At 36.7% G+C, this 72,089-nt stretch overlaps 2 protein-coding genes and 1 long non-coding RNA gene across 5 annotated transcripts; 1 reads left to right on the forward strand and 2 right to left on the reverse strand.

Moving 5' to 3' along the window:
* Positions 1-5,804: 5,804 nt before the first annotated feature.
* Positions 5,805-7,380, reverse strand: LOC121266934 (A-agglutinin anchorage subunit-like). 2 transcript variants are annotated; one of them, XM_041170793.1, is made up of 4 exons: positions 7,131-7,378; positions 6,924-7,044; positions 6,309-6,748; positions 5,805-6,198 (listed from the first exon to the last, which is right to left on the reverse strand). In XM_041170793.1, exons 1-4 carry the CDS (start codon positions 7,163-7,165, stop codon positions 5,952-5,954), a joined length of 843 nt encoding a protein of 280 aa, XP_041026727.1. In that variant the 5' UTR covers positions 7,166-7,378; the 3' UTR covers positions 5,805-5,951. The 2 variants fall into 2 exon arrangements, with proteins under 2 accessions (XP_041026727.1, XP_041026726.1); XM_041170792.1 differs by having other exon boundaries at positions 6,924-7,380.
* Positions 7,381-13,179: 5,799 nt separating this feature from the next.
* On the reverse strand, positions 13,180-37,198 carry LOC121266937. The gene is made up of 4 exons (XR_005940944.1): positions 36,886-37,198; positions 27,001-27,011; positions 25,994-25,997; positions 13,180-13,189 (listed from the first exon to the last, which is right to left on the reverse strand). It is a non-coding gene; the product is annotated as an uncharacterized LOC121266937 (long non-coding RNA).
* On the forward strand, positions 28,629-32,940 carry LOC121266936 (protein AUXIN RESPONSE 4). Of its 2 annotated transcripts, XM_041170794.1 has the most exons (4): positions 28,661-29,021; positions 29,189-29,227; positions 29,872-31,254; positions 32,446-32,940. In XM_041170794.1, exons 3-4 carry the CDS (start codon positions 30,058-30,060, stop codon positions 32,707-32,709), a joined length of 1,461 nt encoding a protein of 486 aa, XP_041026728.1. In that variant the 5' UTR covers positions 28,661-29,021; positions 29,189-29,227; positions 29,872-30,057; the 3' UTR covers positions 32,710-32,940. The 2 variants fall into 2 exon arrangements, with proteins under 2 accessions (XP_041026729.1, XP_041026728.1); XM_041170795.1 differs by lacking the exon at positions 29,189-29,227 and having other exon boundaries at positions 28,629-29,021.
* Positions 37,199-72,089: the final 34,891 nt, after the last annotated feature.

A 72,089-nucleotide genomic window follows, 5' to 3' on the forward strand; every position in this document is an offset into this window, starting at 1 on the left:
CGTACTCTCTCTCTCTATCCCCTAGTTTGTCTCTCTCAAGTCGAAGTAAGGTCCCTCGGAAGTCTCAACCCATGCAAATAAGGCATAGGAAAAAAAAAAAAAAAGAGAACAACAACAAAAACAAAATCAGCAACAATTGGCAATCGACAATGGACAATCTCAAGCAAAAATCGGCTACATCGGTTAAATCACACCAGTTTGTCTCTCTCAAAATTTGCTATTTGAATTTCATTTTTACTAAAAAAATTGGTTCCTATGGGACAAGACACCGGCTAGATAGCCCCACTCTAGCACCGCTCAAACATCTTAATCTATCTTTATCAGAATAAACTGCTTGGTATTGCGGGCAGCCCAGATCTTCATCATTGTCAAAGCGTGGCTACCCACAAGCCTCATTGGCGCATCTCAAACCTTCGCCATGCTCTAGGAAAACAATTCAGGTTTGCAAATCTCACATTTGTGATTTGGATTATCTATACTAGCCGGTTTGGCTCTTTAGCGCGATCAAGCATCTATTTCAACAAATGCCGAGTCAATGGACTCGCTGTGAACAACATGCAAACGAAAGTCGAGTCACTGGACTCATCGTGAACAACACACAAACCAAAGTTGAGTCTCTTGAATCGTAGCGAACAACGACGATGACAGTCCCTTGACTGCTTTGACCCTCACCCATAGGTTTAGCAAAGCTGGGTCTCTTGACTCGCGGCAAACAACGGTGATATCAGTCCCTTGACTGCTTTAACTCTCTCCCACAGGTTCAGCAAAGCCGAGTCTCTTGACTCGCGGCGAACAACAACAATGACAGTCCCTTGACTGCTTTGACCCTCGCCCACAAATTTAGCAAAGTCGAGTCTTGACTCGCGGTGAACAACAACAATGACAGTCCCTTGACTGCTTCGACCCTTGCCCAAAAGTTTCAAAGTCGAGTCTCTTGACTCTTGATGAACAACGACGATGACAGTCCCCTGACTATTTCGACCCTCGCCTACAGGTTCAGCAAAGCCGAGTCCTTTGACTCGTTGTGAACTATGAACTGTGACAGTCCTTAGATTGTTTTAACCCTCGCCCACAGGTTTAGCAAAGTCGAGTTCCTTGACTCTCCTAGAACTATGGACAGTGACAGTCCCTTGATTACTCGACCCTCATGTACCAAGTTGGGTCCCTAGACTCACCGCAAACTATGGACGGTAACAGTTCCTTGACTGCCTGACCCTTGAGTACAAAATCGGGTCCCTAAGTCGAGTCCCTCGACTCACCACGAATTATGGGCGGTGACAGTCCATTGACTACCCAACCCTCACGTGCAAAGCAAGGTCCTTAGACTCGCCGCGAACTATGAGCAGTGACATGCTTGACTGCCCGACCCTCGCGTGCTAAGCCAGATCCCTTGACTTGCCACGAACTATGGGTGGTGATAGTCCCTTGACTTCTCGACTCTCTCGTACAAAGCAGGGTCCCTAGGCTCGTCGTGAATTATAGGCGATGCCAGTCTCTTGACTGGCCAACCCTCGCATACTAAGCTAGGTCCCTACAAACAAACTTCAAGCAAAGCTCTACCCTCACACCTCTCCAAGCCGAGCTCCGCGCTCAGGAAGCTTCACTACTTAGCACAAATAAACAAATAAACTAGGGACCAATTTCTAGAATTTATTCTGCAATTTCTACAAACTATCTTTATCACAGTTGACTTGAAGATTCTTAATGACTTATTGTTGAGCAAATCGACCTTAAAATCACGGACAACTAAAGGGGTAAAAATAGTAGGCTCAAATATACCAGGCTCATCCCACCAAAGGGCCACCATCAGGAGACAGGTGGGAAGAGACAAGGAAAAGCCAATGTCACATGGGAAGAGGAAATAGAGAAAAAAGAGGAAAAAATGAGAAAGATGAGGAAAGCAAGTCAGACATGCAATGGAGGAATGTCATAACACTTACTTCCTCACCTACCACTGACAGTACCACAATAAAATGGGATTCGATACCTGAGGAAATGGGGACTTCTAGACTTCGGGAGGACGAGAAGACATAGGTCATCTTCAACCTCAAAACGAGAGCTCTAGGATATTATCTTCTTCAGAAAAGAGGTCACCAACCTCCATTGTATAAAGAAAAATGAGAGACTATGAGAGATTTTAAAATACTCATATTATAATGGATTTTCCCTCCAAATGATCATTGACATAGGCCCTATGCCGAACTACTTAAATCTGTGTGTCTCCATCTCTATTTATATATCCTGTATTTATTTTCTATTCACTGCTATAGATGTATGTATTAGCACCGTATCGTCACTCCAGACCGCCATCGTGGGCTATACCGAGTGAAGTTGGATAGCCATCGTGGGCCAAAAATGACTATTTCTCTCGTTCCAGCTTGTTATGCAATTTTTTGGCAGTAACAAAGAGGAATACAAAACAAGCGTGTGGGTAGTTTCCATAAAAAATAATTCTATTTATCATCCTCACACACCATATACCATATTTATTTTAATTTTTTTTTTCATTTTTCCTATAACAAGTATATAGTATATGGATGATAAGTAGAACAACTTAATTAGTTTAATAACAATAAAATAAAATAAAAAATAATTTTTAAATATATAAAGTGTATGGTGTGAAATGATTAGTAGTATCCCTCTTTGATAAATAGCTCGTTACAACTAATACAACGCATAAAATTACAAATCGAAGGGGAAATTGTACACAAAATACGGTCCAAGCTCATATTCGTCGACAAAGCAAAGGATAAATCCTCGTACAAGGCTTTTTAATTAGTAAACACACGAGGAGATTGCAAGCATTGGAGTTGACTGCTTTAGAGAATTCAGTAGAGCTACCCACGCCTTCATTCTCCATATCCCTTAGTAAAGAAAGCAATCACAAAGAACTAGTCTCATGGAAACAAGTATCGTCCACGCACGTCAATGGTGGCGCGTGGAGGCTAAACACTGGAGGTTCAGGGCCGCATATGGTTGGAGGTGGTAGAGAGCCATAGATATGTCCTCCAAATACATTGTTGACCATGTAATATCAATATATCTAGTTAATCCTATAACTTCCATGCCTCTAGAGAAGATGGTCTTCCAATTATCAAATCACTAGTATTGGATTAGCTATCTCAAAAGTCAAAATTAAAAGTCAAAATCCAATGTTAGTGTTGTCTGGTTTGGTTATACAGTTTAAACTATCTCATCTCATATAATCTAATCTCATATAATCTTATAATTTTTTTAAATTTTTATATAAAATATAATAAATAATTTAATTTTTTCAAATTTTAAAATTAAAATAATATTAAAAAATAATATTTTATTTTATTTTTATTTTTTATTTTATCTCGTGAGACGGAACTCCAGCTGTCAATATTGAGGAAGTTATTATAAGAACCGTACCATTAGACTATTGCAGCACCTATATACAAATTAAATCAAATCTTTAAAGATAGGCTAGACACCAGTACCCTAATCCCACCGGCAAAGGTACGTTTATTATTTTTATTTTATTTCTATCTTGTACATAAAGCCAGTTGAATTGCTGGACCAAGCTAAAATGTATGAGCCCCCCCTATTGTGGAAAAGTTTCACTTTAGTCTCGTTTTCTTTTTACCAAATATATATGCACCTGGAAACCACAAGACCCGCCACTGTCCTTCGTGCAATTAGGAATTCTCTTTTACCATATAAAGTAGAGAGGAAACTCTCAGAGGTTTTAAGGCCAAAAAGAATTTGTCAGAAGAGCATATGCTGTGTTGGGTTGCAATTAAATCCAATCATAGACAAAATTAAAGCTGAAAACCGATCCTATAGGTACAGTTTCACCGATACTTTTTTAATGGTGGTGCCAACCGAAACCGGCTGGCGGGAATAGAGAGAACCGACGATTTCTTATATCCGATACCGATCGGTTCTACGGTCGGTCTGTCGGTTGCTAATCTATTCCCAAATTCTCATCACAAATTCAAACCAAATCAATCAAAATTCACAATAAATTCAAAAATTTACAACAAAATTACAAATTCATAACAAAACCTTAAGATGAGAGATGAACGGGAGAGATGAGAGGAGAACGAGAGAGCTCGGCATGAAGTTGAACGACGGAGAGCTCGGCCTCAGAGAGACATTTTAGAGAGGAGAGATTCGGAGAGTTGAGACCATGAGGAACAGTCTGAGGATGAGTCTGATGAGAGATCTTGGAGAGATGAGGGCTAGGCCAAGCTCCAAGTGGTGTGAAGGAGGAGGGAGGGGTTATTAAACCCTAGAGTTAAACGACGCATATTTTTTTTCTATACCTTCGGTGTAAAACGACGCTCTTTAAATCACTTAAGTGAAAATGTGTTTCCGCCCCGCCCCCACAAAGGCGGGCGAGCTACCCTGCCCCACATGGAGAGGGCCTAGCAGGGGTAGGGGCGGGATGACCCTAGCGGGGCCACTCGCTGCCCCCCACTCCGCACCATATATATATATATATAAATATATTATATATAAATATATACAATTTATTAAAGACTTAAAATTGTATTCAAGTCATTGGATTGCCTTGGCCTCCTATATAAATGTTGGCCTAGCCAAGACAATCCAAAATCTAATTCTAACGAGTTTAAGTTTTTTTTTTTATATTTATAAATTTTAATTTATTATTTAAATTATATTATAATTTGAGTCTAAAAAAATATATTTGGACCAAAATTTTTTTTTTAAACATAATGTATTGGCCTAGGCGAGGGGCGGGGCAGATGGAGTTTTTTCCCCGTCCTCCCGGCACGGGGGCCTCCTGGGAGAAAAGGGGGGGGTGGGGGGGAACCATTCCCACGAGTTCATATCAGGCGGGGTGCAGGGGAGGATACCCCCGCCTCGCACCATGGGAGTATCACCCATATATCGGCTGGTTCGGCAATTTGAACCTGGTTCAAACCGGGACCGAACTGGCCAATATTAGTTTCATATACATCCTACAACCGACCGATTGATTCTCCATCGGATTTTGATTCCGGGGGATGGTTCTCGTCAGCGACGGTCGGTCCCGTTGATTTCTGTACACCCCTAGACAAAACTACATAGGCATAGCAGGCTAAGGGCATATGCTTGGGGCTAGGCATCCTTGCTTTTTGACATGTTCAAATCTCATGAGATGTTTTAAAACCTAATCAATGGTTCTTCCTTGATTATCAGTCAAAAAGAGGCTCAGTTACAAAAGTAAATATTAGGTGTTCTTAGAATACTTAATAATTTTGAGAGTACTTGATAATTTTTTCAACACAAATAAAAGCTAGATATTGTCCTCATTTAATAATTGATCAAACTAGAAGGGTAGTTTTGTAATTCTTCTGAACCGCGAGCACTTAAGCCCAAGAATCAAATCCCCTAAATGCAAGTCACAAGGATCAAATGACCATGAGTAGAGAGTCACAAGAACAAAATCCAAGAGTGGGGACCCAGCGCCATGAGCCAGATATAGACAGAAATTCCTACTTCACATGCTCATTTTGACGTTCAAGTACAATCAGAATAACTTTATTAACATTGCACTCAGATTAATGCAATCTTTGGATTCAGTTAATATTTCTTAGTTATGATATATACTGTATGAGAATTGCTATATATATAAAAAAATTATATAAAAATAAATATAAAAATTGATGTAATTTATAGGATCGGTTGGATTTACTTTATAATAAAACGAATTTTATATTCTGACGTATCACATTAAATCACATTAATTTATAAATTTATTTTTATGTAATTTCTTTATATCTAAAGGATTTCTCATAATAGATTTTCTTGATAGATAATATCACGTGAACACGGCTAGATTGATAGATAATATTACATATTTCCCTGCTCTCCACCTCTGTTTGTTTCCTTGCAAAAGTAACACAAATGACTATATCTTACTGACTTGCCTCTTTCTTTTCTGTAGTATTATTATATAAAGGAAATTGACATAATTACTACTTGCAGAAGTGAGTGTAAGCTGGGCCAGCTTGAATCATATGTCTTCTCTGCATTGAGCTCTGAAGTTTTTCCCTGGCATGCCTTAGAGCATCAAGAACTTCGCGAACACTTTGATTTAGTGGCTTCACCTCAACGGTCTTTGATGTCACCGGAAAACTCACCGCAACTAATGCCAATGAGTTATCAACTTTGTCCGCTTGATCACTCTCATTATCTACTATCGAAGATTTTAAGCTTGAACAACTGAAACAAATCACCACTTATATATGAATAGCAGAAAGGTTTAAAAATTTCATTGATTACAAAACCAAGATTGACTTTGAAAAGAACCGTTGCAGATTGGAATTCAGTACCTATGATTATCAGTGTTTGGATCTTCAGAGCTGGTACTCAACTTATAGCTGAATCTGTGCTGGGAAGGATCATTGAGCTTGGAGTTAGATTTGGAATTAGCAGTACCCAGAGACCCAGAATCTTTTTCAGTGGAAGGACTAGAAGGATTTTTAGTGGATGTAGAAGTAGTTTCTGATGCATTGTGCTCCAGGTCTTCTGAGATTTCTGGGCTTGTGAATTGGGACTTGGATTCATCTTCTTCCTGGTTTTTGGAATCTGAGGTAATAGTGGATGATGTACAAGACATTTCCCCCTTTTCTGACGAGCTGGACCGCTCTGATTCCACAGATATGGTGGAAATGTTCAAGGATTCAAGTTTCTTCATAAAAACTTGGAGCTTTTTTTCAGCTTTGTATCTCAGTTTGGTCTCTTGTTTAAGTTGATTCTCTAGTTCTATCAACTGTACCTCTCAGTCACATTAGAGAATAAATTAGAGAGAGGATGTCAGACAAAAAAAAAATTCAAATATTTTTGAAAATGAGAGAATATCTACACTAACTCCAATTTTACCAATCTTGGGGAAAGAACAGCAGATCAAAACCTTAGTTACAGGAAAGTTAGGGAAAAGGGCGTACCTTCTTGCCCAGAAGAGCCGCATTTTCTTCAGCAACCCTTGAAGCTTGTCTCTCTGCAAGCAATCTCCCTCTTAGGGACTCCACCGTTCTCGAACCATCGCCCTCTTCCATTTTTTTGTCACTGAGAGAAAACCCATTGCACAGAGTGAAGCAAAATGCTGTTTGAGAGAGAGATAGAGAGGAAGAAGAAGAAGAAGAAGAACCCACCTCCATTTTCTATCTTCCGAGCTCCCAGTCACCATTTTCTTTTCACTTTGGCCTCTCTGTTTCTTGATCTGAATCTTCGGTATAGAACCATCACCAGCCTCCCGCCTCTCCCCCAGCTAAAACCACTTCAGATTTGAGAAGAAAGGCCAGAGCTACTTAGAATTGTGTAGGTGGAGAATCTATGCTTGTGCAAAAACCAAAAATGATGCCATCAATGTCAGAACACAAAGGTCAGGCACAGCTTGGACTCTTGGTTGGCTATCAGGGGAGTTATATCCCCCGGCAAAAGCATTCACTGTTATTCGTAACTGTCAATTATTTTCTTACTGCCGTAATTCCATAAGTTGAACACTTCAGGCTTCGTTTCCTTCGTCTACCCAACAACTCATTATTATAATTTTTTAAAATTTTAATATAAAATATAATAAATAATTCAATTTTTTAAAATTTTAAAATAATAATAATATTATTAAAAAATAATATTATAATAATATTTTATCATTTTAACTCAACTCAGTTCAACATTCAAACGCAATATTCAGATTCTTTAAAGTTTTTGTTCAAATTTTGAAGGATTCAAAGTGAAAAAGAGATAAAAACATGAAGAGAAATTATATATTTAGCCCATTTGGATAATGAAAGTATTTAATCTCATCTCATTTTATCTAATTATTATAATTTTCTCAAATTCTCACACAAAATATAATAAACAATTCAACATTTCAAATTCCAAAATAATAATAATATTAAAGAATAATATTCTAATAATATTTTATTCAATTTTTAATTTTTATCTAAAACTATATTATTTCATTTCATTATCCAAACTGCACTTTTCTTTAAAAATAATAGTCTTAGACCCAAGCGTTCCTTTAAAAAAAAAAAGGTAAATATGAGATCTACATGAAAAATTTATTTTTTTAATAGTAGACTTACTCTTATTGAAAAGGAATGCATCAGACTTACATATTCTAAAACTGTATTTTGCATTACTTATACATAAAATAATTTTTTCAGTATTTATGATTTTCTAAAATTTAAATCCATTGGTATCCAATATTGTCTGAATTTTTGTTTGAATTTTAAGACTTCGAATTAATATATAAAATAAATTATATAATTATTCGTTAAAAAAATCAAGATAAAAAATGAAGAAATATACATACATCATATTACTTATAAATTTTCCAAATAGTATTTTATAGCTAACCTTTTTTTTTTTTTTACAGACTCATTTTATTAATGAACCGAAGTTACAACTGTAACTTATCAATACATAAAAAAAAATTCAGATTATAAGTCAAACTACGCATCAGTACTGAGGCTTCCCCACACATAAATTTCTTTGTGGCAGACATTGTCTTAACTTTGTAACAAACTCTCTCGTAATAAAAAAAGCGCTTTGCCCATTTTGTCCTTCCTGAGAGGAAGAATATGAGACACTGCTATGGACATTAAATCCAATAGCCTATTTCTATTGTATTAATAACTAAAATAATAAAAAACTACAAATAACACATTAACAACTACCAACTACAAAACCAAAATCATCGATGTGACCCCGGACGTCATGCCTACTGCAGGCATCGGCATTTCGAATCCTAACGACACAACCACCCAACTCACGTACGGACAAAAACAACCTCCATTGCACAGGAGGCACCTACACGCAAGTATTAGCCGTACGATCACTAGTCAAAGCATCGCCCACCACTCTCGAACAACTCTTGCCCCAGATTACGTTATCCAAAAGATTAACACCTCACTTGGGTCAACAAAACAACAAAAACAAAAAAACATACAACAACAAAAACACTGGAACTAAACAAAAAATAAAAATCAAAAATCAAAAGCGGATGAACAATACACGATTTGTCTACAGAGGCATGCAGGGCACTGGTCACTTAAGGAGGAAAACCAACGGTCAATTTTGAAAGTCTCAGAATCAGGGAGTCCAAAGAAGCCAAGTGTGGCGTCAGGAGAGAGCTGTGAGATACGCTCCACTCTGATGGATGCCATATTTGGTGTTTTTGAAGATCGGCGGCTAGGCATCATTCCGATGGGGCACGTGTAGAAAGATCCGAACGGCGATCTGCCTTTAATTGGCTTGAAAAAATAAAAACAAAACTAAAAAAACACTACAAATTTCTTCCATTTATTATACCTTATGGCTCTCGTAGTTGAACAGTCCATTAATTATAACTACGTTATGGCTCTTTTCCTTGCCTCTCTCAATACATTAATGGATTTTGCACGTGATCACCGTTGCAATCCCATGCATTTTATCTATCGATCTCAATCGAACGATGGATGCACAGTCCTTGTGGGGCTGCTAACTGCTGCAAGTACCCTCGACAAAGTACACTGCACAACTCTGTATCTACACATTCCAATGTAAACAAAGTAATATAATATAAAAATAAAAATATAATAAAGAAAAAAATAGATTTCAAAATTTCATTCTTCGAATAACTTTGAGAATTTTACGTTTATGCTTATTATGTGTTGCAATTAAAAAAAAGAGGCTAAACTTTGGAAACAATTTATATATGAATTATATATAAAAAAGAGATAATTATATATAAATGATAAACCAAGTTTTGAGTTTTTTAAATAATTTATAGCAATAAATTATATTAAAAAGTTTTAAATAGTACATGAGTTACATACAATGTAGATATAATATTATATCAATTATAATATTTTTCAGAAGAAAAAATTATGAAGACCAAAAGCTAATTTAAAATGAAAAAAATTGTCAAAATTGTTATAAATACAAATAGATTATATAAAAGTAAACTCACAAATTGACGTGATTTTATGATATCTGTTATATCTATTTTACAATAAAAATAATTTTATAATCTGACGTATTACATCAAATCACGTTAGTTTGTAAATTTATTTTTATATAATCATTTTTGTAGCTAACGTATGTTCTTAAAAAAATTATGGACAATACATGCTCCTTAATTCTTATGAGAGGCTGATCATCTTATAAACCTAAAAGAGCAAAATTATCAAAAGCTACGAAGAAAAACATGCAACCAAAGCATCTAGTGAAATTATTTCTTCAAGCATTGGGGCCAGGGCCCCCTCGTCCCTGGCCTCTTTTTATATGTGTTTATCTCTCCTTTCATTTGAATTCATCAAATTTAAATTATAAAGCGAAAGATTTTTTTTTTTCTCATAAAATGAATATTATGATATTTTGTGTGAATTTTTATGATAACATTAAATGTTAAATAAGTATTACCTGACTTTTTAAATCCTCCTTTTTCTCAGAGCAAACCCTAAAATTTGAAGATAAGGAATTTTGTCTCGTTTGTTTTTACAGATTAGATGAGATGAAAGTTAAAAATTGAATAAAATATTATAAGAATATATTTTTTTTAATATTATTTTTTATTTTAAAATTAGAAAAAATTAAATTATTTATTTTATTTTACGTAAAAATTTTAAAAAAATTATATAAAATGAGATAAATTGAAAAGAATTATAAAAATAAACGAAGCTTTAGATCAAGCTATGCTTTTAAAGATTCGTGAGATAGATATCCCTTTTAAGAACATTTGTGTTCCCTCTCTATAGCTCGTTTTCATTAATAGCGAGCACTACTACTATAGATCATTCTTTTTGTCGACATATTTTTATTATTTTTTAATATAATATTAAATTAAAAATTAAAAATTATTTATTACTTATCATCAAATCATAAAATATATAAATAAATGATAATTAAAATGATGGTGGATATATTTTTAATTTTTAATTATTTGCGATATAAGGTTTTAAAGAGACATAATTAGCCAGACAATTAATACACGTGTATAAATTTAAAATTTGAAATTTGAAAAAGACAAGGTACGTACTAACCTAAAAAATGTCTCTATTCTATTTATTGCTTTGTCGGGTAATGTTCCTGAATCCTTAGCTGTTTTCATTCTTCTTAATTCAAAGCTCGTGTGTGTACCAAACTCTCCCATTTTTTGTTTGATAGTTTTTTTAATGTTTTCTTTATCTTTAGATAAAAATTAAAAATAAAATAACGTATTATTATAATTTTAAAATTTAAAAAAAATTAAATTATTTATTATATTTTATATAGAAATTTAAAAAAATTATAATAATAAGATAAAATAAGATAAATTGACATAATTCAAAACGGGTTTAATCACATGTCTCTCTTTGCCTATATAATTAGTATATCGGACACTGTCCTATTTAAAAAAATAAAAAATAGGACGTTGTCCTATTATTTAATTTTCATAATAATAATATTATAATTTCTGCAAGTATCGTTTATGTATTTTATCGAGTCTCCTCCTTTTTTTTTTTTTTTTAATTTGAAGTGAAAAATGATAAACACTATTTTTCACAGTTATATTTTAAAATTAATGATATTTTTGTATAATATCTTAAAAAAATAATATTATTTTATAAAAATATCCTCATTTTAAAATATAGTTATGAAATATGTTGTGAAAAATATTGTGTAGATATCATTACTCGAATTTACTAAGAGATTTTACAAAAATAAATTCACAAAATGACATGACTTAATATGGTACGTTAGATTGTAAAGTTATTTTTATTATAAAATAGATCTACTATATTATATGAAATTATATCAGTGTGAAACCTCTTTATCACTGTAACACTTCTCGTCCTTATTACCATAATAAATCTACTCGATTTCTTTTTTATTTTCATTTTTTTTTATATTTAAGATTAAAAAAGATTGAAGACAAAATGCCTCTTACCATTCATGGTTATTAATTTACTTGAGAGGAAAATAATGACTTTTATTGTTACTTCTCCAACTAAATAATAATAATAAAAAAAAACTATTTATCTTCCTATAACTATTGACTTGCTATTATTTATCCATCTGACTTCCTCACTTTTTAAATATTTTACCTTAATTATTTTCGAATGTTAACGACTAACTATAATTATAATGAAGAAGTTATAAGGGGCAGGAAAAAAACCCAATCAAGACTTTGAAAACCTCTCACTATTTAAAACTAAAATCTAAAACTTTGAAAACTTTGAAAACCTTTCATCTTATCATTACAATTTTCTTAAATTTTCATACAAAATAAAATAAACAATTCAACTTTTTTAAATCCCAAAACAAAAATAATATTAAAAAATATATTCTAACAATATTTTATTCAACTTTTTAATTTTAATCTCAACTCATTTCTGAAAACAAACGAGACCTAAAATTGACAACAATGCTTGAGATTCAATGCTTTATGCATTTTAATCTATGGTAAAAAATACATGGATTAGATACATTATTCACCCATATGCTTTACACTTTGCACTAATAACTACTATTTGGTGATAAATAGATTTTTTTTTTTTTTTTAAGAGAAACTGTCATTATTCATTTATCAAAAAAAATTATATTCATGATTAGATATATTTTGAAATGTCTCCATATTAAACATGACATTATAAACCAAAATAATGAATAGTTAAAGAAGTAGAGAATGGAAAAATTTATAGATTTTTGTGTAAATGTGGGTCCCACTATAAAAGATGTTTGAGTAATGAATTTATATAATTTCTTAAGTATTTATTATTTAGATTATTTATTTAAAAATAATAAAAGATATCAAATTAATGAGTTTTTATGTTTGGAAAGAATTTGAGGAAAGAATTTGAGTTTTTAAGTTTTTATATTTTTGTATCCTAGATTAAAAAAAAAACAAAAAAAAAAAACTATTCTACTTTAGAAGAAAAATACTCTTACCCAAACATCTACATCCTCAAACTATTAGTAGAGGATGTTATGTGTCAAATTTGATAAATCTAAGTACAAAATAATTTAACAATTTAACTTTTTCAAATCATAAAATAATAATAATATTAAAAAAATAATATTTTAATACTATTTTATTCAACTTATATAAAATCATCTCATCTCACTATTCAAATGACCTAAGTGTCCATGACTATGAATTTGGAAACAGTTGTGATCATCAACAATATGAGATTCAAAAGATCTGCTTGCACTACACTCAAAGAAATGGCTTAGCACTCCACCACTTTATTTGAATTAACACTATCAATACATCCACCAACCTATCTTGCTTCCTTCCAATAGTAAATACTAAGACAGGAGCTTAAAGCAAACTCTTTTATCATTTGACTGGACCACCTTAATTATTCATCTTTATCCTGCATGCCCATGGGAGGAGGCAGCCTGAGTGGGACCTTAATTAATTTGTCTGCTGCTTTTTATTATGCATCTAGATTTCTTGCTTCTTCAAGCTAATTGTAACTTTTAAATAGAATAGATATCATCAGTAATATTCTCCTATCCTTTGTATGAAACCTAATCTCACTATTCCAGGTTATTTTGCATAAAAAATGTATTGATTGCTTTAGGTTATAACTTACTTATTTCCCAATTGAAATACATCATCTAAACTTTTTGCTGATTGCTTGTGTGGGGTTATTTTTTTTCATTATTAGTATTATTATTATTATTTGTTGTTTATATTTTGATGTGATGCTAGACTTATTTCGAACAAACAAGTGTCATGTGCTTATTGGTTATGATGTGATTTAAAAGCCACATGTCAAACTTGCCATTAGAAAAGTTTGATGGAATATTGATGGAGGAACTAATTTATAATGATAGTGTCAAAACGATAGGAAAAATTTAAACCTTGGATAAGAATTTCCTAGTTGATATTTTCAATTCAATATCTTTTGTATTCCTCATTGTCCATGTAAATAAATGCCTGATAAAGTTTTGATAGGATAAGATAAACACAAGACACAAGACTCAGTAATGTAAAACGCAATAAAGGCTATTAAAAAAAAGTTCCTACAAATCTATTACTAGTAAAAAAAAATGTTCAACAAATTTTATGTGAAGCCTGTGAAGAAAGGAAAGAGACCCATTCCCGTGGGCAAGGTGCTATGGAAGACAAGGCAGCTCTCATGCAAAATGCAGCTAGTCCAAAGAGTAGGATGAGCAATAGTATATAGAAAGCCTGACAGACAAGATTCAGCACCGGACAACTAAGGATGATTTATTCGATAACATGCAAAGAAGAGGCCACAACTGGGTGGACAGTCTGCGACCAAAGAAAAAGTAAGTCAAGTAGCATGTTGTAGAAAGCCTCGCTATCTCAATGCTGGAGGCTTGCAGTACAAAGGCGACCAACGGTCAAGAACAAGACCGATACAGATGCAAGGGCTCTCTAGGATAATGAGGAGATGTCCAGGAGGTGGCAAGTGTCATATGCAGAAGTCCATACTCCATTTGAGACGTCACATCTAGAGTAAGCTTGTGGAGAAAAAAATCATGTACCTGCAGGCTATATCGTCTTATCTCAAATGTATGGTCCTTCGCCATATAAGAGATCCTTATTAGGGGGATAACTACTGGATTGGACTCAAGGAAAGTTATACGATTGTGTATACCTTGTCCCATCAATCAATCGATCTCTACAATTCTTCAAGTCCAAAGGATAAATTGATGGCCAGATCAAATGGCTCATATTCAAACATACTTAGAGTAAGAAGGAAATGTAATTGTCCCGGCCTATAAAAGGCATTGGACAAGGGGTAAATCTCAATTTTAAAATTGTAAAGTGATTGATCTTCTTTGGAGTCAGAATCTTCAAAGAAAGCAAGTGATTACAAAGGAAGTGACAGGAGGAGCAGCATCAGCGCCACCGAAGTATTTTAATACTATTCAGGTAGATTATTCTAAGAATGTAGTAGGAATGTGGTGTGAATGTTTGTGAATATGTAGTAAGGATATGTTGTAAGGATATGCTTTGCATATTCTGTAACTCTCCCCTTTTTTTACATGAAAAATAATATGTATTCTTTGTTATATTTATGGATTACCTTAACACTGTAATTTTGAGATGATGAGTTTGAATGGTATTAATTAGTAGTAATTGTGATTTTTGGGTGCATGAGTCTTATCGTATGTCGATCATCATGGATGGGTAGAGTGATTCTCCATGCCATTTCTATGACATGCTGTCACAATTTTCATACGGGTAGCCGTGAGGCTAGTCTGCTCTTTCGCCACGATAGGAATTAGGGTAAGTATTCGGGTGACCTAAAGGCCGAACCCTCTCTCCTCCGTGAGAGGGTCTAAGCGGTCTCTAGCTTGACTTGCCCCTATTACCCCAAAGGGAGGTAACTTGTTCGAGTAGTTTGAGATTGAACTTGCTCCCGCTCGTTGACATCGCAGGGAAATGTAGGATTTGGGCCAGGCTGGTACTGAACCCACTCTTCTTTCGCAGTGGAGATCGGGGTAAGTATTCGGGCCACCTAAAGGCAAGACCCGCTCTCTTCTGAGGGAGGGTCCAAGCATCCTCTGGCTCGACTCATCCCTGTTACCCCCAAGGAGGTAAGTTTTCAGACTGTCTGCAACTAGACCCACTCTCGCCTGTTGACGCTTATGAGGAAGGTAAAATCTTTCATTTTCAAATAGCTGAGGACTGACCCGCACTTTGTCGCATGGGGGATAAGGCATTTAGGCCTACCTTTATTTGTGGTATCCAACGATGGAGGTAATTTCAGACAGCGGTATAGATGGTCCGCTCTTTGCCATGATAGGAGTTGGGGTAAGTTGTTCAGGTCGCCGAGGGGATGACCCGCTTTACATTGCGGGAGGAGTAGAACAGCCTTCGACTTAGTTTTCCCCTTTGACCCCACGGGAGGTACATTGTTCAGGCAGTTTGAGACTAGACCCGCATTCGCTCATTGACATTGCATAAAAGGTAAGTATTGGATCAGGCTGAAGCTGATCCCACTTTTAATTGCGGCGGAGGTTGAGGTAAGTTGTTCTGGCCGCTAGGGGGCATGACCCGCTCTCCATCGCCGGAGGGGTAGAACAACATTCGGCCTAGTTATCCCTCTTTGGTTCTACGAGAGGTACGTCGTTTGGGTAGTTTGTAACTAAACCCACACCCGCCTATTGACACTCGCAAGGAAGGTAAGCTTTCGCTTTTGGGTCACCGAGGGTTGACCCGCACTTTGCCGTAAGAGGGATAAGGCAACCCTTTGGCCTGCCTTTACCTTTGGTATCCCGCGAGGGAGTTAATTTATTTAGATAGCGATGTGGCTGGTCCGCTTTTCACTATGATGGGGGTCGGGATAAGTTATTCGGGCCTCTGGGGGCGCAGGATCCACTCTCCATCACAGGAGGGATAGAGCTACCTTTGACCTCGCAGAAGGTACATCCTTCGAGCAGTTTAGGACTGGACTTGCTCTCTCTTGCTGACATGGCAGGGAAGGTAAACATTAATCCAATTATGATTTTATCATTGCTGATTTCCTTAGTTTTAGATTTTCTTGTTGGCGTTTGGTTGATATTACCAAAGTTCGGAGTAGGTGCATTGTACTGTCCTAGAAAATCACATATTTCATTAAATAACAACAATTTACAATACTAAAATGACATACTACAAAATAAGGGGGAACAGAGCTTTAGGTCGGGGAGCTTTCACTCATTCTGCTCTTTGCCTCTAGGCCATGCACCCTCACTCCCCTCAAGCCCATTGGGGTGAGTTGCAGATGAAGGCTTGTCAGGGCTCTCTAAGCGGCACATGGCCTATTCTTTCCTGGAGCCGTCCAAGGTAAGCCCACCATCCTTTTGTTTCAACTCTTGGACGTAGCATTCTCTTTTCGAGATTTGTACGCATCAAATTTCTCCCACTCTGCGGGGAGTTGGGAAGTTCATCTTGAGGTGGTAGGTTGATGTGATAGCTCGCAAGTTATTAAGGGTGTGCCTTCCAATTATGGCATTGAGGAAGTCGACCATGACCGAGGCTATGTAGGGGGCGCTGCCAGCGAGGATTGACATAGTGATGGTTCCCACAGGCTGAACCATACTCCCAAAGAAGCCTTTCAATGGCATGGGGGCCTAATGGAGTCAAGCAGCATCTATCTCCATTTTAGTGAAGGCCTCACTGAACAGGATGTCCGCAGAAGTCCTATTGTCAATGAGAATTCTACGGGTGATGGAGTTGGCGACCAACATAATCACCACTAGCGCGTCTTCTTTGGGGTACAGGACCCTCTCCGTGGTGGCAAGCGAGGATGATCTTGCTGCAGCCCCTGCGTTGGCTGTCGCCGCTAGGGGATGTCTTCCCTCTTCTTCTGATCGACTTGGTTCATGCTTTTTTCTCTAGACCTTCTCTTTCTTTCTTGCTCAAGTCTCTGGGCCGGGAGATAGCACTACATTGTCCGCTCGGCATACTCCCTCCTTTCTTGTTGGGAGAAGCAATCCTTGGTGTTATGTGAGGTGGACCTGTGGTATGTGCAGTAGCGGTGTGCAATACCATGGTCATCCTCTACTCGGGCAGCGGAAGTGTTGGCCTCATGGATGGTGAATGTAGGCCGGTCGACCCAAGGTCCCGGTCTCCTTGTCGGGGCTTCCTCCTGCCTCTTGTCTTGGGAACTCTTTTCCGGCTTCTCATGGGCCTTAGCCTTAGTCAGGGCCTTCATCTTCCTCTCTGCTCGCTCCAACTCCTTCTTTCTTGGCTCCGTCAGGGTCGGGAGAGTGTCCTTCGCATTGATGAAGTTGTCGGCTTGATCCATGAACTTTCGAAACATCACGGGAGTCCTCCTTGCCAGTTCAGCCATAAATTGGGATCGCGGTCAAACTCTTCCTAGAAGCGCCACCTAGGTTATCTTCTCATCTTGGACATCAGTGCTCATGCGCTCCTTATTGAACCAAGCTAGGTAGAACTTTAGGCTTTCGTCCTCCCGCTGTTTGATGGTGAGAAGGTACGTTGCCGGGCACCGCCTCTTTCGACTCTATATGAACTGAGTAAAAAACAATTTGGTTAGCTTGCCAAAACTGTTTGCAGATCTGGGCACCAAAGACCCGAACCATACACGAGCCAGTCCCTTCAGGGTCAATGGGAATGCTCTACATGCCATCTCGCTCGGGAAGCCATGCAGCGTCATATGAGCCCCGAAATTTTCCAGGTGCTCAAGAGGGTCCCTTCCTCCGTCGTATATTTCGATGACTGGGATCCTAAACTTTGGTGGTAAGGGCACAACCATCACCTCCTCCGTGTAGGGTAGAATAATACTTGTGAGCAGTTGGTCCATTGATGACAATGTAACCACCTCCTTTGCTATCTCCTCATATTTTCCTTTAAGACTACAAAGCTCGTCCTGCATGTTCTTCTGCTCCTCCTCCCTATTTGTTCTAACTTGTGTGTTTTGGGACCCCATATGCCCACTATCGCTAGACTCTGCTTCCTCATCCTGCACCTGTTGAGGTTTTCTGAGTTTTTCGTTTTCTTTACGAAGCGTTTGCACCTCGTCGGTCAACTTCGTCACCCACTCCTCTATATTTTTCAATCTTGCTTCCATGGCTTCCCCTATGTCTCTTCTGAGCTGTCCGGAATGGATTGTCACAAGCATGTGAAGTACACATAAGATCTACAAGTATTACACAGAAGGCGCCACTGTTAACATCGTATTTCGCAAGCCTTTGGGTCAGGCTCTAACAACTCAGGTCTTCTGAACTTGGCCCTGCAAAAGGTAGGGAATGTGGCAACTCGGAGTGGGCGGCCTTTGGGCAGGGGAGTCTCCGATGCCAAAGTTAGTAAACTCTCTTGGAAGTTTGCAAATAAGTGAAAGAGTCTAGGGATCAAAGAGCTTTTCTAGTACTTGAGACTTGTTATTTATATCGTAAGTTTAGGGGGAGACAGATCGTGTTTGCCCCCTTGGAATCCGTGTCCTTGGTACCGTTCCTTTTGTCAGAGTCCTTTAATATGGCTTGGCTCTGTGATGACGTCATTAATGTGGCGTGTAGTTTGGGTAGTGGTGCTATCAATGCGGTGTGATTTTCTGATTTCTCTCTCCCTGCAAGTATCCTTGGTGATCCATTGATGTCCCTCATGTCAGAGGATCAAGGGTCCCCCATACATTACACCCACTACAAGTACAAGTACTCAAGAGCTGGACACTACTCGAGGGGTTTCCAAGTCGATGAGTCTCATCCCCTGCAGCACGTTCCCTCAAGTAGGTTGCGTCCAGATGAGTCTACCCATGGGTTGAGTTGGAGATTTTATTTGTTCTGGGCAGGGCCTTTGGTTCTTGTTCCCTTAGTTGCTATTCTCAGGCTTGCTGGGACTAGCGAGCCTGAGGGGGAAAATCCCTTACACATCAGACCATTTAATTTCCAACTTTGGTGTGGCCTATGTACACAAATAGTCAATAGTAATAAAGTCTATGTGAAATAATATTCCTGCTTTTGTTTTTTGTGTTTGCCAATTAGCGGGAAACATAGATCAAGGACAATAAATGAGATGGGCGGTGGAGATAAAAAACAAAGATAAAATAGAAAGTAGTAAGGGTGAAGGTACTGACTTATGTTGATATGAGATAAGAAAAGATAAGAATGACGTGACTATCAAATTCTCGCTTTGACACGCTGGAGTCTCCATGAATCTTAAAGGTACCCTTGAGCAATTGCTTGTGCAGTTGAGACTCTCAATGAGTCTCCATGGTGAGGTTACCCTCAAGCTGTTGATGTAAACTTAAGTCTTGTTTGTTTTCACATTTCCTCTCAACTCATCTAATTATTACAACTTTCTCAAATTTCTACACAAAATAAAATAAACAATTCAATTTTTTTAAATTTCAAAAAAAAAAAATATCAAAAAAATATTCTAATAATATTTTATTCAACTTTTAACTTTAATCTCAACTCATCACATCTCATCTCATCTTATCTAAATTGCATAGAGAAATCAAAAGAGAGAGAAACTTAAAAAATTCAATTTTCAATTAGGAATCATTTTGAATAAAAACAAATTGGCTTAGTCCTATATAGAACATTTAGGTTAAAAACAAAGAAAAAGTCTTGGGAGCAGCCACTGTTTGCGGTATCCAAATTGCACACATTACGTGTCGAAACAGGAGCAACCATTGAGAGCTGACATGAGAGAGAGAGGATGAGAGAGAGAGTTGTTGATGAGAGAGAGAGAGCAAAGATGAGAGATAGAGAGAGAGACTCGACAATAGAGAAAGCTGATGAGAGAGAGCTATTGATGAGAGAAAGACCAAGATGAGAGAGAGTCGATGAGAGAGAGAGTCCAAGATGAGAGAGAGAGATCGAGATGAGAGAGAGTCGACAAGAGAGAGTCCAAGATGAGAGAGAGAGTCGATGAGAGAGAGACTAGAGAGAGTCAATAAGGGTTGAGAGAGATCTGATGAGAGAGAGAGGAAGAGAGAGAGGGGAAGGTCTGGTGTGTTTGGTGCGTTTTGCACAAAAAAAAAAAAAAAAAACTAAAGGACCAGAAGCAACCATGTAGTGTGTTCAATGTGTGCAAAGCTGCAATGACTGTTCTATAGCAATACTAAAAAACAAATGTCCGACGATGAAGTGGCACCACGTGGCATTCGCGAACTTGCCACTTGGCATGCAAATGAAGATTGACCATTGAAACTTCCCCATCATTTCAGCCCATGTGGCACGAGCACTCCACAAAGTGACAAAAGCCTCGCCTCCAATTACTCCCGTCATAGCTTGCCATCTTGTAAAGTCTTCTTAAACATTCACATGGCCCTACCCCCATCAACATCTGCAGATCAACCCCGAGCCCAAGGCCTCTGAATTTGGCCTCCCAAGCCCTCCAATCAGTCATATGCATGAGTCATGAGTGTTTTTTAATATAATGATTTAGAGTATAAGAAGGTTTTAGGTTAAGCATTGAACATGCACGATCAATGTGACTTACAAGAGTAAAGATGTGTTATAAAATGTTAAGAAGTCTTGAGTCGTTAAGCAAGATTCATAATTATTTAGTCGTAAAAATGTGATAAAGATGATGTATGCATTAATTTGGGTTAGGCTAATAAGAGAATGGCTTGACACCTAGGTTGAAGGAAAGGTTGTGACTTTTTGTTTATTGAAAAATGGCATGAAGGTCGAGCTATATATCCATGTGCATTTTGAGCTTTAAATTTTATTTAATTATTTCGTTTTATTTTACTTTTAAAAGGAAGTATATATGTGATTTGTAAATAGATGGAAATCATTGAACGCGAAAGAGAAAAATTAGGAACAAGAGTGTAAGTATATAAAGAATCAAGTTTCAACCCTCTTGTGTATTTGATATCCTAAAATGTGTATTAAATGAAAGTGAGTCCTTAAGTGAGTAAGAAACATATTGTAAATATACTATATGAAGTTCGGAATAAAACGGGGGTCGATTTGCAAATTGTCTAAATTTTAGGGTCTAAAATGCATTTTAGAAACACGTTCTAACTTAGCTTTGAAAATCACTCAGAAAACGAGTCAACCAATGCCCCCATCTTAGGCCAAGGTAGTTTATATAAGTTGTTCTTTAGACTTGTGTCATGCCATCAGGCCATATGCCTTCGGCAAGTTATCCTTTAGACTTGAATGAGCCTTTTATAGTAAATAGGATTAATTATATTTTTCCCTCTCGAACTTTTACTAAATTTATAATGTATCTCCAAAATTAATAATTGTATCAAAGTAGACTCTCGAACTTTAAAAACTTTCCAATTCCCCCCTTCCATTTGTCAGTAGCGTTAAATCTAACGGAAATTCATTACAAAGATGTAATTTTTATCGAATTTATTATTATTGACCATATAAAATATAAAATAATATATGTTATCAATTAATAATAAATCATTAATCATTAACCATATATAAAATTATTTTATACCTAAGTTACAAGCAAATATGAATAATCTATATACACAATGAAATTATTTGATATTCATTAACTATATATAAATTAATAAAAAATTATTTAATGATTTATTACTTATTATTAATTAATAGCATATATTATTTTATATTTTATATGATCAATGATAATAAATTAGATAAAAATTACATCTTTATAGTGAATGTTATACACATGAGTAGCATGTGCAGTGAACTTCCGTTAAATTTAACGCTTATGGTAGACGGAAGGGAGAATCAGGAAGTTTTGAAAGTTCAAGGATCTACTTTGATGTAATTATTAGTTTGAGAAGTATATTATAAATTGAATAAAAATTTAAGGGAGTAAAGTATAATTAATCCAAATAAATATGATATTTTATAGTCAATTGCAAATTGTGTTATTTCATGCCACACTATTCTCTTTGCAACGGTTGAACTTTTTCAATAATGTCATTAAAATGATTTGAAATAGTTACCCGATAATAAATGGTTGTAATAAATAAAATGATCAGAACTCTATGACTAGAAAGAGAAAAGAGAAATAATTCTAATGAAACTTCCCTGGCCACTTTGAAGGATGACTTTAAGCTATCATGTTATGTTCAGGACATTTTACTGTATCCTTGAAGAAGACAATGCTCTTTTTATCCTATTATTTTATTGTTTTGTGATGGTTTAACAGTTGGCCAATGGCACTATATTTTTATGGTTTGTAAAAGTTATGGATATTCTACTTAAAACTTATTTTCATATTGAATTATTTATATATTAGTCAAAATAATAATAAAATATTATAAATTTAATAATATTTTTTTTTCAATTTATTTTTTGTTCTATTATTATTTTTTTCATAAATTAAGAGTTATATAGAAATATTAATATTATAAAATGACACCGGAAATCAGTGATTTTTTTTTTTTTTTTAATTTCACCATAACTATGCTGGAAATTATCTGAAAAGCATCATAGGCTATATAGCATAGCAGGAATAATGCTAAACCTGCATAAAATGTCCTGAACCGGAAGCACATGCATGTATCGGTCATAAATTTACTCAGTTGGAAAAAGAAAGAAGTAACAGAGTTGAAAGAAAAAGAAGAGAGAAAATCGAGAAAGCGAGAATCGTATATCCAGACAAAAGACATAGTTTTTTAATACTTTTTTAAATTTTAAAATAATAATAATATTAAAAAATAATATTCTAATAATATTTTATTATTTCAACTCAATTCAACTCAACTAATTTAAATATCCAAACACAACCTCAATCTTCTGTTAACTAAATTATTTATTTTATTTACATTTGTATAATTCAATTTCAATACTATAAAAAGTAAAGTTTTAAATTTCGTACCGTACCGGCCGGTACGGTCGAAATTTTTCGTTTCGACCGTCCGGCTGGTACAGGTACTATACCTGTTCCGTACCGGCCAAAATACCGGCCGTATCGGCCGGTACTAGTCATACCGGCCTCAATTTCGGCCTGTACCGGCCTATATTTCGGCCGATACCGGCCGATATTTCGGCCTGTGTTTTTTTTTTTTTTTCGTTTTTTCGTTTTTTCAAACTACAAATTTATTTTTTAACCCTCAATTCAGATTAGACTATTTATAATTTATATATATATGTATTTATATATAATTTATTTATATATAGACTATTATTTTAGAATATAATTTTTATATATATTTATATATATAATTTATTTATAGATCGACTATCCCGAAACGCTATCTCGAAACGGTACCGGTACCGAAATATTTCGTTCCAGTACCTTGACCGGTACGCTGTCCGGTACGATATTCAAAACATTGATAAAAAGGGTTCAAAATTCTGGACCCCTCCTACCCCTCACTTTCTTGAATCCCTTCAATCTTCTTTGAGTCTGTCCTCTTTGTGTCATGACGTTGTCTTGCCGCCTACTAGCCCCACCATGGGTAGTGCTGTCCAATGTGACACCCTTCCCTTCTCTATGTGGTCTCTATCGCCCTAATGAAGTTTCATTTTATTTATTCACTTGATTTTAAAGCTGCCTAGGGTTTGTCAATTTTTTTTATTTTCATTTTTTTAATTTTTAGGGCTTGAAGATTCGGGGACAACTTCACCTCCCTCTTAAATCGCTCCGTGGCTTGCTAGTTGCTGTTTATAACACCTTCATGTATGGCTTACGGTGAATTTATGACTCTACGAATTTGTTTGGTAGAGTTGGTGAATTTGTAAATTTATGAATTTGTTATTTGGCAAAATTTGTGAATTTGTTAGAGCAATGACCTAGTCCAAATTTTAACTAGAATTTTAAGTTTTGGATATAGCTAACGTCTCGTTTGTATTCAAAACTCACTTCAACTCATCTTATCTCATCATTACATCTTTTCTAAATTCTCACACAAAATATAATAAACAATTCAACTTCAAATCTCAAAACAACTTTATCAAATTACCATACAAAATATAATAAATAATTCAACTTTTATTCTACTATTCACAAACTATCTCAACCAATCTCAACTCATCTCTGAATCTAAACTACTAATCTTTGGCTAGATGAATCCACATTGGACTAGCCATTAGATTAGTCAAATATTAATATAATATCATTTTTTTAATAATATTATTGTTAATTTTTTTTCATATTTTGTAATTATACTAACCATATGTTAATTAATAACTTAATTTTAACTTAAATTATTGTTTCTCAACTAATTTTTTTCCTTAACCTATTATTTTTTATCTACAAAAAATATAGAAGTTCCAAATGTGAAGTAAAAATATAAAAGTTACAAAAAATATAGAAGAAGAACCTGCCAAGAAAAAAAAAATAGAATAAGAACCTGAAAATTGGATAGAAATGTGAAGTAAAAAAAATAACAATCAACAAGGTTATCATGGCAGACCAGATATGGGGAACTATCGGCCAAAGCATCCCAACCCAAAGCAACCCAACCCAAAGCAACCCAAAACATCTCCATAGTAATGAAAGGGAGAAAACAAAGATCCCAAACATGTGTTAAATGCTCCATTTATTTGTTTTTTGCTATGCATCTCCATAGTAATGCATCAATGGAGTAACTTATCAAAAATAAAAGTAATGCATCAGTGGAGTATGTGTGTCCTTGTATGCTAAAACATAACTATACACAAGCCATACACAAACCATATACAAACCAGCAATACAGTCCCATACAAAAGAGTCCCACAAATAAATACCAACATAGTCCCATTCAAGTCCAGCAACACAGTCCCAAACTTAGTACAAATACAAAAGAGTCCCACAAATAAATACCAACACAGTCCCATTTAAATCCAGCAACAAAGAAAAAGAGCAAAGAAATATGTAGAAAAATATCAAAGAAAAACAGCAAAGAAATAAACTTCTTGTTCTGTTTTGCAAAGAAAAATAGCAAAGAAATAAACTTCTTGTTCTGTTTTGCAAAAACTTCAAATTGATGTTGCCGAACAAGTCCACAATAATAATCAACTTCCGTAGAGATGAAAATGAATTGTGAATTGAGATGAAACAAAGAGCCACTTCAACCCAGTCAGTCATGTCTGAGTCCATCCTTTACATGATTCACAAAAAAGGTGTTTTGATTCATATGCACACGTAAAAAAAAAATAGAGGTGTGGTGATGCACACGTTAAAAAAGAGAGGCTCTACATAAAAACATATAAACTAGTAAATAAGAAAGTCCCAACATTATCTTTTCATGTTGGATACAAGCTCAAATCAAAACCCAGAATTAATACAAAAGCAACAACAGCAGCAACGATACAAAACCAAGTAACCAATAGCGAACACAAAACCAATCGATAACCAAAATGACTAGTAAAACAATAGACTGAGACACAAGAAAATGGCCATGCACGAAAAGCAAACAAACCCAAAAAAATGAAAGTAGAAACAATAGATTGTAGTTATCGAAAACACAAAAAAAAAATATGGGGGCTCAGCTCTAAGACTTTGAGAGGAGGTTTGGCTGGACGCAATAATAACCAACTGAAGAAAAATCAGCAACACCAACTTCAGAAAAATCAGCAACACCAATTGTAGAAAAATCAACAACGATAATAACCATCTTACCCAAACAAATTCATACTCAAAATACTCAATACAAAACTTATCCAAATAAAGTTTCAGTAGTTTTACCAATCTAAACAGAGAGAGAGTGTTGCGTTCTTGAGCCAAGCCGAGAGAGAGAGAGAGGAAATTGCACAACTGTGGAAGATCGACTCAGGAATGGAGAGAAAATCGATTGAGGAAGAGAGTAGAGGGAGAGAAGAGGGAGATGAGTTTCAGAAAAAGAAAATGGCAAACAGAGAGAAGAGAGAGAGACGAGCGAGGGAAAGAAGAGGGAGAGGAGTTTCAAAAAAGAAAAATAGCAAATGGAGAGAAGAGGGAGAGACGAGCGAGGGAGAGAAGATGCAATAAGAGCTTCAGAAAAAAAAAATGACGAGGAAAAGGGGAAAGACGAGAAATGAGGGCAAATATGAGGAAATAGAAAACACAAGGGAAATACGAGGGAAAGAGAGAGGGCAGTTGGACGGAAATAATAAAATATATGTTTGATCCTTCTACAGGAACTCGCCAACTATGACTAGCGAGAGGGATTTACTGTAGCTCAAATTAGGAAAATATAACTTTGTCTATTCCAATGCTGGGATTTTATCTTAGAATTGGACGCAATTTAGACTTGAACTTGGCAATGGCTAGTCCATTGCCAATGCTTAGAATGGATTTATGACTTTGTATGGCTTATGATAAATTTGTAAATTTTTGAATTTGTTAGAATGAACATTTTGGTCAAACATCCCTTATATATTGGCCTGGTTTTTTTTTTTTTTTTTTTTTTTTTTTTTTTTTTTTTTTTTTTTTTTCAGAATAATCTCTTGTGCTAACAGTTATTTAGGATGAGGTTCCTATGATTTGGGCAAGTTGTGTGATGAGCAGTGGGATGGTGTTGGGAAATTTGTGTGATGGACAATGGGCTGGTGTTTGCACTATTTGGACAAGTTGTAGCCTATTTATCTAGCTAGCCTTTTCTGTTCAGAGCAGATGGATGCCACTCATACTCCAAACGATCGTACTAATGTGGATGTTGCAATGCCTACACCTATCCCGACGATAGGGACATCCATCCTTAGACCCACATCTACAACTACTTCTTCTGCAAGTAGTCAAGTACTTGAAGGTCCCGCACCTAATGAATCAGAAGAAATGGAGTGTGGTCACGGTCGACCACCACGACCTAATAAGAGAAGGTCATGGACATGAGACATTTCACGAAAATTGACAATGATCATGAGAACTCGCAAGCAATGTGCCACCATTGTGGGGATTGTTTTGTTGACCTATCTGTGAATCCCACAATACTTGTGGAGGACTGAGACAGTGACATTATGAGAGGGAGTCCAGTAGATGAATTATAACTGGTATCATTAACTTTTATATTAACTTTGCTATTAAGTTAAGTATTGTAATGTATAATTTTGTTTATTTTTCAAAACAATACAAGAAACTTGGAGTAAGAGTTGGTAACTTTGTGGGAACTATGCATTTGGATGGAACTGTAGTTGAGATTGTAAGACCTTGTTTGACTACACAAATGAGATGATATGAAATGAGATGAAAGCGAAAAATTGAATAAAATATTGTTAAAATATAATTTTTTAATATTTTTTTTTAGATTTGAAAAAGTTAAATTTTGTATTATATTATTTGTGAGAGTTTGAAAAAGTTATAATAACTAGATGAGATGAGATGATTTGTTTAACCAACTAAACGAGACCTAATAATCTAATTATGATATTATGTAACATTTGAATGGTTGTAGTCACTGGTTTCACTGGTTTGTAACTTTGTAGTTTGGTTATTAAATTGATTGGATTATGGGAGGAAGTCCCGGAGGGAGTTATAACTTGTAATTGTAATATTCGTCTATGATTACAAATACTCATTAGTGAGGTGTTCTTGTGTGATGTTTGCACTTTGCAGGGGTATGTATTAAAATCTTGTGTTGCATGATTACGTCTTAATATTTATGAATCTATTATCTATATTGATTATTTGCTTTTTTATTATAGGTGGATTATAATAATATAATTTAAACTTTATTGATGATGATGATATCTTTTAATTTACATTATGAATTTAGGTGTTATGTTTGCTTGTTAGTTCTAATAATAATCATCTATTATTAATTTATTATTATTTGTTGGTTCTATTAATCATCTCTAATAATCATCCTTTTTTTTTTTTCCTCTTTCGTGGAGTTTAAAGAGGTAAGAGATGGAATTATTGGTTTAAACCAACATGATATGCAGTAATAGAAAGTAATAGAAAAGCCCATCATTTTCTTAAGTTTTTTTTAAGTTCTTTAGGCCCAACCCAACAGAGAGGAACATTGGACTACCCAACTCCGAGTTGGGCTCCAATCTTGACTTCAACTTTGACGCTCCAATCGAAGTCCGAGTCCGCTCTTGATTGAAGTTAGAACCAAAGCTCAACCTAGTTTCAACCCTATTTGAAGATGAACATTCCGACTCCGAAGCCGGAGCCCACCCCGAATGAGAATGAAGAGTTAGACACATAATATAGGCTGGTAATACTCACAATATCAAATACTCAATAAATAAAATAAAATTATTTTTTATATCTATCTCTCCAAATTTTAAACTTTGGGTAAAAACATTTCCAACAATTATAACAATAGTAAAGATTGATGGAAAAATAGAGTTGGATTTGAAATGTGAACTGCAGTGAACATATAATAGCATTTTTTTTTTTTTTTAATTTCTGTTGAAAAATGAGTCAACCGAAAACAATTTCGGTCATCGTAGTTCTATCCCAGTGCCGGTGCGCATGCTCGCTCGCTCACTCGCTCACTACTCCTTGTCTCTGACACACTCGCACACGAAAATTGGAATCTGTCATTTCACTCTTCATCTTTATTTCTCCGGCGATCACTGATTCATAACATTCTCCGGCAGTGGTCTCTGATTTATTTTTTGCTATTCCAGTTTGCATCTATACTTCTCTCTCTCTCTCTTTCCTTTCGCCCTCACATGCATTTCGTTTCCTTTGCCAGGGTATCTATAGGTAGGATAGAAGATCGAAATCTTCAATACTAAGCGCGCTCAGTGATACTTCGTCCGGAAAGGCGCCGGTCACAATCAAGGTAAGTCTGTCGGACTGCGTTCTCTGTGTGTTCGATTCAATGGTTATGTGTTTGGATCTGAGGGATTCGGGCTCGAAACGAAGTGTTTGAAATTTATGTTACCCAATACCCTCCTAAAACCTCCCTTGTTATCTCATTAATCTTAATCGTTTGCTATGGAGTACCAGAGTTTTACGTCAATTCGATGACGCTATACACAATGCGAGGTCTCTCTCTTTTTCTCTCTAGTTTTATTTTCTGTTAAGATTAATTATTTTTTAGTAAATATCAAATTTCATTGATCTGAAGATAAATTAAAGACGGGTTTAACTTTTATTTATTTTTACCTATGTATTTCTGGGTTGCCGTGGAACCAATATTTAATCGTGTTTGCTTTCTGAGAAATCAAAGAAAATTGAAGTTTGAAGCTTGAGCGGTAACCAAGAAAAACGGAAACACCTGCATCTTGTGCGTATTTTTCTACCAAGTTATCATCTTTAACCGGGGAGAAGGTTTAACCTTTGTGATTTGCAAGCATGCTCTTTGATTTTAGGTGTTGTTTTACACTTTATCTTACTCTCCTTCGAATTTTTTACACTTTATCTTGTTTTTATTTTCACCTCTTATCCATGTGTTTTGGAGATGAAATATGCATGTGAAACAAGTAGTTCCATCTAGATTATGGATTATACGACTTAAACAAAGCTTCTCTTTTTTCCTTCAGAGTTCTTTGCTTTGGCCGGCCACATTATACTCTACACTATCTTTGTGAAGTGTAAATTGGAAAAACTGTTTTTGCTTTTGTGCCGTTTGTCTAAAGGTGTGAGTTTGTTTTTCTTGGGTATTGCTTCATTTGCATTCCAAATTTCAGATCTAAAGTCTCATGTCCCAAGCAAATTGACTAATCACCAACTGATGTGACTTCACGGCATTGAACAAGAAGTCTCAGCCACTGTCAAGATCCCAAGAGCACTGTATCACCACCTTCCTCCAATTGCCGCCTGTCACAAGAGACATCCAAGATAGGTAATTGCTTTTAAAGCTCTAAAACTTGTCAATGGCGATTATAACTGAAGAGCAAGACCAGCCCCAATCTCCCAAGAGATCACACTCCCAAACCCAACCACCCAGAAGTGACAAACCCATTTCAACTCCCAATTCGAAATCCCAAACTGCCAACCCCTTTACCTTCTGGTTCTACTTCACCCTGTTAGTCTCCCTCACCACCCTCGTTTTCATCTCCCTCTCTTATCTAAGCCCTCATCAAGACCCCAAGTCTTGGTTTTTAAGCCTACCCAATAATCTTCGTCAGCACTACTCGAAGGGTCGCATTATTAAGGTCCAAACAAGCCCAAAACAAGCACCCATTGAGGTTTTTACTATGGAACACGGCCCTGTTGGGTCTGAGAATGTTGTGTTAGTTCATGGTCTGGGTCTTAGTTCCTACTCCTTTCGTGAAGTTATCAGTATTTTAGGCTCAAAAGGTGTTCATGTGGTTGCTATTGATTTACCTGGAAACGGGTTTTCCGATAAGTCAGTAGTAGAGGTTGTTGAGGGAGGGAATGGAGTTTTTGGCAGGCTTTTGGATGTGTATGATGAAATCCAAGAAAAGGGTTTGTTTTGGGCATTTGATAAGGTGATTGAGACTGGGCAGATTCCTTACGAGGAAATTGGGAACCGGGTTTCAAAGAGGAAGGTCATTAGGCCAATTGAATTGAATCCTGATGAGATTGGGAGGGTGTTGGGGCAAGTGGTTGAGACAATGGGACTGGCTCCTGTGCATTTGGTTTTGCATGATTCTGGTTTGGGCTTTGGTGGGAATTGGGTTTTGGAGAATCCAGGGTTAGTGAGGAGTGTGACGCTTATCGATACTGATTCTAAAGCAATAGGCGCATTGCCTTTGTGGATTTTAGAAATTCCAGTTGTTAGGGAGGTCGTGCTGGGTGTTTCGATTGTGTATACACAGTTTATAAACTTGTGTTGTTCAAGGGGGATTGGTGTTTCAGATGCAGAGGCACATAGACTTCTTTTGAGGGGAAGGGATGGTAGGAGAGCTGTTGTGGGTATGGGGAGGAAGATGAATCAAAGCTTCAATATAGCTGAGTGGGGTGGTTCAGATGGTTTAAAAGATATGCCCATGCAAGTTCTTTGGTCTAGTGATTGGTCCAAAGAATGGAGTGAAGAGGGACATCGTGTTGCTGATGCACTTCCACAGGCAGCTTTTGCCACACATTCTGGTGGGCGGTGGCCTCATGTGAGTATTCAATCTATTAAGTAACTTTCTTCTTTTTTGCTTGTTTTTCTTGTATTTGAGTCATAATAATTGGTGGGAGGGTTTTGACATCGGTAAAGAAATTTGAATCTCCTTCCTCCCCTGCCCCTCCAATAGAAGGAAAAGAAGAAAATAGAACTCCATATGGCACATCAAATAGAGATTTTTGACTCTTTAATGATTGTATACTAGTGTTGTTCAACTTTTGTTTGCTCAATGAGGGAGGCCATCTCTAGGCTTGCCCTGAAATACAATGTCACTAATCAGTGGCAACCCGATACAGCTTTTAAAGTGTTCCACTTAGAGATTGCTTGGCAATTTAGGTCTGGGAAGATGTCCAATTTTTCTGTCCACGTTTTGATGGATTTCTTAATAGAGTTGGAGTAGTGGACCTGCTGTAGATAGAATTACAAGCCTGGACCTGTTATTGATACAGTTACATGCGTACTTTTTTTGCGATGCCCAGGACTGTTCTCTTCACTCAGAAATATGATTACTTTTTCAAGTAAATTGTTTGTCTCCCCATACAAGGTTTGACTGTTCATTATCATTCTTCATAAACCCAGGGCAGAACCATTATTAGCTTATACTACAGTTATCTTAGAATCCCAATCATGGTTAACATAAATTATTTCATTTGATTTGCTGTTGGGAACCGCGGGCGGGGTGGGGGCTGGGGATTTTGGTGTATTGCATTTGTTTTGGGCTCAACCCCACCAAGGTAAAGAATGATTTGACGTCTGCCCGAATTAAAGTTCGTACAATGTATGGGGTATTGTTGTCACGTCAATTACATATAAAAAATAAATAAAAAATTGTTGTCACGTCAATGAGAATAATCACAGAAAATTTTAAATGTTATTAAGAAGTTCATCAGTGCCATGAGTTACATATGAGGTGTTTAATTATTGTATATTAGAACTAAAGTAATTATGTTGCTTCCCAAAGTAGGTTCAGAAGCAGGCTGAGCATTCTCTCATTGTTCACCTTTTTCTATAACCTAATTTATCTTCCAGTCTTGGGATTTCATAACTTTGGAGTATTATCATTATTTGATATTGGATTGAGCATGGTGTAGCCTGCAGAGTGAGGAAGAGTATAGAGTGAGATTTTGCATAATGTTTCACCTGCTGTTTCTGATTCCCATAAGCTCTTTGTTTTTATGATCTTCAGGAGGATGCAGCTGATATGGTAGCTGAAAGTATTGTTCAATTTGTTTCCTCATTACCCAAATCTGTCAGAAAAGTTGAGGAAGAGATTATCCCAGAACATATTCAGAAGATGTTTGATGATGAAAAAAGCAGTGATGATCCCCATCACCATCACCATCACCATCACCATGCTCATGGCGGCCATGACCACCATGATAGTCATGCTCATGCTCATGGAGCTGGTTACATGGATGCATATGGGCTTGATCGCGGATGGTCAAGTTGACACCTTTTCCTTTTCTTCTCTACCACTACTTGGCAGTGATTGCAGCTGAACTAAATGTTAGATCTTGCCCATGGGCTTTTCCTTTTGATGCCATAGATACTTGGGATTTCTGATATCATGACGTGCTTGATACCTCCATGGAAAAAGCTTCACATCATATAGATTAATGTTCACAACTTTTGAAAATGTAATGTTGTATTTAATCATTAAGGTGAGCTCAATTTAGTACAACCGAAGATAATATCTTATTGGTCTTTCTAAAGTTCCCATTTTCATCATTTCTTCATTCTGTATTTTTCATTTATCTACTAAACATAATAGATTACTGTTTTAATGTTTTTCTGGGTTTGGTTCAATAATTTGGTTTGACCCATTTGAATGGAGAAGGGTCTGTTTGTGAAGGAAATGGTCTTTAGAGATGGATTGTGTTAACGTCAAAAAATGCATAGTTCGGAAGGGGAGAAAGATCCATTTTTGGAACGTGCTGAGATGGTCGGGGCCTAGATCAGTGATGTGTAGAGCCCCTAACAGTGGTCCGGTATGGTTATACGGTGCCCGTGTATACATCCACGGTGATGAACAATATGTAAATACAGATGAAATAAGAAAAAAAATGAACAAACAGATTTACGTGGTTCGACATTAGACCTACGTCCATGCGGGCTTGGGGAGGAGAGATTTCATTATAATAAGTTTGTTTATAATCTCTCATAGCCTCTTATTTCTCGCTATACAATGAGCTGCAGATCTATTTACTGGAAAAGTCGTTCTCTTTGGATCTCTCATATTGAAGTAGTCGAAGAAGAATCGAAGAGTTGGAAGTCCCCGAAACTGTAGGCACCATGCCTCTTTTCTCTGACCTTCTTCATGCGTGCACTTTGGTAGTGGTGAGGGATGTTTGCTTTGAGTTTCTCACCGTCTCTTCATTTTTCATTTTTTCCTGACACCTCCATTTTCTCCTGACACCCTTAACCATAGTCCCTTCTTGTCCTCTTTCCTTCTCGCTCATTTTGTCTTCTAGTGATGGCCCCCTTTGATGGGCTAGGTCTTGAAAGTAATTTTGGGTCTGATGTATTTCACCCCTTCATAATTGCTTGCGATTCTTAGAGCATTTATATTGGATTATTCAAATAACATTTCATCTCTAAATTTAACTAGTTTTATCAATTGTTGGCCCACATTGAATTAGCCAAACACTTTTCATCCTAAATATTATCTACAGTAATTTTATCATTTTCTTCAAAGATGAAAATAACTATTTCACCTCCAAATACATTGTTTATTAATTTCAGTTCTCTCTCCCGCGATTTCTTTCTCTTTCTTCTTCCCTCTTTCTCTCTCGCGTTTCTTCTTCTCTTCTTCCCTCTTTCTCTCGCATCTCTTCCCCCGTTCTCTTCTTCTATCTTTTTTTCTCTTCTTCCCTCTCCTGCGTCTCTTCCTTCATTCTCTTCTTCTAGTTTTTTTTTTCTCTTCTTCCCTCTTTCTCTTCTTCAGCAACCATTCTCTCCCGCGACGGCACTCTCTAGCAGCGGCAGCTTTTCTCCAGCACGACAAGCACACGGTAAGATTCAAAACCCTCGCCTTGATATTATACTCTTGATTTTTATTGTTTGGGTTTGATTCGAAACTCTAGCCTTGATTCCACATTGGCTTATTGTTTGGGTTTGATTTTCTTGATGTTTGGGTTTAATTTTGTTGATGTTTGGGTTTGATTTTGTTGATGTTGTTTGAGTTCCCCGAGCTGTCCATTGAATTATTTGATGGTATGTAGTTTCCCCAAATCGAAGAAACTCAAAAAGGTAAATCTTTGTTTCTTGAATGGGGTAATCGAGATTTGATCCTTGGCCAAGGATTTAAAGAAAAAAGAAAACAAGTGCAAGTCTTTTGGTTGTTTAATCCTTCATCTTCCCACTTTGTAAAGGGCAAAACTTGTGCTTATAATGAAATGAAACTGTCTGGCTCAAAAGGGTGAACCTGGCCTCTTCTTTCTTTGTTGAGTTTATTATATTCAGAACATTTTTCTCTGTTTTCCTTTTCATTTTTTTCTTTCTAATTTCTTTCATAAGTTGTATCTGTTTTCCCTGCAACTAGGTAGTTTGAAACATGTGAGGAGTGTGTTAAAAGAAGCAAGGAAAAAAAATTGGATGCTGAAGTTGTATCCGCACTTCCCTGAAAAAGTTTGAAAATTCCATAAGTTCCAACCATTTACCTTGGCAAAGATTTACATTTTTCTCTAGATGTTGACAAATCCATCTGCAAATGACTTCAGACTTTTCCACAAAGATGATTTCTTTGGAACTTCGCATCAGTTTTTTGCCTAGTAGAAGTATCTCTGAACATGGAAATTTGGGTATTGACACAATATCCATAGACGGGAAATAGTAAAGAATTCATGTAAAAACGAATAAAATAACAAAATTGAATAATAATTTGTTATATTACTGACTTAACAAACATGAGTACCGTGATAATGTGAGAAAGCAATCTTGTAGAAAATTTAATGTAACACCCCACCCATATTCTTTAGGGAGACAATAACTCAAGGTTATGTTTTGGAAAGTGTGTTAATTAAATGAAAATGAATATGATTATTGGAAATTATAGGTGATTATAGGAGGTTATGAAAATAGAATTAATTAAAAAATAAAAATTAATTATAAAAATATAAAAATAAAAAATAATAATATTTTATTATTATAGAGAGTATGATAACTAATCCAATGTAGACTGTAAGTTTTAAATGATTAGCTATAAGTGAAAAAGTTACATATTAGTCAAAATTTGAAGAGTAAAATAGCCAATCCAATACCAATGCTCTTAAAGGCAGTTTGTGATCTTGAGAATCTTTTAAAGGTAAAATATGTAATCAAATTGATCCGCCTCCATTCGTAGAGAAATAAATTTCGGGAGTTGGCCCTGGTCACTTGTTCTTCTTGCGTTAAGTAGTAAAGATTTCCAAACGCGGGAGATGGGCTTGACCGCGTAACATGCGTAAGGTGCGTACACGTCTTAGCGAGATAAGTGGGAGGTAGACTTGACCGTACAGAGCACGTACGAAAGTTGGTCGGCAATGGCGAGGTAAGCGGGAGGTAGGCTCAACGGCACGAAACGGGTAGGGTGTGAGCATGTAGCTCGGCTAGGTAAGCACATAAAATGTGTACGAAAGTTGGCTGGGTAGTCCGCCTATTCAAATAACTGGGAAGTCGGGCAGTCCCTGAACTTTCCTGCCTGTTCGAGCACCTGGGAGGTCGGGTGGTCCCTGATCTGCCCACCTATTCGGGTACATGGGAGGTTGGGCAGTCCTTGACCTTTCCTACCTACCGACTTTTTATATAAAAAATGATAAAAAGGGGCGAGCAGTTTGTTTGACTGGACTCAGCCTAAGTCTTGTCGAAAGGCGTCCGTTCTTCCGACATATTCGTTTTCGATGATGTTTGGCGAACTTTCCTTTCCGATGTAAATTGTGGTTAATGTTAGAGTATGTCTGTTGTAACCCATGGGAAGTGATTAGGGAGCCCGTCGACCCTCTGGGTCCATTTCAGACTGTTGTAGAGCTCGGAGTCATGTTAACTTCAAAGGCTCGTTCTCAAAGGTAGCCTGCTGGCAATGGTTATGGCACGAGCGTGAACACCCAGCGTCTACTAGTGAAGATGCTTTCTCAAAAGTAATGTTGAGCAGTTGGAATATAAGCAAAAGATGTTCGACCACACTATGTTGTCTCGAAAGTAATGTCGGACAATCAACAAACTGGACTAGCCTTCGTCGTGAAGCAAGCCGGTCCACCTTAAGGCTGTACTTGCTTGTTGACCTGCCACAACCCCGTCCCATTACTAGGACGGGATCGCGACTAGAGACCTATTCTTTCCTTATTAATATTAGACTGTATATTTTATTTTATTTTTTTTTTCTACGAGGGTAAAGGGATAAGCGCGAACATGTCATGCATGTACACTGCATTCCTAATTTAAAAGCAAGCACATGATAGACAATCTGTTCAACATATTACCCAAAGGACTCTCAGAGTCCATTCATTCATTAAAAACATCGCTAGTTCCAATAAAAAGGAGACTCCGTCCCCACAACACATACAAAAAGGCATTTAACCTTCTTATGTGGAGTTACCGTCAACCCACTATAGAAGTTACACCATTACCATCACCCCACCATAGTACTTACATCCAAGGACATATTGTATTAAAGTCAAACCAACAAAACGTCCCAACATGGAACCCATCATAAAAACATAAAGACATAACTATTATCATTAAAATTGAACCAACAGGGAATTCTAAGCATCAGCCCTTCCTTCCTCAGCAGTGCCTAGCTCCCCAGCCTCATCGTTCATACTTGAACGTTTAAAACATAAACACAAAGTGAGTCTAATACTCAGTAAGCAGTACACCATGCCGTTAACTTATTAATCACATAATCTTTCTTTTGAAAACATGCATACATAGACAATTGCAAGTTCTTGACAAGGCTTTCATGCATAAACATTACTTGCTTTCATGCATAACATTTCTTAGAAATGACACTACTTTACATTTCACTTTTATGGGCCAGTACACACTATTACGCCCGTGTGTTGGGGTTAGCGGTCTTTTGGACCCGGATCCTGCCTGTGGCCCCAGGTTGGGAATCCCTTTTCATAGGGGGCAACACTGGGTGCACTACCAGTACTACTTACCCGGTATTACAATCTGCCCATTCATTTGGTACCCTTTTCATACATGTGGCCGTTACGTACATTCATACATTCATGCTTTTATTCCTTTTGCTTTCCTTTCTTTAGAAAAATTAACGTTTTCATTATCTTCATTTAGTGCCAATGCGTATGCGTTTCTTTAAAAAGAATGATTCATGTCATGCTACATATAAGTAAGGCATAATTATTTAAGAGAGAGCATGCATAAAATTTCATGATGCATTACCTTACATACACACAATGGTAATTAATAGGGTACTTAACAGGGGCTATCAAGAAAGGCTTATACATAATACTATACATGCATCTATTCTTTCATAAGAGAAACATTTGGAAGGAGGGAGAGAGAGAGAGACTTTTTCATAAGAGTGCTTTGTGTGTAAGGAGCATGGTCATAGCTACTTACCTCGATGCTTTACAAATAAGTTCTTTGAATCTTGAAATGAATTCCTATTCAATGAAATGAAATAAACATATTAATATTCATTTCACTTAAAGTCTTACTATCCGACACTCTTACGCGCCCACTACTTTGGGATTTAAGTGCCTTCCTTAACCCATTTGGCTACATACATGGCACTAAGTCAACTCTTAGTATCCTCATTCCGACATTTAAGAAACCCATGAAAATATAAAACTTGCTTGCTGTCCCTCTTTAAAGGCTACTATTTTCTATACAAGAGATGGGTAGGAATCATAAGTTAAAAATGTATAGGATGGTAAGAATTTATTCAAGAGTGGAAGGGAACAAGGGAGTGCTACAAATCTGGAATTTTCATCAAAGAGAGCATTTTAACAGCTTTGCAACCTCATATGGAAATAAATCTAACAAAAGACAATGCTTGCAAGAGGTTGGTTTTTGTCACTTGTTCTTTAAGGGTTCTTCCTACTAAGGTTTATCTTTGGTTAGCCAAGGAGTGAGGTTGAGAAAAAGGGGTAAAAGGGCTGGTTTAGACTTCCATGATAGAACAAAATTTCAGAATTTTACACGACATAGGCAGCTAGCAAGTTCTAGTATTATCATGGTTCAAACATCCTTCACTTAACTAAAATCCTATCTATACAATTAAACAATATAAGAGTGGTAAAAACTCAAGAAAGCCTTAAATATGTATACATATTCTGAAAATAGTCCCAATAAAGAGATACAACTCTTGGTAATTTACGAATTCCTAAAGTAAGCTTACTAATTTAATTTAAAAGTCTTGGTAGCTTACTTAGGCCATAAATCTTAGGCAAACATGTTTAAACTATAAACTTTAACTCCATTAATTTAACACATAAATACATGACTTTAACAAGGTTAAAACATGGCTTAAACTTGATAAAACACAAGGGTGGACTACAAGTTTGCTTTGTGCAACACACGGTAGGACACTAAAGCAGAACTTACACACACACAGACGGCTTCTTGTCCACATACATATATCTATACATCAACATACCAATTAATCAACACTTGAGGCTAACTAAGTTAACTAAGAAATACACCAAAACAGAACATGACCCACGGCAAACAACCTTAAGCAGAGCACACACACACGCGGCTGGAACCATAAAACAGAACACTCACACACATGGCTAGAACAGAGCACAACACACAACAAAGCAACCTCAAGGTGCTTGGTCAGCCCAGTAAAACAGGGGTTCGGTCACTACCCACTAGATTGAACACTAGAGAAGCAACAAGAAACTGGTCTAGAAACTATCACAATTACTCGGCTAACACAGGAATCCGAAACCCCCCCAATCACAAGTCACAATTTGTTTAGCAAAATCTCAATCGCAAGAAAAATATTACGGAAGGAACATCACCTGTTTTGATCCCCTTTTCAAGCCACGAAACACAGCAGATGAGCAAAAAGAGGGAGTCCGAAAGACCCAAAGTTGATACATGGCAGAAAATTTCAAAAAAAAGAAACCCTAGATTAAACCCATAAATCTAAGATTTTGAAATCAGAAATTAGAGTCATAGAAATCCACTTACAAGGTTGATTTCCTTGAAGACTTACGGTGGAAATCTTAAGCTCACGAAATGAGAGAGGCCGGCTTGAAGAAATGAGAGGGATCGTGCGGCTTGAGTGAAACCAAAGGGTTTCTTGTGTGAAGAAGGAGACTGGTTTTCTCTTTTCTTTCGTATGCCTTGAGACTGACGGATGAGAGAAAGAGGAAGAAGTCCAATTGACTTCTTGAGGAAGCCGACAGTTTCAATTTGAGAGAAAGGTGAGTTTATTAGTCAAGGCTTCTTTGACAAGCTAAGGATGGACGGTGGGGATTCAAGCATAGGGAGATATTTTCTCACCTACCCATCCTATGGTTAAGAGGGTTTGGGTCACTTCTCAATTAGATAAAAAATAGAGGGCTTAAAGAAATATTATAAAGTCATAAAACTTATCCTTAAATTATTTAGTAACCCACTTTAAAAAAATAAAAGCACACACATCTTAAAATAAAATAATAAACAATAAAATAATAAAAATCTTTATTTCAAAATATTTAACTTAAAATATTACTAGATGACGTAAGGACCTACGTAGTAGGATTCGGGTATTACATGACCCTCACGGGAAGGTAAATAGAAGATGCTGCAAAAGTCAAACCTGTGAAAAAAAATATTTTCTAATCACAAGTGTGAAATTCGCAAACCTAAGCTATCTTGCCAAGGTGTGGTGAGGGTCTAAGGCACTATTCGTTTGGCATTCTATTGGTGGAGATTTCGCTAATGGAGATTCCGTTGGTGATGTTCGTGTTTTTCTCTTCATTTTTCGGGCGGTCCATAGACTCAGCCTGCTCTCCGTCTGGGAGAGGTTAGAATGCCTTGTGCCAAACTGTCTTTCTCCCTCAGGGAGGTAATTTGGACAGCAATGTGGTTGGTCCACTCCTTTGCTGCAGTAGGGTTGAGATAAGTATTTGAACAACCTCGAGGTTGAACCCGCTCTCCTTCGCAGGAGGAACAAGACAACCTTTGGCTCATCTCATCCATTTGTTCCCTACGGGAGGTATGTTGTTCTGGCAATTTGTTCTGAACTCGCTCTCGCACATTGACATCATAGGAAAGGGTAAGTTTGGGTTAGGCTGGCGCTAATCCCGCACTTCGTCGTAATAGGGGCTGGGGTAAGTTATTCGGATAGCTGCGAGGCTGATCTCGCTCTCAACTGTGGGGGGATAAGGCAACATTTAGGCCTACATTTTCCTATGTTATCCCGCAAGGAGATAAGTTGTTCAGACAATCTGTTACTAAACCTGCTCTCGTCCGTTGACGCTTACGAGGAAGGTAAGAACGTTTCTTCGGATAGCTGATGACTGACCTGTACTCCATCACAAGAGGGATAAGGTAACTTTTAGGCCTACATTTCCCTTTGTTGCCCCGCGGGGAGGTAATTCAAACAACTATATGGCTGATCCGCTCCTTCATCATGATTGAGGTTAGGGTAAGTTATTCAGACCGCTATGGGGGCTGGTCCCACTCTTCTAGACGAGGAGGTCAAGTCGTCTGCTCACCTATCATCCTTCGTGGGGAGGTAGGTTGTTCAGGCAGTTTGTTCTGGACCCACTACTGTTCGTTGACATCATAGGGAAGGGTAGGTTTGGGTTAGGTTGGCTCTAATTCCACACTTCGTCACAGCGGAGGTCGGGGTAATTCATTCGAGGAGTCATGAGGCTAATCCAGCTCTCTGCTGCAGGAGGGACAAAACAACATTTAGGCCTATATTTCCTTTTGGTATCCTCCAAAGGGGTAAGTCGTTCAGGTAGTCTATTATTGGATCGTGCCTGCTTGTTGACGCTTAATGAGGAAGGTAAGTTTTTGTCTTTGGGTGGCCAAGGACTGACCCGCATTCCTCCGTGAGAGGCATAAGGCAACCTTTTAGACCTATGTTTCCTTTCTTGCCTCGTGGGGAGGTAAATTATTGATGAAGATTTTGCTGATGTAGAGTTCGTTGGTGGAGATTTTATCTTTGCATTGGCCAAGGGCTAACCCGTACTCCTCCGCGAAAGGGATAAAACAATCTTTTAGGCCTACCTTTCCCTTTTTGCCTCACGGAGAGGTAAGTTGCTACAAGGATCAATCATGTTAGTGAAAACAAAATCTATGTAAGTTTTGAAAGAGACAGACCAGAATATTTTGCCACCATGACTGATTTTTTCCTTCTTCTCTCTCTCTCTCTTTTTTTCTTGTTTGTTCGCTGCTTGACCAAAGTTGCCCGTTGATGTTTGCCATTTTTTTTCTTCCTTACTCCTTATTTTATTTCCTCTTTCCTTATTGTTATTCCCCTTTCCATTTCTTCCTCTTTTTTTTTTGTTTGCCCACTGCTGCTTGTCATTTCTTCTATCTTGCTCCTCATTTTATTTCCATTTCTTTTTTTTTTTCCTTCTTCTCACTCTGTCTTTTGTTTCTCTTCTGGGTAGGTTTCCTTATGTTTCCTTCTCTTATGTAGTTCCAAACAGAATTCACGTAGGCCTAGGGTGCTCGCCTATGACCGATGGGCACATGGCCGAGGAGAGGAGGCCATGTAGTGCTTGGCCACAATGCATGGTCAATGAGTAGAGGTCATGGAGTCATTAGCCACTATCCTAAGATCGTGGAGAGAAGGCCACTAGCTGCGGTGCCCATGGTTGTGAAGTCTAGTGCATGCTTCATGCATTGGTACACGGCTTCGAGTCGCCGCTAGCCACCGTGTGACGAGGCGCGAAAGTAGCATTCAGAGGGGGACAAAAAATGCCGATGGTCCACATGGTGGCCACCGGCACCCCCATTGTGCTACGGTGCGACTGGGCCAAGGTAATCTCAGCCACGGGTAGTCCCATGCTCCTGGTCATGTTGTGGTCTCCGTTGTGGGGCAGTGGTCTTCGACCTTTTTCGAGGCGACAGATGGTGCCAGCGGTTCGCTTGGTGACTGCCGGTGTAGCCCTTTGGCTTCGCCATGACGGGGCTACGGCTCATCTGAGTGCATGCTTTCATGCGCCTTCTTGCGTGACTCAGATGTGGGGTATGGCTTGCAAGTGGGGGCCACTGGTGTCGGACAGAAACTGCCAGTAATCCATGTGGAGGTCGCCAGTGGGTCAACGGGCCTCGCGACGAGGTGGCATGGAGCTTCTGGGTGCACCCATGCGCACTATGCGTGCCATGTGCAGTTTGAACGTGCACGGGCATTGTAGCTTCAGTGTACCTGTGTATGCTCCCAGTGTTTTTCAAATGTACTGTGTATTTAAAGTACACAAAGCAATGTCATTTATAGCCTAAGTGGCCGAGAAGTTTGGTTCCTAACCCTACATGCTAAATGTATAAAAAGTGCAATGCACTTTTAATTGCCCCTTTCTTGCAGTAGTGCTCTTCATAAAAATAAAAGTGGAAAGATTGAATATACTTATCTAGAAGAGTTTCATCTGCCCCTTTGGAGATTATTTAGTGTGCCAAGAAATCGTCATTCTTCCGCTTCGAGTAAAAAAAAATCTCAATCCCACAAATGGCATCAACTGTTAACGTAAACAAAACGTACAGTCTGGAAGGGAAGAAAGATCCACTCCCGGGACGCACTGAGATGGTCGGGGCTCGATCGGCGATGTGTGGAGCCCCTAGCAGTGGTCCAGTGCTGTTGTATGGTGCTGGTGCATACATCCATGGTGATGAAAAATATGTAAATACAGAGGAAATAAAAAGAGATGAACACACAAATTTACGTAGTTCGATACTAGACCATGTCCACGGGTGGGGAGGAGAGATTCCACTATAATAAGCTAGTTTATTGTCTCTTATAGCCTCTCATTTTTCATTGTACAATGAGAGTTGCATATCTATTTGCTGGATAATCAGTTCTCTCTATAGCTCTTAGGTTGAAGAAGCAGTTGAAGAAGAACTGGAGAGTCGGAAGTCCCCGAAACCGTAGGCACCCTGCCCTTTTTATCTAACCTTCTTCATGAGTGCACCTCGGTAGTGGTAAGGGATGTCTACTTTGCGTGTCTCACCGTCTATTCCTTTTCCATTTTCTCCTGACACCTCTATTTTCTCTTGACACCCTTACCCCTAGTCCCTTCTTGTCCCCTCTCCTTCTTACTCATTTTGTCTTCTAGTGATGGCCCTTTTGTTGGGTTGGGCCTTGAAAGCCATTTTGGGACTCATGTAATTTATCCTCTCACAGACTGTTTTGAGAAACTCCAGGTGGAGGTTGAAGATTGTAGAAGACTTTCAAATCCAAAACTGTAAATACGAAGAATATTTATCAAAATAGAGGTCGTAAATCATTTTTATTTTCCAAGTAGATGCCTGTTTGGATAGTGAAAGTGTTTCAACTTTTCTTATCTTATCTCATCTCATTATTATAATTTTTTCAAATTTCCACACGAAATATAATAAACAATTTAGCTTTTTCAACTTTCAAAACAATAATAATATTAGAAATTTATATTTTAATAATATTTTATTTAACTTTCAACTTTTATCTAAAATCATCTCATCTCATTTCACTATTCAAACCCAACAAATCGCCTTCTGGTGAAACTGTTCACATGTCTAAACTATTTTTACTTGATTTCTCTCTCCAATTCTATTTTCCCTTCAATTGAGAGTTTTTCTCATTGCAATTAAGGGCAGTTGAGATTAAACTTAAAGGTTCGAAGCCGTTAGAAACTCGGTGACGGTCTCTTTTTAGAGAGAGAAGCTCTAACTTCTCTCTAAAGGTTTTCCCACTCCAAAACTAGCCTGAGGGGGAGGAGCTTGGCTCCTCCTCCCTCACATTCCTTCTCGTCCTTATTTCAGTATTGTGTTTGTATTTTTCGTTTTTCTTAGGGATGATATAGAAGAAACACTCTTCGGTTGCTCTAGTCCAAACTTTTTCTCCTCTCTATTTTCCTTCAAACCTCTGATTTCTAGCTTCTCCAACTCGAGCCGATGATGATCCACAAAAGGTGCACAGGTAAAGGACCGTGATGAGCCACGGGAGCCTCTGTTTTTTTCCAGTTTGAAGGTCGCGGTCCCTGACCAATGATCTGCTGTGGAGGAAGCTGGAGGTGGCCAGTGCTTGGGCATGAGTGGAGGTGTTGTTCGAAACCAAGTTGGAGGTGGTCGGTGGTGGGGAACGGGCGAAAGGGTCAGTGGTGGGAAGCTGGGCAAGAGGGCAGCTTGGCGATGCCCATCTGGGCGTTGTTCATGCGAGAAGGACGGTGGTGGTAGTGGTCAGAGAAGCTGGGAGGTGGGCAACGGTCGCAGAGGCGAAGTTTCTTGCAGAGGTGCACGAGTGTAGGAGACAGGAAAATAGAGGAAAAAAAAGAAAAAAGGTTGGGGGGCGGCGGCTAATGGTTAGAGATGAAACCCTAGCAGCCTTCCAACTGTTTGCAAACAGGTTGGGTTTTGTTTAGGATGGGCCATGTGTTTCTCCAGCCCATGTATTTTTTTTAGAGTTGGTGTTTTTTGATTTTTGTAATTATGTTTTCTTAGTGTTTTTGGTTTTTTTCTTCATTTTTTGATCCGAGTGAGGTATTGAGCCACTAGAACTGATGCAATCTGGGGCAAGAGTTGGCCAAGAATGGTAGGCGATGCTACAACCAGTGGTAGTACGGTCGACCTGTGTGGTCCATGCGAGAGTTGGGTGCTCGTGAAGCTGATGGTTGCGGTGGACGTGTCATCTAGGTTCATGTCGATGCTTGTGGTTATGTTGGTTTTGGTGTGTTTTGTATTTTAGTTTTTGTTGTTTAATTGTTAATAAAGAAGAAATAGACTATTGGACTTAGTGTTCATAGCAGCAGTGTCCCATACTCCTCCTCCCTAAGAGGATGGAGGGGCTGTTCAATTTTGTTTTTACAGAGCATTTTCTCTTTTAGGAGAGAGTTATTAAGAAATTAAGACAATGTCCGCCATAATGTGCCATGCGGGGATGCCCAGAGCAGATGTGTAGTTTGATTTATAGTCTGGATTTTCCTGTATTAATAAGTCACATTTGTAACTTTGGTTCATTGAATGAAATGAAGTCTGTTTCCATTAAACAAAATAAAAAATAAAAAATAAAAAAAAATTCTATTTTTCTACTTGTCGCTACGGCTGAGGTAAAGATTCTGAAGATTTTTCCTCCATTGTTGCGGTTCTGAGTAAAACTATGGTATTTGTGCGATCTTCTCTCTCAATCTCTCTATTCTCCGATTCTATTCTGTCTTCTCTAGTATGTTTGGGTTTGGTACTACTGTATAGTGTATAACCGAGCTATCACTAATTTCCTGAGGATTGTTTACTCAAAACTAACTGGGCGGCTTCTGCATATGAGTATAGATCAAATCGAAGCAGAACAATCTCTTAAAAAATAAATTCTTGGATGCTCTACTGTTGAAAGATATACTACAGTTTATCAGCCATTGACGTCATAAGCTACAAAGCACATTGAGAGAGAGAAGCAAAAGAAGTGGAGGAGAGTGGTCGGAAAACCCTAAAATCCTAGAAATGGATTGTCTCTCTGAAGACCAGTAAGGCCATGTGTTTTCTTCTTTTTCTTAATGTGGATATTGACAAATAATATTCCATCTATTGATAGAGGATCAAGCAGTAGAACTTGTTTTGGCCTCACATGTACCTGCATTTAAATAAAACATTTATAGAGTTGGATCTCTGGCTCTTAGGAGCTGAAAATTAGGAGTTTATTTTGGGTTCATTGACGTGGGATTTGCTAGAAAAACAGAGATTTTTTCTAGGTGTTGTCGTCTCTATTGGGTATTTGTAGTTTATCGATTTGTTTTAATATTTGGGTTTTGTGTTGTTTGGATGAAGGCATTACTTTGTACTGATTTGAAGATGAAGTGATTGGAGGAGTGTTAATGTAAGTTGGGACTCTGAGTGAGTTATACCCAAAAAATTTTTCTTCTTCAACTTTCTAGAGAAGAAATAGTTTATGGGTATTTTCCTTTTCATCAAATTATCGACCTTTACTGGTTGAAACATGATTTTGAGACATCCTCATGTATTTATCGCTGTGAATATAAACGCTTTGGTTTGATATTTGATCTTTGCGCTGGAGTGTTTAGGATTTCTAGGCACTATGTCTTCCTTAAGTAGGGAGTTGGTGTTTTTGGTTTTGCAATTCTTGGATGAGGAGAAATTCAAGAAAACAGTTCATAAGTAGGTCCCATATTCATTATGTAAATTTAGTCATAGTCTACATCATCTAGTTAGTTATATTGAAAACTTCGGAAATTAAAAGAATACAAAACTTTCAAGCATAGTTTAATAACAAGCCTATGTTTATCCTTGGACAAAATAGAAAAGAAAAATGAGCCTAATGTCTACTCAAATAAGCTGAATTTATGTAATATGTATTGTAAAAGGGGTTTATTTGGCTTATAAATTTTTATTTTGTGTATAGGACATAATTATATGATGTTGTATATGGGGAGATATTGTAAATATCAAAAGATATGAGGATATTGTAAATTCATTGGTAATTAGAGGAAATATTTAAAATAAATTTAAAATATTAAAATAAGATTAGATAACTGATATAGAGAAAAAAAATAGAGAAGTTGATGTATGGTATATTATAAAAGTTATTAGGTAAAATAGAAAAAATGGATTTTGGTGATTTATTTCTAAGATCGTGAATTTTGTAGTAGCCTTAGATCGTGAAATATCAATTGCTTGTTGAATCTTGTGCATTCCGTGAAAGTAAGATATTCCAAGTATGGGGAGTCCAAAAGTCTTAAAATGTTCTTGATGTGGGTTTGGGGGTACGCTCTCCCAGGTCTATGGTTCAAATTTTTTTGGGTGCAAACAATCTCTAGGGATTATCGGACTTCAAGATTTTTCCCTTGAATTACTCGAGTTGCACTTGCAGAAAACTCCTTGCTGAGGGCCTGTGCACCCCAAGTTTAGTCGAGATGTTGTTCCTGAACACCCGGTGCCAATAAAAAAAATGTTGTTGATGGAAAGAAATATGAATGGAAGATCCCACAAAATTAAATTGGGCCCGTAAATCCAAGAATCATTGAGAATTATTGATCTCTATTAATATCTCTCTAAATTGAAAATCCGGGACTTGAATTGTTTTCCTTTTCATTCGGTCCTCCTAAATTGCATCAATTTATCTAGAGACTATCTTAAGCTCGTTGGAATGTTGTTTAGAAATGGAAATGAAAGTAGAAATTTGATAGTTGGTTATGAAGATTATCTTTGGCTGAGCCATCATTTTTGTTATGTCTGAAGGAATTGCAGTAAATTTAGTTGGAATGTCATAAATAATTCTTATAATTGTGCTTATTATATCTTGTTCACAGTATGATATGAAGAGATCATTTGATGTCAAATAATGCAACAATTGAGAAATTCACATAAAATGGTGAAGCTTGAAAACTTTGGATTTGTTTAATTAATCACTACGTTTATTTGAGACCATAGAATCCTAAAGTTGGTTAGTTATACTTTAATTTCTTTTAAAATAAACAAGGGATCATTAAAATTTATTTTTAGTACTTGATAAAAGACTGTAAAAAAATACATGACAGTCCAAAAATTTATATGAATTGTACCAGTTTTGTAGGTGTTGTCTTAAATATATCATTTTATATGAAAAAGGTTTATTGTAGACGAATAATATTGTGATGTATTTGTAACACATTTATCATAAAAAAGAAAAAAAATGTATTTACAGAACATATTATGCATGCCAAACAATGAAAATACAGAAATTTATAGTCAATGAGTTAGGTTATATACTGTGCTCTATTTTATGTCCATTAATTATTAGGTTAACTTTTATTTTTTTTAAAATAAAAAACTCAAAGGTTGACTGGATTCTGCTACATCATTATAGTAAAATAAGAGTAAAATAAGAGTGTGGTATATAATATTTTTTATAAAGAAGAGCAGAAAATTATATATTTTCTTTGTCCCAATATTAGTAAGTTAATAACAAAGCTATAAAATTGTATGTTAAACCTAAAAACAAAGAAAAAAATTTCTATAGAAGTTGCTTCTGATTTGAATCCATGTGTCTCCTTTTAGGCTTGGCCTACTAAATAAAAACATAACTATTTCAATAAAAATTGTATTCATGCAAGGGTTGACAATCTTGCTGCTTCTGATGATCATACAGCTATTGCTATAGTAGACAATCTAAGACATCCAAATCCATCAAGTTGATAGAATGACCTCTAGTCTTGTTGCTTGAAGTTCATCTCATCTATCACTAGCTCAATCTCCTTTAACTTTGCTCTATTCTCTGCCAATATAAGATTAATGGCTCGTTTGTTTTCAGAGATGAGACGAGATTAAAGTTAAAAAGTTGAATAAAATATTATTAGAATATATTTTTTAATATTATTTTTGTTTTGAGATTTGAAAAAATTGAATTATTTATTTTATTTTGTGTGGGGATTTGGGAAAGTTGTAATGATGAAGTGAGATGATATGAGATGTTTTCTGAAAACAAACGAGGCCTAAGTTCCTGCAAAAATTTTAAAAATTCAACAACTAAGTTCCTCCAAACATAAAAAAGACACAACTTCAAGAAAATGATATCTAGACTCATCCTCCATCCTTTTTGAGAAACCGTGAAAAATGATGCATAAAGCATATGCAATCATGTTCCAAAATGGAAACAATAGAACACAAGATATAAAAATACTCAAAACCAATAATATACTAATCATGTTTGGAAACTCCCAAACCCATTGTACTCGATAAACAAATAATATACCATTCAACCTAATGAAGCTTGATATTAAACTCAACAAGACAAGCCTTTTAGCTAGCTATAAAAATGCAAAACCCATTGTTTCACCTATTCAAATGCCATTCAGATCATTATGATATTTGTCAACACAAACACAACACAAGATATGGTAAACTGATTTGGCAGATTGTCACTTAGTATCAGTTTGTAAACTGATAAAAGTATTAAATAAAAAACAAACTAGAAAGTAAAATATATTCACATAATATGAATGGAAACAATTAAGAAACATGCAAGTTGTAATGGATCTATATTCAAATTACACAAATGGAATAGTTATTAACGATTTATGTGGTTCAAATTCTATTGTGTATTACCATATTCATCAAGAGGAGTATCATAATCATAACTAGTAGAGATGAAAGGACCACTAGCAGTGATACAACTATGGTTCCAACAGCCAAATATACATGATTTGCACAAAGTGAATTATCGATACAATACAGCTTTAACTTTTACAAGCTGGAAAGGGTACAAGATTCTTCATATGATCTGCTACCTATGAAAGTCGAGAAGTGTGTGTGTGTGTGTGTGTGTCACCAATTAGAAAACATAGTCATCAATTGACCATTAAAAAATCCAAATGTCAAAGGAAATAAATATGACAACAGTAACAGAAGACAGGAAAAAAAGAGAGCAAAGTTCAGCCATGTGCATTGAGGAATTTATCAATAGGATCAAGGACATCATCGTACTTGCACATGACCCATGGGACACCGGTGCCAAGCCCATCAACTATTTGGGTTGCCTATTTGGTGTAAGCTTGACCAAGTGCACTAATTCCGTACTCCATAGGTCCATATTCATTTTCAATCTATAACAAACATTTGCAGAGAAAGATATTTCTCTAATTTTAAGACCTTATAATATTAGAAAAATGAAAATTAGAAAGTCTGACTTAAACTCAATTTGGAAAAAAACGTTGCATTTAGTTGGGTTAAAGGAAAGAGCTATGACAACTTGAGATAAAATAAGTGGACCACCTTGAGACTCATACTTTTCTATTAACTGTTCCATCGCGATAAACCTTGCTTCCACGTTTGTTGGTGTTGCTTGTCAATCTTCGAGTTGTTATCAGAATAGGCTACCGAAGACACACAAAAGACACGTGAAGTCTATAGATATCCTACAGACAACATCATTGTTAACGTCATGTTTCGTATGTCTTTTGCCTTTGGATCAGGTTCCAATAGCTAGGGTGTTTGGACTTTCACCTGAACACTCAAAGAAAACTCGGAGGAAATGGGGCCTTGGTGGAGGCTGTGGAGTCTCCGATGCAAAAATTAGTATATCACCTTAGGAGTTTGTGCTTAAAAAGAGTTCAGAGATAATTCTTTCTACTTGGTGATCAGCTTTTATACTAGGCGGGACAGTTCTTGTCTGGCTCCGTGGGGTCCATGTCCTTTCAGCTGTTCACTTTAGTCAAGATCCTTATCGTCTGCGGGTTGCTTTTCGAACAGATTTTGTTCATAAGCCAGGTATCTCGCAGAGGCCAACCGAATCACTTCAAAGAGGATTGTTGGACTCGATTGGGCTTCACTGTGGTCCCTGATTACCTATTGCACTTCAGTGATCCCTTGTGCGTTTGTATGTGTTTATGTGTGTGTATATGTATGTATGTATGCATGTGTGTGTGTGTGTATGTGTATGTATGTATATATGTATGTGTATGTGTGCATGTATGTGTGCATGGATATATGTGTGCATGTATATGTGTATGCGTGTATGTATGTATATGTGTGTATGTATGTGTGTGGTGTGTATATGTATGTTTATGTATGTATGTGTATATGTGTATGTATGTATGTATGTATGTAGGTATGTATGGGTGTATGTGTGTGTGTGTGTGTATGTATGTATGTATGTGTATGTATGTATGGGTGTATGTGTGTGTGTGTATGTATGTGTATGTATGTATGTGTGTGTGTGTATGTATGTATGTATGTATGCATGTATGTGTATGTATGTGTGGATGTATGTGTTTATGTATGTGTATGTGTATGTGTATGTATGTATGTATGTTTGTATGCATGTATGTGTATGTATGTATGTGTGTGTGTGTGTGTATGTATGCATGTATGTATGGGTGTATGTGTGTGTGTGTGTATGCATGTATGTATGTATGTCGAAGAGTTTTAGGCACAGAGAGAAATAAAAAGAGAAAGATATTTGATTAAAAATTGATCTTGCATAAATCTTTCCTACCTCACAATTGTCTTTTTGTTGTACATTACTTTTTTCTAATTCATTGAAAAATATCGTTAGTTTAAAATTTAAAGAAACAAATTAGACAAGTACTAAAATATGTGTAGCAAGATAGAAAAAAAAAAAAAAAGTCACTAACCTTGCAATGCATAATAACTAAGAATTTATTCTTATAGATATATTGCAATATAAATACAAAAACAAAATGCATACTTCCTTTCATTCTGCCTTCCAAAGTTGTAGCAATTCAATGGCTCCAACACCTTGAAAAATATAGTATTTATTAATATAAAATATTTTGTATAAGATAATATTTATTAATTCTAATATTTAAAAAATATACTATGTAAAAGTGATTCTATTGTAAGCGAAATAACTAAAATAACTCACATTAATTATTCTTTAAATTTCAATTGATACAATGTATATGTATGTTTATGTATCTATATGCATATGTGTATGTATATATGTATGTATGAATGAATGTATGTATGTATGTATGTATGATTGTGTATGTATGTGTATGTCGTATGCATGTACGTATGTGTGTGTGTGTGTGTGTGTGTATGTATGTATGCATGCATGCATGTATGTATTTGTGTGTGTGTGTGTGTGTGTATATCCCACCACTTCTGGAACTCACTTTCTACGTGCTTTCTTGTTTTTCCTTCTTGTCACCATCCATTCCAACGTTTCCGGGCCCTACGTGCCCGCTGTTATTAAGTTCCACTTCAGTATTTAGTCTGTTGGTGGTTACTCTGGGTGTTTTATCCTCTTTTCATAGAGTTTCCATTCTGGCGACTAGTTTTCCTACTACCTGTTCTATCTCAACAAACATTGCTTCCATGTTTGTTAGCGCTATTTGTCTTTATCTCCGAGTTGTTATGAGACCAGGCACATGAAGGACATGTGAAGTCTATAAGTATCTTATAGACGACGCCACGTCATGTTTCGTAAGCCTTTGGGTCAGGTTGTAGCAACTACGTTCTTCAAGCCTTCACCTGCACACTAAAAAAAAACATAGAGCAAATGGAGCCTTGGTGGAAGCCGGGGAGTTTCCGATGCCAAAAAAAGTTCTTCATACCTGAATATCGACTTTCATACTAGAATATTTGATGGCACAGTTCGTGTCTGCGTTCATGAGACCTATGTCCTTTTAACTATTCAATTTAGTCAAGATCCTTTAATGTGGTGTGGCTTCTGAAACGCTGTCATTAATGCTGCGTAACTTCCTGACTTACTTTATTTTACCGACTTTCCTTATTAGCCTCCTTCCATGCCTCATGTCAGGGAATCAGAAAGGGTTCCCTATCTTTCCCGCCTACGTATTTGCATAAATTCTTGAGAGTTGGATATCATTGAGGGTGTTAGATAAGTGCAGGTCAACGAATCTCATTAGTCCTTATTGTTTGTGGGTTGAGTTTTACGAACGGATTTTGTTCATAGGCCGAGTATCTAGTAGAGCCCTACCAATTCCTTTAGTGAGGATCGCTAAACTCGATTGGTCTTAGTTGGGGTCTGTGATTGCCCGTTGACTCCCAAATGTTCCCTTGTGAACTTACTAGTATGATCGATTGGGAAAAAACTTTTTACAATGTGTATGTATATTTCTGTGTTTTTATGTATGTATATTTGTGTGTTTGTATGTATGCATGTGTATATATGTGTGCATGTATACATGTATGTATGTATGTATGTTTATATGTGTGTGCATGTATGCATATATGGTTGTATGTATGTATGTATGTATATGTGTATGTATATATGTATGCATATATGTATGTGTGTGTGTGTGTGGATGTATGTTTACATATGTATGTGCGTATGTGTATGTATGTGTATACATATATGTATGAATGTATGTGTGTATGATTGTGTAGGTATGTTTATGTAGTATGCGTGTACGTACGTATGTATATATGTGTATATATGCGTTTATATGTATGTATATATGTATGTATGTATATGTGTGTGTGTGTATGTATGTTTATGTATGTGTGTGTGTGTGTGTATGCATGTGTGTATGTTTGTGTGCGTGTGCATATGTGTGCATGTATGTATATATGTATGTATGTATGTATGTGTTTATGTGTGTGTATGTATGTATTTATGTATGTGTGTGTATACCCCACCACTTTTGGGACTCGGTTTCTACTTACTTTTTCATTTTTCCTCCGCGTCCCCTCTCATTCCAGCGTTTCTAGGCCCTACGTGCCTATTGTTACTAAATCCCGCTTCATTTTCTGATCTGTTGGTGGTTACTTTGGGTATTTCATCCTCTTTTCAGAGAATTTGCACTTCGACGGCTAGCTTTCCTACTACTTGTTCCATCTCAACAAACCTTACTTCCACGTTTCGTGAAAGTAAGTTAATGTCATGTTTCGTAAGCTTTTAGGCCAAGTTCCATCAACTAGGCTCTTCAAGCCTTCACCTGCACAGTCAAAGAAAATTCAAAGCAAATGGAGCTTTGGTGGAGGCTGGGGAGTCTCCGATACTAAAGAAAGTTCCTCATACCTAGGGATTGACTTTTATAATAGGATATTGGGTGGCACAATTCGTATTTGCCTCCGTGGGGCCCATGTCCTTCAAACTGTTCAATTTAGTTAGGATCTTTTAACGTGATGCTGCTTCTGAGACGCCTTCATTAATGTGGCGTTGCTTCCTGATTTTTATTTTGCTGACTTTCCTAATTAACTCCCTTTTATGCCTCATGTTAGGGAGTCAAAAAGGATTCCCTACCTTTCCCACCTACCTATCAGCACAAGTTCTTGAGAGTTGAATACCATTAGGAGTGTTAGGTGAACGAGTCCCATTAGTCTTTACTGTCTGTGTGTTGCGCTTTACGAACGAGTTTTGTTCATGGGTCGAGTATCTTGCAGAGCCCCACCACATCCTTTAGGTAATGATCGCTGGATATGATTAGGCTTGGTCGAGATTCTTAACTGTCTGTTAACTTCGCAATGATTCCTTGTGGGCTTACTACTAGGATCAATTGGAGAAAATTTCCTTATAGTGTGAATGTGCGATTATATGTATGTACGTACGTATATTTGTGTGTGTTTGTATAAATGTATGTTTGTATATATGTGTATGTGTATCTATGTATGTGTATGCTATGTATGTGTATGCTTGTATTTATGTATGTATGTGTATGGGTGTATGTATGTGTTTATGTTTGTGTGTATGTATGCATGGGTGTATGTATGTATATATATGTATGTATGTATGTGTGTATGTATGTATGTATGTATGTATGTATGTGTGTATGTATGGATGTGTGTGTATGTATGTATGTGTGAATGTATGTATGTATGTGTATGTATATGTGTGTATGTATGTATGTATGTGTGTGTGTATGTATGTGTGTGTGTATGTGTGTATGGATGTGTGTATGTATGCGTGTATGTATGCGTGTATGGATGTATGTATGCATGTATGCGTGTATGTATGTATGTATGTATATATATATGTATGTATGTGTGGATGTATGCGTGCATGTATATATGTATGGATGTACGTATGTGTGCATGTATCTTTTTATATATATATGTGTGTATATAACCCACTACTTTTGGGACTTACTTCTTACGTATCTTCTCGTTTTTTCACCTCCTCAACTCCTATTCCAGCATTTCTGGGCCATACGTTCTTGTTGTTACTAAGTCCCACTTCATTCTCCAGTCTGTTGGTGGTTATTCTGGCTATTTCGTCTTCTTTTCAGAGAGTTTCTTAACGAACTTTGCTTCCACTTTTGTTAACGCTGCTTGCTTTTGTCTCTATAACACTCCGTATTTTAGTGTATTTTTAGTGAAGTATTATTTTTATTTTATTCAAAAATTATTCTCTTGTTTTAAAATTCTTGGATTTTAATTGGATTATTTTTAGGATTTTTTAATTGGTGAAAATTAATTTTTATGTGCTTTCTTAATATTTATTTATTGTTGTGCATTTAAATTATTTTTCTTATTTAATTAATTACTGTGGGATTTAATTATTTCAATTTGACTTTACCATTACGTTTAAATTATTTTATTTAACTTGAGGTTTTGAAATCGTTTCCATTGGATCATTTTTGTGACCCAAGTTATGAGGATTGGACCTCATTTCTTTTCCCTCCATTTTTCTTTCCTCTCCTTTTCTTTTCTTTTTCCTCCTTATTTCTCCTTCTCTCCCGCGCGAAGCCCAGCCCGCTCTCCCTCTCTCCCGTGCGTCCGTCGCCCATACCCAACCGGCCGCCGTCGTGCCGCCGTGACCATCACCTCCCACCCCATTTGGTTCCCCAACCGCCGGCGACCTTACCCCACCAACCTCACCTCCATTCGTGCCGCCGTTAACCACCAGTAGCCCTTCAAAGCCACGGCGTCACTTTCACTCCAGCGCCGCCGTCGCACCACCATTGGCCACCATCTTCACACCACTTCATCCTCGACCTCTTAGCAACCCATTGGACCCAACCCCAACTCCGATCCGCCACCGGTGAAGCTCCACCATCTACATTTTCGATTTGGGTATTTTGGTCTTCTACCGCCCATTGCGCCGCCTCCCACGGCTAACCACCACCACCACTAGCTTCACCAACCTCCCTAGGCCATACTCTATCAAATTTGAGTCTTCATTTGTTACCGTTGAAAAGTGGATATCTGTGACCCACGGCCACAATGTATTTTACACTGTTCGACAACTATTTTTCCACTTCGAGCGCACCCGTGATCCTCGAAAAATTATTATATAGCATTGTAAGTATTTCTCCAAAGAACTTTCGTAATTTAAATGTATTTTTGCACTAACCCATTTCACTGTATTTTTAGCATGCCGGACTGAGTCCGAGGAGTTCGGGGGTCGGATGGATTTGTGATTGGAGTTGTTTGGTTGGTTTGGTTTATTTGGTTTGGTTGTTGATGAGTTGTTTTGATTGGATTTGTTGGGATTGGTTCTGGATGGATGTTGGATCAGTGTTGGTGCATGTTCATATCATTATTTCATGCATGATCATGTTTGTAAAGAAAACTGGATTTTCGTGCATTGCATTCATGCTCATGTGTGATTTGAAAGGCTGTGATTTTATATGATATTATTTTTGGGTGCGTGTGTATCACGACCCCAAGCCGAGATGGGGCATTAACTCGGTGGAGCTCCTCTGGTTACTCGGGAGCGGAATATACTGAGTAACGTCCCCTGGGTTGTCGCCGGGCGACAATGGGATCGGATGAGATGGTCTCGTGCCGACTCCGTGGTCCTTCTGCTGGCGGGGACTAGAGGATGTCTAGCCACGTATGCGCTGGGCGCGGAACTGGGCATCGCTCGTTGCGTAGTGTGAGTGCTTGGCCATGTACGCGCCGGGCGAGGAACTGAGTACCGCTACGAAGCCAGGACGTGCGGATGGTCCATAGGAGAGGCCATGGTGCATATGGAATTAATGCATGGTGCATATGGAATTAATGCACTATTTTCTGGGAAAATAGTGCGAGTTAGATTTTTGGGTAAATCATTTTCTGGGAAAATGTTTTACAGATATTTTGGACCAAAATAGGATTTTGGCCTGTGTTGAAATAATTATTTTCGGGAAAAATAATGTGTTGAGTAAAATGCATATTTTTCATGTGCATGCATGTTAGTTGCATTTAATACATTTTATATTACGTTGTTATTTTGGGTCATACTTACCTGCGATACCATTTTGTGGTAACGCAGATTTTGATGCAGATGAGGAGGAGGAGGGCGAGCCTGAGGAGACGGCTCCGCCCGAGGAGTGATCTGGGATCACTCGTTTGTTTATTTGAAAACTATTGTAATATATTTTTATGGATGACTGTATAACTGCTATTTAAATTTTTATTGATGTTTGATTGTAAATAAATTCTGGTACTTAGTTGATTATCCACTGCGTTATTTTATTTGTACACTGTTGCATGTGCACATACTGGCACTTCGTTGGGATGTGTGACCGTGTTGTCAGCATCCTGGTGTCTCGATCCCTGTGTATTTATATAAGGAGGATTGGGGGTGCCACAGTCTCCGAGTTGTTTTTGATATTTTTTGTTTGGTCAAGTCTTTACTAGAGTACCTAATCTAACTCGCTTAAAAATTTTAGTACCATCTCCAAGTAGAATGACTATAACACAAACACCAGATTCAAATTGTTCAATATATAACTTATTTTTCTCCATTCCTCATTGTTGAAGGAACCATGAATCTCACCCAAAATTAACAACTATTAAAAGATCAAAAAACAAAGATCCAACAAACACAATGCTGCAAATTCAAGAAATACAAAAACTCTTCGGTCATAATAGACAGTGGGGGGGGGGGGGGGGGGGGGGGGGGGGGGGGGGGGGGGGGGGGGGGGGGGGAAGGGGGACGCGAGGAAGGGTGGGGAATGATGGGGAAATGAACAAAATTAAAACCCACTTTTTGTTTTCTTAAAAAAAAAAAAGAAAACAATTTCCACGTTGGTGGTGTGTAGAGGTTGTGGGAAAGGGGAGGTTGTATAGCAAATCTCAAAAGTTTTGTGGCTCTCTTACTCTTGGGAGTTAGAATTGAGTCAAAGCCTTTTAAAAAATTCTTATTTATAATATCCTCTTCAACATGATGAGTAGCTTCCATTTTTGTGTGTATAACCTCTAATCTTACGTTTCAAAGTTGGCCCTTTTTAATCGAAATTTAGATTTTGTAATTGTGATATAGAGGCAATTTAAATTATATGTCGACTGTAATGCATGCAACAAGAGATTTGTGTACTATTCCTACTTCTGTTGAAGTAAAGGGAGCAGTGACTACAATATGATATATTAGGGAGAGGGAGATGGTGTTCTAGAAAATTGTGGTTGAAGGAGATACAATTAATTTTTATATCAACAAATCGCATAATATCCCTAAGTTACTTGTATCTCTATTGCGTAATTATATAATCATAATGGATTTCGTAAAACTATGGAACTACCAAAATGGCATTCCAAATAATAGGCAGTATTGTTTCCTGCGATCAAATCCGATGTATACATGAGTCAAAGGCCTGGAGAGTAATGTGTCTAGTGGAAGCATATATGGGCATAAAATACATGAAGCAAGAACATTACTTTTGGAGATAGAGTGGAAAGTAACCCATGAGATCAAGAGGGTGGCAATTGGCAAATGAAGTTGCTCTGCCCGTTTAGATAGTGAGATGAGATGAGATGAGATAGTTTTATATGAAAGTTGAAAGTTGAATAAAATATTATTAAAATATTATTTTTTAATATTATTATTATTTTAGAATTTGAAAAAATTGAATTGTTTATTATATTTTATATGTGAATTTGAAAAAGTTGTAATGATAAGATGAGATGAGATGAAACCGTTTCTGTATCCAAACGGGGCACTCTTAGGATACGTGGAAATAGAAACAATCCTTCCATGAATGTATTTCATCTACTTCATACTTGAGTATCATGAAGTGAATGTTATTTTCAAGAAAAATAAAATATATATGTTGATATATAATTTATTTAAATTATTTCTATTTGATAATACCTACTTTATATGAAAAAATTCCAAACATTTTTAATATTCAAAAAAATAAAAATAAAAATACAAGCTGTCTTTTAATTTCACAATTAATAAGGATCCAACTCAGATTGTCTTGAGAATATAATACCAATTTTAGTAAAAGTAATATTAGGCACAATAGTATTGAACAGTATATATATATATATATATATCTAATGATTTATTCATGTTTTCTTTTTCAGGAATAAAAAACCGTTCAAAAACAGCAAGTTTTCCTAATTTGTCACAACCAAAAAAATGCTTCTCATTGTTGACTACGGATAATTAACTTGAGTTACATGCAAATTATTGCCAAAAATATGCTAAGGTTGCGTTTTGGAAAGAACAGATTTTCTTTTTATGTATTCAAGAATACTGAATAGTATTCAAAAGGAATCTTCTATCTAGAGTGCAAGCCAAGTTTGGATTTCATGCAAGCTGTAGTTACGTACCAAGGCATGTGGCCAATGGACTATAGAAAGAACAAGCATCTCTAAAACCAATAAGAAAATGATATTTATAATATTAAGATGTATAAATTTTTCACTCATTTTTTTAATAATGGATCCTTTTTTCTTAAAAAAAAAAAAAGTACGTAAAACTTACATACATTAATACTATATCTAATATTACATAAAAAAAAAAATTATATGAAGAAAAGAAATCACTCCAATCCACGTAATATGTGACCATCTCTTCTCAAAAGACACCCGATTCGATTGGACTTTCAATTTCATGTTACATCCAAACACTCCCAAAACCAAACGTTCCAAAAATGGCAAGAACACATTGCTCAAGTAAATAGGAAAAATGCCATTTTTGGTTAATTGCCCCATATAGTATGTATCTATCACCTTTCTATTTCGTATCCTCATTTTGGTCTCATTTTCTTTAATTTATTAGCCCTTGAGAATCCCAATCTGTTCATGCAACACAATTTACATACAACGACTTGTGTTTTCTTCCTCGTCCTCTTTCTCTGGTAACTATCTATTACTCTTCACTTGGTAACTATCTGTTTGCATCTTCATGATAATAGGTAGATGGTCAAAGTAGGCAACTGTTACATGCTCCACCACTACCATTGCAAAGGAGGAGCACCATTTCATATTAGCCATAAATCTGTAAGCCCTCACAAAAGTATCCCAATTTGTCATCTGGCCTGATTCTTCCAGCCCTTAAAACTAAATCAAAGCTTGCTCTTACATGTGAAAAAAAACCAGTCTAAGACGATGGTGGGGTAGTGTGTTATAAAAAGCAAAAAAATGGTTTACCTTATATAACCAACCTATAGGGTCCTCTCCTTGAAGGTGGGAAAGTCCAGTCTCATAGATTTGGCATGTCCCTCTCCCATTGAGTGGTTGTTGTCATTGCGCAACGCAAAAGAAGATTCTCCTTGGGGGCTCTGATTTTGTTTTTGCATTTCCATGGTTAAGGCTACCAACTGCTGCATTACTACATCTCCTTGTCTTTTCAGGGCTATCATTTCAATCTCCAGATGGTGGTACTGGGACTCCAAGCTGTGATACTGACCCTCTACGTGGACATGCTGAGCATTGGTAGACCTCTTCAAAGCTGTCAAGCCTTCCTGTAGCTGGTTGAGCCTGGTTCCGTTAGCCATTTTCAATAAAGTTTGCATTTTGCGACACCCCCAGCCCTCGCTCGAGATTTGACGGTGACGGAATGCGTCGAGATATGTAACACAAGGCTACATGCCTTTTGTATATGATAGTTAAGATGCAATGCACCTAACATCTAGCAATATTAAATAAAAATAGCAACGAAAAAAATTCTTTTCCTATCTAACTTATGCACGGTGGCAAAATAAAAGATATATGGTACCAATAAGTGCAAATATCCCAAAGCTTTCATGTAGCATAAGCACTTCAAAATGAGTTTGTGTTTTCCAAAAGTACTCCCAAACCGTAACCAAAATAAATCTTGTCCACAAAATAGGTAATCATTTCCTTTTGAAGGAAAGAACTTAGGGTCCCATAGGGCTGGTCCTACTTGGCCCTTCCTGGACTCAAAATCCTCCTTAGTTCCTCAAATAACTTCATGATCTCAGCTAGAAACTGGTCAGATGCCACCAGCCTATCTAAAGCGAATGGCTTCAAGGGACCCTCGGGGTGCTTTGGGGCCTCCTTGACTGTCTTGGGAGTCCTTCTCTTGCGCTTCCCCATCGGGGTTTTCTAAATCTGTTACAACTTCTACCATTCTGGGTGGGGAATGGTAGTGAAAACTATCACAGTGAGATTTCGAGAAATCTCGGCAAGTAAACAAACAACATACCACTGATATCATAAGCATATAAAAGTAAACACAATCAAGTGCATGGATATGTATGTATGACATAAAACTTTGACTTGTGCATCATGGACTTTTCTCATAAAAATAACCTTTTTCATCTTTTAAGCTCTTACACATGTTCATATCATTTGAGCTCGGGTTCTTATTTATATCATAACATATCATATTGAGAACAAGTCTCATCATTCCTTGTCCTTTCATTTATATCATAGCATATCATGGCATAACATATAATGTCATTTCATATCATATCATGTCATAGAGCTTAAATGCCTTGTTCATATCATATCATTCACATATGTGGATACCTCACGGCTCCCCTAAGCATTGTGTGTTCCCGCTAGTTACTGCATCAACCAACGATCCACTTGATCGAGGTAACTACGTCATAAACATAAATATAAACATATTCTTTACGACAGTTCGCATATTTTGAAAACCCCGCTCATCCCGCTCCGGTATCTTTCCATAGCTCATCCCATAGCATGCATCTCATGTCATAGCTTGAAAACATTAGAACATGTAAACAAAGATAATTTCATGCAAATATATTTGATTCTTTCATCAAAACATCAAAACAAAATTTTTATCACCCAAAAGATGGTCTTGGCCGATTCATCTAGGCCTTCCAAATTATGTATATTCATCATTCCAACTCATAACATCATGCTCCCATTTGATCTTACATCCAAACGAACATGCAAACCAATAAACATGACAAAACCGAAACTAACATGTATTATATTTGAGACTTAGCTTAATCATACTTCCCAAGACATTGCATCTCTTCATTTTTAGATATAGCCGAAACTTGCATCATAGAAAGACTAGATTTAAGCAACAACTTATGCATTAATACATAAGGGTCGAATACTTCATCATTAAATATCATGCTTCAAATAACAATTTCATACAACTATTTATAACATCACATAAGCCCATTAATAAGCATGGAATATAGCTATAATCAAACAATTAATCACACAAAAGTTTCAAGCAAATAACAAATAAGAGTTCACACACACACACACACACACACACACACATATATATATATACAAAGATAGGTTGGAAGTTTACTTACAAAAGTCCAACGATAATTCTAGCAAAATCGGAAAATATAGTGTAGTGTATTAGAAATCAATTTCACAAAAACCCTAGATTCCGAAAATATGAGTGAATGTGAGTATACTGACATTTTCAAAATCCTTTTCTCATGTTAAAAACCCTAGGGCTGAAACCATTGAAGATCACAAACCCTAGTTTTTTCTTTGAGTTAAAAACCAAACTTTTACCCTAGATCACGTGTTCATGTGTTCAAAACACCAGGAACATTTTGGGTTCCATCTTCCATGAAGAGAAAACCCTAGTTTCTAGAGTGAGAATAGGTGGTTGTGTGAGAAAAAACCTAAATCCGAAAATACTAGATGAGTTCTTTTCTTGGCCATGGGTGATTATCAAGAAAAGAAGTGAAGTGATTCTTACCTTCAAGTGTAGAGCTCCTACTCAAAAAATGGTGAGTGGGTTCTTTGTGATACACAAAAATGGTGGTGTTTGGCTAGAGAGAGTATGGGAAAGTGGAGACTAGAGATAGAAAAGGTGGTGGCCGAAATACACTAGGAGAAACAAGAAACTTTTTGCAAGAATGGCTCCCCCATTTTTGGCTCCTTCCTTATATAGTGTCATTCTAGGTTTTTCACCAATCAATGCATGCAAGACAAGTGGCATCCCCATTTTCCCCTCAAGATGGGACTTGCATGGGGAAGACCAACGGGTGTTGTCGTGTGGCTATTTCTCCCCAAACCGAAACCCTACTTGCTTCCATTCTCCATTTTGCCCTTCCACCTATGTCTAAGTTCAATGCACCAAGAGATTAAAAGGTAAGTTCCTCAAAACTCTAATCTTCCAAAGCACTCTTCTAGTGTGCATGGTTGATAAGTGGAGTGAGGGTGTGTGCGCTCTTGGGCTTGCCGAAATCCATATGTCACTTGAGGTGACTTTGTGTCATTCCCTATGTACTTTTGCTTTTTGTTTTTTTGCTTCTCTCCCCTTGTAGCTGTCGGTCACATGCCCCTTTCTTCCTCAAAAAGTCTTCTAGAACATTCATTTTTGCCTTCCCTAGTATGACGCATTCTTGAAACTCACAAAACAACTTTTTGTCTTAGCTTGACATGTGTCCATGGGGACTTGTGCTTGCAAAAGTGGCGCCTACACCTCCAAAAACAGAAACCCTAGTTTCTCTTTCTTGTTTCTTTCACTTTTCACCTCTTGATCCAATGCATGGTTGACAAGTGTCAACTTGGCCCTTTTTTTTCAAAAGACCAAAAACTCATTCCATTGCCAAGTGACGCCTTCCCCTTGTTCCATGGCCTAACTTTGGCCTCTCCAAAGCAAACACTCTTCATGGGCCTATTCCCTTGGGCCAAGTCTCTCTACTTCCTTTTGAAAGCTAACAAGTCTTAATCTAAGAGATCCATATCCCATAAAAGAAAAGAAATTAGCCTAAGGGGCTCTTCCACACTTAACCAAAAATCCAAAGACACTTTATCATCCATACAAAATGTAAATATGACTCATGAAAATTCGGGATGTCACATATTTGAACAGAGATTGAGCTTCTCTTATACCAGAAATGTAACAGTTCTGTAATATATTGTAATAAAGTACAGATCTCACTTAAAGGGTAAGTGCCTCCAGAGAAATAGTTGAGAGAGAAAAGATAGAATTTTCCTAGAATTTTTGCATAAACCCTTTCTGAGCAGCAAGTGCCCTTACATACGAAAGCCTTTGTGGGCTATTACTAACATGAACGCAACTGGACTTAATACTAGACTTAATAGTGACTATGGGTCGAAGCCCAATGTTCATACAGGTTTTAACTAAAGCAAATAACAACAGAAATATAAAGTGAAAGATAAATGAGCACTTCTCTTGCCCACGACCGGCCCAGCCCTTGTTAACTCCAATCTCCAAACACCAAGTACTCTTCTTGTAAGTCTTCACTTCAGAACTCAGAAGTTAGAATCCCTTTTTCACCATTCCTCTTTGTACGAACCCATTTCTACATTGCCTCGCATGGCTGTTGGCCAAGGTGTTACAAATTTAGCCCCTACAATTCAATTGAATTTTGTTGCCAAACTTTAGAGGTCTTCTAGCACTGTTTGCCGAAATAGACCTACAAATTTCATATTACTCCACATGCATGATGCATATGATTAAGAGGGATGGAAGAAAGAAGTTTCATTTGGAGAGATATCGAGAAAGAACTAGAATTTTTGCAAGGCCTTTATTCAGCCATAAAAAGGCATTACAGACTAAGGTTGGTCACTTGGGTCCCGGTCTAGGTACTCGAGTTCGGGTGTGAAACAGGGGCCAGGTATCAGTTCTTCTAGCTCAACGAGTCTTAGAGGAACAGTGTGGTATACCTCATAATCAATATCATATTCTTGGGTGAAACCCTTGGGCACAAGGCATGCCTTGTGGTGTTCAACTAATCCATCTACCCGAGTCTTATTTTATATATCCACTTACATCTAATTGCTACTTTGCCAGGAGGTAGGTCCACCAAGTCCCAAGTGTGAGTTTTATTAGTAGGACATCTAATTCATCAAACATAGCTTTCTGCCAAAGTGGGTTAGTACGAGCCTCATTGTAATTGTGAGGTTCATGATGAATAGCTAGAATAGAAAAGTAATAATAATCCTAAACATGAGAGGGAAGAACACTTACCCGACTAGATTGGTGAGAGGGAGGAAGCTAAGAGGACTCTAGGATGGTGTTGGTGCAAGAGGACTTTTAGACACATTAGCTAGAGGGAGAGTAACTATAGTAGGGTTGTCTAAGGAGCTCGCAATCTCTGCAAAGGAGTCAGAAAATAAGGTAATGAAGGGGGTCAATGAAAATAGGTGAATGTGTGGAGGAGGAAGGTGAGAATGTGAAAAAGGCTCGTGAAGAGCCTATCTTCTCAAAACTCTACATGACAAGAGACTCGTAAACATTTGGTTATGGGCCATAGTTTAAGTCATAACCAAGAAAACAACACAGTCGTGAACGGTGTTCAAGTTTAGTGCATTCATGGGGAGGAAGAGTGACAAAATAGATACAATCAAAGATTCGCAATTTTTTCATGGAGATTTATTGTTGAGTGTGGGTGAGGTACTCGATTGATTGTGTATACAGAAGTAAGAGCAATTTCACCCCAAAAATCTTCTGGTATAAAAGTGAAAAGTAAAAGTGCTCTTATTGTGTCAAGAATGTAACGATGTTTTCTTTTGGCATGCCCATTCTATTGAGAAGAGCACGGACATGAGGGATGGGAGATTGTGCCTTGTTGATTCAAAAAATAAAAAAGAGACTTGTTATTTTATTCCATAACATTATCTTAATGAAACACTTTAATGGTACATGAGAATTGTGTTTGGGCCATTTTGTGAAAAGTTGATAAACATGGGCAAGTTTTGATTGATGTTGTAAAAGATAGAGCCATCCATGTATATTGAGAGTAATCATCAATAAAGATCACAAAATAATAGGACTCCCTAAATAGGAATGGGAGCGGGACCCCAAATGTCAGAATGGACAGAATCAAATGCTGCACAAGAAAACGACTCACCTTTATTAAAGGATTAATGTGTTTGTTTGGCAAGTTGACAAGATACATAATCAAAGGACTTGAAATCTAAAGAATCTAGATGACCTTGAGATGCTAAAAGCTGAACAAGGGGTAGAGAGGCATGATCTGACTAAGAATGCCATAGACTGGAAGAGGTGGTGAATGCGACAACGAAGCAAAACATAGAGGAATGGATATTTAGAGAAGAGAGTTTGAAAAGATGTCCAATCTTACGGCCTGTCCCAATGAGCTGCCCCAGTTTGAGGATCCTGCACATCAACACTATCTTTCTAAAAAATAATCTTAAAGGTTATTTCACAAAGTTGACCAACTGGAAGGATATTTAATGATAATTTTGGAACTAGGTATGTGTTGTCAACTAACAATTAAGTAGTAGAATATATCCTAGGTGACTGACATGCAAATGAGAACCATCAACAGCAGTGAGAGGAGTGGACTGCTCAAAAGAAGACTTAAGCATAAAAGAAGCAGTTGAAGGTACTACGATAGATTGTGAGAAAGGGGCCCATGATTGATTCTTGTGTATAATTTAAGACATTCTAAAACTGAGTAACCAGGACATTTCTAATATTTGTAAAATACATTCTTAGAAGATGACTGTGAAGTGGAATGTTCAGGCAAACTTCCAAAAGTAGATTTGGAAGTAGGTGAAGAGGCAGTAGCAACAACAAACTTAGTGATTTGTAGCTTTATGGTAGAGCATTGGTTTTCCTAAAAAATGAGTTCAGCAATAGCAACCTCTAGAAAGAGAATCAATGTGCGATGCAGGAGAAGTGCTTGAGTGGACTCAAAATTCTCACGAAGAGCCATATGAAACGCACAAACTTGTGGCGATCACATTATGTCACAACTCAAGATCCTCATAGCACTTCAGCTGAGGATCTGCAGCAGATAGTTGTTCCCAACGATTACTAACTCGAGAATAGAAATTAGAAATAATTTCACTTGATTCTCGACGTATCTAATAAAGCTTAGTCTTAAGTTGAAACTGTAGAGAAGTATCATAAGTACAATTGTAGCGTTTAGCAAGAAAATCCCATGCAGCTTTGGAATTTTCATGTTTTGGAAGCAAATTATGAATGAACGGAAATGAAATGTTAATAAACCAAGAAATAATTTTATAATGTACACTATGCCAATCTTCAAGACGGCATGCAAAAGATTCGATACTTTCGCTATCATGTTGCTTGAGAGTAGGAAGATCACCATGTACATAATGCCACAATTTGCGCCCTTGAAGAAAAACTTCTATATTTTGAGCCCACATATTGAAGTTAGAGCCATCCAAGATATTTTCAATGGGACGGAAAATGCTATCAAGGTTGGAAGGTATTTGGGACATTTTTTTTGTCAATGGTCAACAGTCAAATGGCGATGTGGCATACACGTGACTACTGACTGGATAGATGAGGTGGCATGGGTTTAAGGGTTGGGTTAGATTGGCCTAAGAGTGGTATGAGCTTAAAGAGGGTGAATGAGCTTTTAATAATAAAAAATAATAATAGAGAGACAAAAAGGAAGATAGGCTTACTTGAGATGGGCTAGGCCGAAGGTAGGCTAGCCCAAGTGGGAGGAGATCTTACCAACAAGATTGGAGCATGGCGGGCATGGTTAGACACGCCAAGAATATGGGAGGAGCGTGGAGCATGAGAGCTTATGGAATGTGGCAAGGTTTGTAGAGAAACGCTGACGACAAATTGTACAGTCAATTGGTGGTCTAATATGGGAAAAAACAAATTGAAAAATAGATGTAATTAACATGTAAAGAACCCTACCTGCCAACTGCTAAAAGATTTTTAAATTGGACATGTGCTATGTTAATAGCAATGTGAAAGAACATGCCTGTTAACAAAAAGATGGAGCATGGACACAAACGATTCTATGAGAGATACCAGGATCATGTATTCACTAGTACTATGTAGACAACTATATATTCAAGTGTATTTATTCAATGCATAGGAAATACCTATTTATAATTGAATAGACCTATGGTAAATAAGGAAATAAGCTCAAGACATAAATACAAATACAATTAACGCTTAATGGAAAAATATTCTTAGGAATATTCTATCCTAAGAATATTTTATAATATGACAATATTCTAAGATACACGAAATCATGAAAATATTCCAAGATATACCAAGAAGTATTCCTAGATATACTAACAAAGCGTAAAACCCACTGTTAGGAAAAAACCAATATATATTTATATAGCAATTGGGATTATATAATAGTAGTGGAAAAAAATATAAATACACATACAGTGTATTAAATTTATATAAATAGAAAGAGAGATAGATGATTATATATTAATGATAAAAAAATATAAACTTATAATTATATATTATGCATATTTAGTTAAGATACTTAATTGTTAGAAAAAATATGTAGTGTACAAGAAAGCAAGAAGTCATTCTAAAAAGATAAATAAAAAAAATTAAACAATTAAATACATTAATAAAAAAATTAGATTAAATAATATTAAAATTATTGTGCATGCATGTGCACTGTACAATGTATACCCTATACTAATGCAGTGTGCATTGCGCACATATACTGATCAGGTGGAGTGCATTGTGCGCAAAAGAAGAAGCCCAATCGAGCTGCTACTGAAAAAGTTAAAAAGGAAAAGCAAATTATATTAGACGTGTGCCTGTAGCACTGCCAGCAAAAATTCGAAAGTCCGGATTCGAATTCAGCTTCGATTTTGTATTGAAGATGGGGTCAGTGTCAGATTTTTGTTAATTCTTCGGTCGGACTCAGAGTTGGAGGAGTCTTGTAACAATCTGCTATAAATTTAATAATAAAATTTCTATAGATTTTAGAAATTTTGTGAAAATTTCGTAAATTTTTACGAATTGAGCAATAGCGTAAGTTTTGGTATGTCAGTATAATTAGTATTGTCACTTACTATAGAGCCAAAAAATAGAATTTTATTTATTTGAGATAGTTAGAAGTTTCAAAATGAGTTATGATTTGTCTTATTAGACTCAATTGATTATTTAAGATTTTATACAGCAATAAATCCGTTTTTAGTTTTCGAACGAAACACTTGATAAAAAATGCATTTTGATTATTTCGAGACACTTCGGGATTGAATTTCGATAAATGATTTGTACTATTAGGTTAGTACATATATTTAAGATTTTACAGTGCGAAATTTATTCACTTTTTCTGGGATAACCAAGTACAGTGTTTTCAAAATCATATTGTGGAATGTCCAAATTAAATTAGAGAAGTTTTATTTCAACAATTGGTAAGATCTTAGCCACACTTGGTGAATAGTATTAGACACTTGGCATCAAGAGGAACCATGAGATGTAAATGTGAAGGAAATCAAGGTGTGAGATCATGCCGCCTAAGCAAAATACTATTCCATCCAATTATTCATTTTATGTCAAACCAAAGAGAGCTTCAACCGTAGTAAAATCCTAAATATTTAGAATCCAATTGAAACCCCAAAAGGTTTGGAAGAAACCGAAATCCTAAACGGTCACCCCAAACTGTAAACTTGATTTCAAAGCCCTAATGGATTTGATTTTTAGTATTATGCTTAATCACTTGATTAAATCACTTCCACATAGGGCTATAATCGAGCTGAGCCGAGTTGATCTTAGGCTTGCCGAGCTCAGCTTGACTAAAAAAACTCGAGCTTGAGCTCGAGATTTTTATTTAACCTTCGTTCGAGCTCGATTCGATAAGCTAAACTCTTAACTCGAGTTCAAGCTTATCCCAAAAATGAGCTGAACTCGAGCTCGGCTCTAGTTGTTTTTTCTAATAAAATTTAATAATTAATAAATTAGATAAATAAAAAATCTAATATTTTTGGACAACTAACAAGTAGAACCTTTATTGAATTATAAGATTTTAAAAATTTATAAATAAATTAATATGTAAATAGTTGATGTTTTTTTTTTTTCACGAGTTGAGTTTGATTCAAGTTTAACCAAGCGCGTACCGGCTGGACTGTCGAACAGACTAGTTCATTTACAACCATACTTTCATATTCTATTGATCTCTCAAATTCATGTTATGACATCATTATTCAAACCTTTAAACCTAGAAAGTTTGATCAGGCGAAGAAAAATTGGATTTGAGCTTGATAACATCTCAAACCCTAACCAAACCCTCTTTAAACCTCAAAATGAAACCCACTTGGTTAAGGCCCATTGGGCCCACGAATTTTGGCCACTTTGGCAAAGTTTCTTGAGGAAGTTTCCACCCACCCAAGGCTAACCACCTACTGCTCAAGACAGCCCTCAAATAGTCCTTGATGGAAAAGTAAAAGGCACCTCACCACAACCACCTGCACTACACCTCGAGGCAGCCCATACCATGGGCAGTTTGCCCCTTGTTTTGGCCAAAATGTCCATTACTCAAGTGTCACTCAAGACCGCACTTCACCCTTCAATTTGTGTAAGAAGAGTGCTGACCATTCCCTTTCTCATTTCATCCATTTTTTCACACGTTTTCTATAAATGAACTTAGAAGCTCTTTGGGGTGGTTTTCTGAGCCTTTTTGCTTTATATTTTTTAAACCCTTATAATTATTATTTTTTTCACAATGATTCCTTCATTAAAATTGTTCCTCTTTGAGTCTAGTTTCCATGGGTATGTTTTGTTTTGATTTAATGGTCTTTTGATTGGTCAAAAGTTGTTTTAGCCATGGAAATGTTTGTCTAGGTGATAAATTGGATAGTACATTGTATTTTGGAATTATTGACCAAGCAAATGGACAGATCTTGGTCCCAAATGTTTGTGGAGTGTAGCTAACATGTTTATATGAGCTTTTGTTAAGGATTTGTTGCACGATAAAAGCTTTTGATGAAATATTTTCTTAGATCTAGAAACTTAGAAACTGGAAGGAGAAAAATAGTTTATGTTTTATGAAAGCTTGGATCTTTTATGGTTTAATCTTACTCCAATGACTTTTATATTTTTATTTTATGATGCTAAGCCTTTGATATACATGTTAGGATGTTGGGTTGAAGCTTTTAGGTGTTTATTTTTCAAGATATGATTTTTATGTAAGAGAATACTCGGTTGGGTCAAAAGTTTGATTATTTCAGCTAGATCCATGTTTTGGTTTATTTTTAGCCATGTATTTTTAAGTTTAATGCTTGGATCTACTTTAAGACATATTTTTAAGCTATATGATGTTATTTGAAGTATTTATCAAGGTATGTCTCGGATCAAGTGTTTGATCAAATTAAGTTGAGAAAAAAATTCTGTTTTTGTTTGAAGTGTTGGAGCCGAGTACTTCAAGTGAGATTTTGTGATTGTTGGTGACTTTTATGTGTTGGTTCAAAGCATGTTAGTTCTTAGGAGTGTGTTATGAACATGTTAGAAGAAAGTTTTTAAGCTTTTGAAGTTCTTGGAGATATTTTGAAAAGAGTCAAAACCTTGAAATTTAAGAGTTTGTGTTTTGGTTAAGATTTGGATCGGTGCTATGTGATTTGGTTTGAGCAGAAAATGAAGGGGAGGTTTGATTTCATAGGTTTCAGCCGTGTGATCTAACTTCACCATCCCATTTGCCAATCGATTTTGTTGCCCATGAAAGGAGATTGGCCAAGCATGTAATTGAGTGCTTTGAAGCATTTTCTTAGGGTGAAGTGGCGGAGGTGGTGGCATGTCGGTGTGGGGGTGGTTGATTTTGGTACAGGAAAAAATTTTTGAACCAACTTGGGTATTCGGTTTGGTCAATTCTTTAATTCCTAGGTTAAGAGTTGAGTTTTTGGCTTGGCTCTTGGAACTATTTTTGGCCTCTTCCTAGGTTAGATTTTAGGTGACATAACGGGAGTTGAATGATGTAGAAAACCCATTTGAAAACTTGTTGAAGAGTCATGATTTTGGTAGCTTGTTTAAGGGTTGCCCGGTTTGCACTAGATGTGCCAATTGGTGGGTTCACTTGGCATTGTCATGCCTTGTTTGCAAGTGACGTGGGTGGGGTTTGTTTTGCCATTCTAGAATTGCCTAAGAGTGATTCAAATCAAATGGAAAAGACAGAGATTGCAGTTCAAAAATCATGAAGAAAAGAATTTGAAGAAAACTATGTAGTTCATTATGTTTGGATTACTATTCATGGGTATGATGATGGTTTTGGTAATAGTAATCTAGACTCAAGTTAGAGATCTCACCATGGTTGAAAAGAAAACCTTAAGGGCTTGTGGGATGGGCTTTGGAAGAAAGAAAACCAATGATATAGTGTATGTGGGGTCCAATTGGAATAGTGTTGTGAATACTAAGTTTGGGCTTCAAGTGTTGAGTTCTCGTTGGGCCAACTATTAAATCATTTTGTG

This window comes from Juglans microcarpa x Juglans regia, chromosome 5S (assembly GCF_004785595.1).
Source record: "Juglans microcarpa x Juglans regia isolate MS1-56 chromosome 5S, Jm3101_v1.0, whole genome shotgun sequence".
NCBI lineage: Eukaryota > Viridiplantae > Streptophyta > Magnoliopsida > Fagales > Juglandaceae > Juglans > Juglans microcarpa x Juglans regia.

Coding starts and splice junctions, on each gene's coding strand:
- LOC121266934 (XM_041170792.1), bottom strand. CDS start 7,136: ATGGAGGTGGGTTCTTCTTCTTCTTCTTCTTCCTCTCTATCTCTCTCT. Junction 6,749..6,923: donor CGGCTCTTCTGGGCAAGAAG/GTACGCCCTTTT, acceptor TGAGAGGTACAG/TTGATAGAACTAGAGAATCA. Junction 6,199..6,308: donor CCAAACACTGATAATCATAG/GTACTGAATTCC, acceptor GATTTGTTTCAG/TTGTTCAAGCTTAAAATCTT.
- LOC121266936 (XM_041170795.1), top strand. CDS start 30,058: ATGGCGATTATAACTGAAGAGCAAGACCAGCCCCAATCTCCCAAGAGA. Junction 31,255..32,445: donor CTGGTGGGCGGTGGCCTCAT/GTGAGTATTCAA, acceptor TATGATCTTCAG/GAGGATGCAGCTGATATGGT.